This window comes from Erpetoichthys calabaricus, chromosome 5, assembly GCF_900747795.2.
Source record: "Erpetoichthys calabaricus chromosome 5, fErpCal1.3, whole genome shotgun sequence".
Lineage (NCBI taxonomy): Eukaryota > Metazoa > Chordata > Cladistia > Polypteriformes > Polypteridae > Erpetoichthys > Erpetoichthys calabaricus.
The window spans coordinates 173,558,734-173,630,822 of record NC_041398.2 but is presented as its reverse complement, the minus strand read 5'-3'; the positions used below and the strand labels follow the sequence as shown (position 1 = coordinate 173,630,822).

Genomic DNA, 72,089 nt, shown 5'->3' with positions numbered 1-72,089 from the left:
AGGGGAGCTACTGCAATTTCTAAACTAGATTTAAGAGCTTGATAGAAACCCCAGACTCTGCAATGAATGACAGGCTTTTATTGTTTAGGTATGTCTATTTTATTTCACAAAGCAAAATTTTCTATTTTATGGTCACTTAAAAATTGACTAATGTATTGCATCTTGTAAACAAACAATGACATTTTTAATCACTCATAAATTATTTAATGTTTACATTTTATTCTTATGTTTTTGGTTTTAAGTCAGTCTAAACAAATAATCATGAGTGCTTAAACATATTGTATGTTTGTAGCCAGGGAGTTTCCGGCAATGCAGTTTCAAGCAGACCAGATGCTTACAACAAAGTCACTGGGGAACAATTTTGAACAAATTTTTTGTTGACTTCAATTTTTAAGCTTATTTACACTAAAATAGGTATGCTGATTCTGAAAGTGCAGTTAGTTTTCTTCTATCATATCAGGTTTTTTCTCTACCGCTTATATTAGTGCAATTACTGTAGCGTGGATTTGTATAGGCTATTCATTTACACGTAAGACAGTGTGGTCAGAGGTTGTGCGCTGCTCTACGTAGTGAATAAGCAAAATCTATTTTTCTACTTACACACGTATTTCCTTTCAGATCATGTCTGGCTCTGCTGTTTCTCATCATGAGTGCCTAAACAACCCTGATTCATTTTGTTATATCTGTGGCAGTTTCACCATTTCCAGTCAAAGGGCGAACATCAGCACATTTGTAGAGCAAGCCTACTTCGTATATTTCAAAGTTAAACTTGGTGATCAAGATAAGTCTTGGGCCCCTCATAAGGTGTGCAAACAGTGTGTTGAGGATTTATGAATGTGGACAAAGGGAACATGTGATAAGATGCCATTTGGTACACCTATGGTTTGGCAAGAGCCAGGAGATCATTTCAGTGACTCTTACTTTTGTATAGTGAAAACTTCAGGAAATAACAAGAAAAATAAATGAAACATAGAGTATCCTAGTCTGCCATCGGCTATACAGCCAACGGCTCATTCAGATGAAATCCCAGTGCCAGTTTTCGTTACACTACCCTCTCTTGAAGAACATGATTATGGTGATGAACTAGGTGACAACAATGATGAAGAGTTTGAAATTGAAGAGGACTCTGTTCATAAGGGATTTGATCAGCATGAGTTGAGTGATTTGGCACGTGATTTGGGATTATCGAAGAAGGCTTCAGAACTCTTAGCATCAAGACTGCGTGAGAAAAACTTACTTGAAAAAGGAACAAAGGTATCATACTTTCGAACCAAAGAAATTGCATTTCTGCAGCACTTTAGAACTGACAGTGGCTTTGTGTATTGCCATAACATACCTGGTTTAATGGAGGAATTGGGAATTCCAATCTATAACTCAACTGAATGGTGACTATTCATCGATGGCTCAAAGTGGAGCTTAAAGTGTGTCCTCCTTCACAATGGCAATATATTTGGGTCAGTCCCAATTGGCCATTCAGTTTCTCTTTGTGAAGAATATGCAGACATAAAGAGAGTCATTGAGTTGTTGCAATATCACCAACGCAATTGGGTCATCTGTGTTGACCTTAAAATGGTATGCTTCCTTCTTGGTCAGCAACGCGGATACACCAAGTATCCCTGTTATCTGTGCATGTGGGACAGCAGAGCTCGTGAGAGGCATTGAGTGGAAAGGAATTGGCCTCCAAGATCTGCCCTAAAACCAGGTGATCCAAACATTCTACATGAGCCACTTGTTGATAGAAAGAATATTATATTCCCGCCTCTGCACATGAAACTGGGTCTGATGAAGCAGTTCGTTAAAGCTTTTTCAACTGAAGGAGACTGTTTCAAGTACCTAATTTTGCCATTTCCTAGCCTGTCATTTGAAAAAATAAAGGCCAGTGTGTTTGATGGTCCACAGATTCGGCAGCTCATCAAAGATGAACATTTCATAAGGACAATGTCAGAAGTCGAAAAGAATGCTTGGTTATCATTCTAAGCCATTGTCAAGGACTTTCTTGGAAACACACAAGCAAATAATTACACAGAAATCGTCCAGAAACTCTTGGAGAGCTACAAAATGCTTGGTTGCAATATGAGCATCAAGGTGCATTTTCTGCATAGCCATCTTTCTAACTTCCCGGAAAACCTTGGTGCAGTCAGTGATGAGCAAGGTGAACGATTCCACCAAGATTTGAAGGTCATGGAAGGACGGTATCAGGGTAGATGGGATGTACTTATGATGAGCATCCGGTGGGATTGTCCTAACACTGAACACTCCAGGAAAAGCTATAAGCGTAAATTTTTACCTTAACCGCTTACCCGATTAATTTTCAAATGTTTTAGTGTAAAAAAAAAAGTCATAGAGTAACAATAAATACTTTGTATGAGCAAAAGAAATTTAAATAAACAGTACATTCAAGTTATTATTTCATTATTTTTTCATTGTATGTAAAATTTGTATGTTTTTTGACAAAAATGGAGGGTACTCTGTATCGTAAAAACTGGATGTGATAGCAAAAAACTGGGGCCATTTCTGGATTCACCACCCAAAAATTAGTAAGAAACAAGTGTAAGATCTAACTCAACAAAAAATGCATTCCCCTATTAGTTTGCAGTAGTTTTCTGGTTTTGCCTGTGCTAGCTTAGCTATGGCTTGACATTAATATATGCAAATATGAGTTTCTTCTTTTTATGCATTACTGCCAAAGTAAGTGCCAGCTCCATCCCACCCTACCCTGAAAAAGACAAGTTGAAAATAATGGCCTCAACAAAATCAGACTGTGCACTTCAGACTCTTTAGGAATGTCTATTTTTTCACAAAAGAAAATTGTCTAGTTTGTGGCTACTGGTTGTTTAATGTACTGCATTTTGCCTTAGTCAGGGGGGCTGTGTCAATGTGTATCTGCAAAAGGAAAAAAGTTATAAATGCTAAACACCAAAACATTAATTAATTTATTAAGCATTTCAATGTATAAATAAACTGTCTATTTTTTCCTTTTTAATAAGCTATGTTGTGTTTTCCTCATTCAATTTTATTGTAACAGTTCTGGAAGCTAATTTCACTAATATCCAATTTTTTGCAAAAACAAAAAGCATAAACCTTTTAGTTTTGTAAAGTTTCATACCAAATGAAACTTTATATAGTTTGGTGGAACACTGTTAAAGAAATAAAGCTATTTCTAGTTTAAACTTATGCTTTACCAAATTCATGTCACTTTTAGAAATATTTATAAAACTATAATAAGGAGTGTGTCTCACCTTTTTTTCCCTACACATTTTGCTGCACCACTTTTTCTTTCTTGAAGCCAATAATTTCTAAGCTCAGCATGCATTACTGATAAGTGGATCCTTTTGAGCAATGTTAAATTGGCAAATTTAATCAATATGGTCCATCTTCTTGACTGTGAGTTTATTATTGTTAATGACATTATTTTCTTCCTATTTGGCTGGTTTCCCAGTTTACAAGATCAATGCCACTTTCTTCCTGCATAATTTGCTTTCAGACTATACCTTTTGATTAGAGTCATTCTATTTTCAGAGGATCAGGTTTCTGTGAAAAATTAATGTTTAGATATCATAGAATATTTTGTCAAACAGAGCTTCCTATCTTTGCAATCTGAATAGAGGTTTTTGTTTAGCAAAGCTTTTCCTTGTCATTACCTGAAGTTTGCACCCTTACATTCTAACTTATAACATACTGTGGTTATAATTTTATGACATTCTTTACATCATTTACAAACTTATCAGATTAAAATAATTATCAAGTTTTGAAAATCTTTTAAGTACAATATTAAAGCATACTTTTAAATTCTGAGTTAATTTTTTCATGATTAAAGGAGAAAGTTCTCATAGTAGGAAGGAGTGGTGGCTGTGAGGTTAAGGATCTGTGCTGGTATCCAGAAGACTGCTGGTTCGAATCCCTGTTACTGCCAAAGGAGATCCTACTCTGCTGGGACCTTGAGCAAGGCCCTTAACCTGCAATTGCTCCAGGGGTGCTGTACAATGGCTGATCCTGCTCTCTGACCCCCAAGGGGTATGTGAAAACTAACAAATTCCTAATACAAGAAATTGTATAAGGCCAAATAAAGAACAAAAAAGTATCCAGTGTTAACTTTGCCTTATACCGATAATACAAAAGCACTGTGCTAATGCTCCTATATTTAGTTAATTATTTCAGAAACATGCATTCACATGCTCTTAATCAAAATACATATAAAACATTTAATACTGTGTCTTCTACATTAAACATGTTACAGTGTTAATGATAAACAGTATGTTGATGTGCCTTGAACCACATTCTGTAAACCCTGTGGTGGAGGGCCAGGACCCATGCCTGGCCGGGATGCCCCTTTGACACTGGGTCCAGGGAAGCAGCCATGGGATGCACACTACATCCCTTAGAATGTATGGTGGCAGCCCTCCTGGGTTACATTGGGGCCACATGCCTGGGACTTCAGGGCTCAGCCCTGTTGGGCTCCGTGGCCACCACTGGAAGGAGCTGCACAGCTTAACGACCCCCTGTAGGCTGGAAGTGCAGCCTGAATTAGGTTAATTATCACCTGAAGCACTTCCGGGTGGGCTATAAGAAGAGCCTGCAGCCTCTTCTCATAGCGCCAGAGTCGGGAGGAGGATGACAAAGCTGCCTGGGAGGAGTGGAGGAAAAAGAGTGCGATTTTTGGGTGTTTTCTTTTCTGTGTGTTTTGGGGACTCTGTATGGCCTGTGGGACACAGGGAAGACGTACCCCACGGCTGAAGAATACAAAAATAAATATTTTTTGTTCATTTTCACCTGTGCCTCCGTTGTCAGTCTGGGTTGGGTCGGCACCAACAGAGCGCTTATTCCACAACCCAAATGCAATGTGCCACAAAGGCTGCTTTGCAAATGTCCTTGAATGAGTGTGGGTTTGACATGGAGCACAGTTAAATATTCATAGCTGCCCACAAGTGGTTATGCTATAATAAGTGAAAATTGTGCAGTTAGTGTAGGGTTCAATGCTCAGTCTGACAACAATTACAATCGCTAATGTGCACCTTTTGGCAAAACGTGGCATATACTTAACTTTTTTGTTTCAAGCTTTAAATCATGTAATTTCTTACCTGTATCTCCCTTAAAGTAGTTGTAGGAACACAAAAAGTGTCCAAAGTTGAAAGAGCCAAGTGATGGTCAAAATGAACAGAGACGTTATCAGATAAAGCACAAGAGTCAAAACCGCGAGATCAAAAATATTTACCTCTGTTATTCAGAAGCAGGAGGTGTCTGGATGGGGGATAGGTAGTACTTTATTTGTACACAGTGGGAAATTTGTTTTTTTTACATATACCATTATAACAAACAGCAGCTCTATCTGAAATGCACAACAGAATGACTGAAAGAAAATTGAAATAAAAACAAAGAAAAACCTTTGACTTGGCTAAAGACAAGGAGTCACAGTCCCTGTGAAGCATTATACAGGCATATTGCCATTGGTAAACTGTTCCGTAACACACTTTTACTGAATAATTTGTTGGATGAAGATATTAAATGAAGTGTCAGAGAAAGGATGTGATGCATTTTTTCATAATTGCCATCAATTTTGTTTTCTTTCTCTCCTTCGCTACTACATCCCAGAGGTCAAGAGAGCATTCAATAATTGAGCCTCTTTTATTAATGAAGTTTTTCATTTGATGGGACTCTCTTGAAGTGATGTTACCAGCCCAGCATAGAAAATCACACTGGCCACTACAAAGCTGTAGAACAAGTAAAGGATGTTGATACCTTAAAGGAATGTTGTCTGTTAAGAAAAAAGAGTTTGCTCTGTCACTTCTTATATATTGTAGTTTCTCTGTGTTATGAGACCAGTTCAGCTTGTCATTGATGTGGACTCCCAAGTACTTGTAGCAGTGCACAACCTCTATATATCCTCCCTGAATAGTGACCAGACATGAAGGCTCTTTGGTGCAGCGAAAGGCAATAACCAATTCCTTGATTTTGCTGAGGTTAAGTTGCAGATGATTGTTTCTGCACCAGGAAACGAAGTTCTCCACATGCTCCTATCTTCTGTCCAATTCCAGTTGTCAATACACCCCATAAATGTAGAATCATCTGAGAATTTCTGCAAGTGACATGACATGGTGTTATATTTATAGTCTGAGGTGTACTGGGTGAAGAGAAAAGGAGATGGGACTGTTCCTCATGATTCCCCAGTGTTATCAAATCCACGTCAGAGATGCAGTACTTGAGTCTCTACTGGAAACAAAGTCCATTACCCAGCGCACCATATGCTCATCCACCTGCACATTTCTGAATTTACTCCTTAACAGGGATGGCTGGATGGTATTGAAGGCACTGGAGAAATCAAAAAACATAATCCTGACAGTGCTGCCAGCTGTAACCAGGGGAGAACCATATGTAGCAGGTAGATAATTGTATTGTTCACTCCAGTATTTTTTCAATTGGCAAAATTCAGTGGGTCTTTCACTAGAAGACTCATACAGTATAGTCCAAGACCAGCCTTTTAAAGGTTTTCATGATGTGTGACATAAATGCCACTGGTCTAAAGTCACAAGGTGAAGAGGCACTTGCCTTCTTTTATGTGTAACAATGCAGGATGTTTTCCACTGCAGTAACACTTTTTGCATCATAAGTGACAGACTGAACATGTGACAGAGGACACCACAAATTGGAACTTTTTGAATCATTTATTCACCAAAGAAACAGATATCCATTTTTTTGTTTATTAAATATTTTGTAACATGGATATTTGCTCTAACCACTGCACCACTGTTTGTACAAGCAACACAGTCAGGCATAAGTTGCAGATACACGTGTGCTGATGTTTCAGTATCTTGCACTAACTGCATGAGGATATGTTTGCTGACAGGAGTGGCTGTTGGAAGTGTGAAAGGGGAAAGTGCTGTTTACAAAATATACAAGCTTAAATAATGTCACTCAAGCTTAATTTGAAACCATAAACTAATCCATAATTTAAGATGTTTCTAAAGGATATTTTGTCTATATGACATGCAAGATGGAATTGTTTAGGGTAGGGTGGATTTAATTATTGAATTTGTTGATCTGTAACATATTTACAATATCCGTGGCCTTAAAATTTTTTTTGAAGAAATAAACAATCTTTATTTGAAATTTATTTTAGAAATCTAGTGCATAAAGTTTTTGATGGGGCAGGCTCCTGGCCACTCTTTTTACCCCATCCATGTTATTCCTATTCATTTCCTGACATCCTCTCTCCATTTTGTTTGATGACCAGACAATGCCAAGAGAAAAGAAGACAGAAGATGCATATAACATATAAAAAGTGCAGCCAAGTACTAAATATCTTCTGCATTATTCCATCATATCTAAGTGTTTAAATTGGAGTCGTGGCTCTGATGCTTGGGATATGTGTTGGCAATTGGAAGGTTGTCAGTTCAAATCACATAAACACCAGAAGTGACTCTACTCCATTGGGCATTTGAGCAAGGCCCTTAACCTGCAATTGGGTATGACGTTAATCTGCATCCAGCCCTACAAGCAGGTCCTCCAACTTACAGGGAAAATGTAGTGGTTGGTGGCAGGATTGGCACTCCAGCAATCGTTAAAAAACCTCACATTGTTCCTGTATGGTGCTGATGTGTCACCCGCTGCACTTGGTCTCAATATAGGTGGTTCATCGTGTGGTGGGTACAGCACATGCTCCCAACCTAAGTGTTTAAATAATGCAAAAGCTCTGCTAAAAACATTGGGACATGCTTGATACTTAGGAGGACTAAATAGTTAGTTTAAATATAAACATTTTGAAGAAGTATTCCGCAGGCTGTTTTGTGTTAAAGAGCACATTGACACATCTTCAACATAATGGGAGTTGGCCAAAAGATATTCCTCTTCTGCAAACCCAGACACAAAAATGGGATTTGAATTGCTTTGCCTCTGAAGCCCTCAGCTCACCTCATATTTTGTTTGTCACTGTTTGTATTGTCACCTGTAGCCATGCAGTGTTTTTCGGTTTGCTAGCTTCACCAGCAGTAGTGTCCCCTCCAATCATCAACAAGGCTGGAGATGCAGCCACAGTGGATTTTTAGGTTACCCAATTAACAAGGAGTAACTGAAGTATTCAGGTCCAAGCTTATTGTCACATGTCTTTTTGGCAAAAAGAAGGCTGTGTAATCAGTAACAATTCCACTGTACTCTGTACACATAACAATAATGACACAGGGGAATGCTAAACAAGTTGGCAATAAATGTATCCACGAAGATATGTTCATTATTTAGAAGTAGAATGCAAGCAGGACTGTAAATGAAGTCACTTCTCATGAATTATTTATGAGATACATTGCACTGTAGTGTACTCACACTTTTATCAGAGAGTGAAGGAGAAAGAGATGTGAATGTAACCATTTTTTCAGTTGGTAGTATAGAGGCACTAAATTGTGAAAATTTAAATTCAGTTGACTCTGAATGTGATGGGTCTCGCTGTTGAGGTTAACTTATTGTAAGACACCTATTTTATGTAACATGGGAACAGGATATGGAGTATCCAGATGCTGTTTTACTGCTTTAACCGATAGATATGTAAATCACTAATTTAGTTTAAAAAAGTGGTTTAAAGTTAGCTGTAATTCATGTCATGTCACATTTCCATCAGTTTTTGGTAGCTGTGTAGTGGATAAGCAATAGGCAGACAAGTAAGGTAACTAAAATTTAACAAGCAGGCAGTGTGGCATACTGGTTGTGGCTTAAATCTCGCAACTAACACTGTGTAACCATGAACAAGACACTTCATCTGCCTGTGCTCCAAATGGAAAAACAAAACAAACTGGACCAATTGTGTCTCAAATGATGGAAGTCACCTTGGATAAACCGTACCAGCTAAATAATAATAATAATAATAATAACTTCTGAATCAGAAAGAAGGATAAAAGATTTACTGGTGTTTCACTGTTACATTACAGTCTCAATGAAAGCTTATGTTCTTGAGATCTCTATATATGTTGTCACACACACGTGAATAGGGGGCAGTCAATGGGCTCGATGCAGCATGAAAACAACAACGGATGGGGTTTGACACAAAACGCTAATGCCTCTCTCTCTCTTATATGACAGGAAAAAAGAAGAAGAGTGAAACCCTTACCTTCTGGAATTCAGTGATAAATACACACACCCCCCAAACTATAATCCTCTTCCAAGTTCCGAAGCTCTGACACCCTTAGATGACCTCACTTTCATCTTCCCACTGTGTCCTCACCTCTGGTTAATCACTTCAATTGCCTATGTCACTTCCTGTCCGCCCGTTATAAAAATCCCCCTGTTTCATTCACCTACAGTATGTCTCTGGTGCATTCTATGATGTAACGTGTCTCATTGCACTTCTGGACTCAGCAGCAATCTATAGTATACGGGACTGGTGTCCCAAACCTTTATGTGTGTTTTCTGTCTCTTGTGTCTTCACAATCTACTGTATGTATAATTTGTATGTGACAAATAAAGATTGATTTGATTTACTCTGCAAAATATTTAGAGTGTAATACACTTTCAAAGGTCTTGTAATGAATCTGGGCCATGACTTCATTATTGCAGTTGTGCATGAAAACATGACATTAAATTTATTTTCTCACTACAGATTACATAGGGCTAGTAACATTAAAAAATACCATTATTAAGAGTAGTATGCCTTTAACAAACGTTTTGTGTTATGTAGCAATAAGCAGAAAAATATATGCACTACAGTAAAGACCTTATGCCAAACGGGTTCCAAGTAAATTCTTATTTATCCCTCTGACTTGATCTTAAATATTTTGCGCTTTATAATAGAGATGGTACCAATGACATGTTTAACCAACATTGGGCACTAAAGGACCAATACAGAGCTGCACAAGCCTTTAACTTGAATAAGCAAGGGCATGCAAGGTCTGTCATTGCGTTTCAAGTTGAGTAAGATACTAGGGAGCAAGTTTTGAGACCAACTACAATAGATTTCAACTTCAAATTACAGCATCTTGGGTCGCCAGGGAAAGCTCTCATATTACTTGCCTAGACCATTGATACAATGTCCAAAACCCTGGAAGAGAGTTTTGGAGGCTTACTCAGAAGTCATTTTTCAAAGCACTCAGCCAGGAACTACAGAGTTGGGTTTGGAGTTATCAGGGGAGTAATTGAAATGTTCTCACAATATAAGAGGAAACATCACCAATGTAATTTTAGAGGAAGGAGAGGGGCATTTTAAGGGCTGCCAACTGGTGTTATGTGTGTGGGAAAGTGTACCAGCCAGAAAGGTCAGGAACAGAAAGGGACACCACTGTTTAAGCACATCCACAGAGACATAGGCATTGGTATTTTATGTTATTGTGTTGATGCTCATTTGTAAATTACTTACCCTTGTGTGTTTTATGTTAGAATAAACCACCTTGTTCTTCCTAATATTTTTCTACATTCAGGGTCTACACTAGCACCCCTATAGTTTTACTGGTTAACATTGAAAATGGGTCACTGAAACAAGCAACATTAAGTATGTTCATACTGGTTGATGTTATATTTGTTCACAATCCATCTGCATAACTGGAATTTGTCAACATGTTCATTTGTTAACACTCCATAGAGGTCTGAGCTGACATAATAGTCACAAATCAATCAAACCCATTGCCTTTTATTTCTAGAGTCCTTCACAAACGCACATCTCATATCTATGCAGCTTTGCTGGGAATGTTCATATTCCTGAATACGCTCACTATATTAAGCACAATTACTTTAACACATAATTTTTAACATATACTGTATCATCGTGTCATAAAAACATACCTGATATTTTTCCCAATCCCTTTGTCCAGCCCTTGCATTTTCATCTACTTTCATATTAGTCCTTTGATTAGGCACAGAATGTTCCCTCCAGTGCTGTGGAATATGAATACATTTTCCAACGATCCCTGAATAAGAAAAGCATTGAGTGCTGCAGTTACTCAATAAATACCATCCTATGCCATGTCACTGTCTTTAAAGCTGCTACGCACCTATTATACTACAGACCCACCGTTGGCACATCATGCTTGAAATATCAGCTTTCTTTTTGACCCTTTCTCATCACTTTTCTCCCACAGTCTGGCAATGCGGGCAGTAACTGACAGCAAATGAACTAGAAGAAAGTTTTTTCTTTACAATTTCTAATGTTATATACAGTACTGTACTATCAGCTCAGTACAGCATGCATCTGTAACCAGTACCATTTCTCACCAACAATTACATATTTATTACATTATCATGATCAAAACAACATAAATAACTAAATGTTACAGACTGAATGTTGCAGCCCTCACATTTTTCAGAAACAAAGATGGTTTAATACCATTACAACATACCATTTAGTGATTTTTTCCTTCTGTGCACACTCTGTTTCACACTGTTTTTAATCTGTCTTTCTTCTGTCTGATATTTTTTTCCTTGTTTAAGAGTTTGCTTACATTTGCCATCATCACCTGTGGTGCTTTCTACAGTGCATTCTTTTATTCCAAACTGTTTTTTTTTTTTTTTTTACTTGACCTTCATTTGTTATGTTCACATTTTCTTATCTTTCATGCTCTTATTTAATGCAAACTATTATTTTGCTCCTAATTTACAAGGTTATTTTAATTTTTATTTTGTTCTCAGGTGTTTTCAGAATGCTACAATCTTTTAGTTTTCTCAACCTTTTCCAGTTCCTCATTTTATGAGCTTATCTTTGTATTTTTCTCAGTCAAGCTAACAAAAGAAATGAGGATTCCATTTAATTTGTTTAGAGCACTTTCTATTAACAACTACAGAATTCCATAAACATTTTCAACTAAGATATACTGTTGTTAAAATAAAAAAATTATATTCAGTAAATATGGTATGAATGTTCATATTTATAAGCATTCTTTTTTTAAGAAGGTAATTAAAGCTCCTCATAATAACCAGAATAATATAACTCAATGGTAACATACTGTAATATAACAGGATCTTTCTACACAATTACTGACTCTCTTCAAAAAAATCCAGCACCCCTTATAATGGCTGTTAATAAAAATGTACTCCTTATATGCCTTCAATTTTCCCTCAGCTTTTCTCACACACATAGTGGCTTGCTCTAATGTCGTCTTCATGAAAAAGAATGGGTAGCTTTGCCAAATTAACAAAATCTTACTAGCCAAGTTGCAATGTATATCTCTGTTTACTTACTCAGAAAGGGAGATGACTTTTTGTAGAACATCAGTTGCCTTTTGTTTATCTTATATTATTTTACAAAGTTACTTTGTAACTCCCTCACTGGCTACACCTATGATGTACCACTAACATCCAGATGCTTCTGTTGCTTCTTTGTAAAATCAGCAAACAACAATCTACCAGAGTTAAACCAAAACTAACTGTTTCTAATGCAAGCATGCTGCTTGTTCTACTATGTAATTGATTATATTAATTTTCCTGTCATATCTGTTATCCTAGCTGTTTACTATGGTTGACTGTTTTTTAAATATAAAAGGTATCACACACATGCTCATGGGAGGCAGCTAAAGGGCCTGAAAGAGAGTAATCCCACACCAGACCAGGGGGTGGCAGAGTACACTGACACATTTTCTCACTTTCCTGCAGACCGTTCACGAGAAATTCCACCTGGCCCTGATGACATCATTTCTTGTTCCGGGCCATTTAATGATGTCAATTCCGGTTCCGAACCCATGGAGGAGAACTCTTACAGTTCCAGCTCTTTTTATATGACATCACATCCGGGTCCGAGCCTATGGAGGAAGATGCTTCCGGTTAAGGCCCCTTTGATGACATCAGTGTAATCCTATCATAACCCATTTGCAGCCAGAGAGAATATACTGGTGGCTGCCCCAAACCTTTTTTATGACTTCTTGGTCTAATTCTTGTGACAAAGGATATTTGCTAGCTTCTAGTCTTGAAGAATGTCCATAGTGAGCAAAGTTTTTTGATCTGAATATATATGGACACCATCTGAATATATAAAATCAGCATCTGGATATATGAAATCAAGAGTATCCTCTTTAATAAAACCCCTGTGTGTGTCCAGTGTCCGTGTGTGTGTGTCTTCTGGTGAAGTGCGCATGCGAGGGGCATGGTGCGCTGCTTCAAAGGCCGCCTGACGCGTCACACAAGACAGAGAGGGCGGGACCTATAAAATATCGTGCGGCAGATCCAATCGGATTTCAGTAAATGAGGTAAGACCTAAAACAGAAAACACAAAAAATCCAATCAGGTACTGAGATGCGGAGACCAGCTTCCCCATTGTTGTGCAAGTGTTCACTCTGAGCATGTCAGATTTGCGATTAAGAAAGCTTGGCCCGGTAAAGTGTAAAGTAAAAGTAGAATCTGCTGATTGCCCACTGTTATGACAGAAAATTAAACGCATATTACGGACAGCAAAGTCAGTATTACTGTCAGAGAAAATTACAGGCATTTTACGGAAAAAATTTAATGAGGTAAAAGGTCCCTTGCCATTTAATATAGACTGTTCCTACTAATGTTTATGGACTACTGTTCTAGCGCCCGTTATTGTAACGGGCTTAATGTCTAGTGAATATATAAAGTCAGAGTGTAAACATATAGAATGAATAGACTCACATGCAATTCTAGTAAACTCTGTACAGTCTGATATGTTACAGTGAATTCTGTATTCCAAAATGTATCTTGCAATAACATCATGATTATTTTGAATAATGTGTTTTACTTACTGACTTTGTAGACCAGATTTATTTTTTTTTGGGACACATTATACAACATATCTTTCAGGACTGATTGAATCTATATGGAAGCCCTGATCTAAGAAAGGGCTTTTTACAACAGCCTTTTTTCAAAATGATTTGGCAAAAAAATTGCTTCTTTGCTGCAAGTAACGGCATCCAGTTTTGTGCTCTTGCGTCTAGCAACGAATGGATAAGATGTGCACATTGCTATTAAAAACACCAAAAAACAAACCAATATTAGCTTGAACTTATGTTATTTAGCACAGACTTTTTAACATGGGCAAAGAGGTGGATCTGAGCTACACCTGGATTAATTTGTATGAATATGTGTGCGAACCTGTGTTAGGACTGAATACTTGGAAATGTGGCACTAATCACTCTGAACTACCCAAACATGTTTATTATTAAATTTATTGCAAATTAAATTCATCCACTCTTCAACCATTTATGATTATTTAGAGTTGGTGATTAATCCAGGAACACTGGGCAGAAGGTAGGAATCAGCCCAAGACAAAGTGACAGTTCATAGCAGGTTACAATTATTAACCACACTTGACACATTTGGTTTTGCCAATTAGCTTCTGCCTTAAGCCTGTTTGTTTCTTGCCTTTACTATGACGCCAGGATAGGCATTAGCTCCACATAACTAGATACGTGGATTAGAAAACAAATAAGACAGAATTGGTCTAACCTACACCTTTTTAGAATGTGGGATAGGAAAAAAGAACATGGAAAATGGAGGCATGGAATGCATGGTTTTCAGAACAGAAGAAACCTAGGGCTCTGGAGAAATGTGCAGAAGTGCAACAATGCTGCCATCATTTGTAAATTGATAAAAGCTTTTGATTCATTTAGATTCTTTATTATATCTTAAAACTTTCAATGTAAATTGTCGCAAAGTCTTTGATTTAAGCTTCTGTAGCTTTTGATAACCATGATGTATTTTACATGTTACGCTAATATCCATTATTATTATCTAATTTAAACTGTAATTGTGTTTTAAAAATTATATCCAATAGCCTTTAATGACATAGCTTATTACTATTTCTTTTTATATTTTATAACTGTAATTGATTTTACAAGCATCCTTATCATAATCACAGTGCGATTCGGTGGTTCACAGCTAATTGAAGCATCAGCCTCAAGCACCATGGACCCAGAGATATCCAACATCCTAGCCAGAGGATCAGGTTTAAACAACTGCAGTGTCATCCATAAGGACCATTCCATCAGCCGCCATGACTGCGACTCTCCGAAGAACAATTTCGGATGTGCATAATGCTTTGATTCCTCTGTAAGCAGGACATGGGTCACTAGACCATAGATGGTGTGTCACTTGCTCACAGATTCCTCTAACAAACGCCTCCTTGTCTACCCTCAGAGCCCTCACAGCCATCCTTCACAGTTCCTGGTACAGACTGGAGTTGCCATCAACCTATGTAATGCAACTCATTTTGATGATATCCAGAGTGCCCTGCGAGATGAAACACCTCCTTTTGGGAACACCGGTAACAACTACACAACCCTCCGCAATCTTCAGGGTCTTGTCACGGAAGGTCTCCCACATCATATTAGGATTGGCAGTCGCACCCAGGTCCGTAAGTTCCTGACACACGCTGCTTCCAAACTCATCAGAAACAGCCTGATCTTGGAACCTGGCCAGGTTCAGCCTCATTTTCCTAGTAGGTGGTAGCCTACTGGACCTAAGCTGGATCTTGAGAGTAGCAACAACAAGTCTGTGGTCAGAATTCACAAACTAGGCACTTCTGTAGACCCTGCAGTTTTGTAAGAGCCTCCAGTGTCTGCCCACGAGGATGTGATCAATCTCCTTCACCGCACCACCAGTATTTGAGTACCAAGTCCAAAGATCCAATTCAGGGCACTGGAACCAGGATCCAGCGATTTTCAGCCTCTGACTTTTTTCAAAGTCAAGGAACATGGAGCCTCTTTCACCATGGTCACCAGATCCATGGGGACCGACACAATCCTCATAGCCAGCCCCATCAGTGCCAGTGGTTGCATTGAAATCCCTCATGACCAGAGGCGTGTCACCCTGAGGCATCCATCAACCACAGAGCAAAGTTGCAATTAAAATGTCTCCCTCACTGAAACATCACTCACCGTGGTCGGAGTACACACTGATACAACAGACAAGGTACTCAGAGAGTGCTGTAATCTGAGTCTCATATTACGCTCATTGAAAGGAATGACATCGGATACCATCAGAAGGAGGCGATCCACCACAGCAACAGCTACTCCCTGAGTATGACAGCCATCAGAGCAACCAGAGCAATAAAAGGTGTACCCACCTACAGAGATCTGGCCAGTCCCAGGTCTGCGCACCTCAGAGAGTGCCGCCATTGAAATGCAGTGTTTACGAAGTTCCTCCAGCAGCAGAGGAAGATGATCATCATGCCGGAGAGACAAGATGTTCCATTCACCTACCCATATGAGCTGCCTCAAATTTGGACCCGAGTGCTACCGTGCAGTGGGTGATGCCTCCAGAAATTATTTCTTAAAATGTCCAGAACCTATGACTTTAGCATGAGGCCAAAGAGAGGAACTGGTCAAGAAAGGTGAACCCTGTATTTTACTGAACACATTCATGAAGGTAAGGATTTGAAACTGTAGAGTGTGGAGACCACTAGGCACTCTGTTTCAAAATATTACCTATAGTGAAAACAGAGTTAAAATAAAACCTAATACTTTAATGCTAGAATTATGTTTCTGGATTGCCTGTAGCACCCTTGCTGATTCTATTTTCTGCGTTAATTTGTCTGATCACTGGCTAAACTGTAACACTAAACTGTATAGATGTAATTTACTCCACATCACATATAGAATATTTTAGTAACTGAGAGAAAATTGAGAATGGCACATTAGAAGCATTAAACTGGAAAATAAGAAATGAGCACCATGCAGCTCAGGTAAACATAAGGAGAAAATTCCACTACTTAGGCTAGGAATCATACGTCCAAGCCAACATTCTGAACAACATTAAAATATCTGTACTAGGTAACATAATTAACACTAAATGTATAAAGTTAAAGTCAGTTTGGTTAATTACATATTCTTTTCCATACATTACTGGGATACATCGTCAGCAAATATGTAATATCTTTACGAAATGACTTAATACTCTAATGATACTCCCTCTTGCATCAGTTGGGAATGACATCAGGGCTGAGTCAGCAGCAGGAATAAGCTGGTGTTCCTTTATTTAAATGAGCCTCTTCAGTGCTAGCTCTCAGGAGAGCCTATAAACAAAGTGAACCTGCCACAATCACACGATTACTGGTATATTGTGGCTAACCGAACAGTCCTTCTAAGGTTAGTGCGCTACCTAAAAGAGCAATGAAATGAGCAATAATCCATTGGCAAATGATAAACAGTGCTATAATTATTTTTCAAAATAATAAAATCATTATGGAAAAATAACACTATTAGTTTTGTTGTTTTTTTTTTCTTTTTGATTGGCAGTAATAGCTTCTGTAGGTTAAGGAAATCCATTTTTGAAGGCATGTCCAAAAATATGCCACTGAAAAAATAAATATGGATTACAAACACATGCTGATGGGAACCATAGTTATCAAGAGTACCCCTCTTTGGGTTCTTTGGGGGCTCTAGGAAGAGATGCTGGGAGGAGACTACCCTGTCAGATAAAACTTTTGTCTGACTCAGGAGTGGTTGATGCCCCAGACAAGGTATACCTCTTAGTTTGTGCTTATTTGTAACATACCCCAAGTATCTCTACCAATGCAGAATTCAGTCTCTTCTGTTGTCACTTTAGTGTTATATTGTCTCTGTAAAGGACAGAATAAAACAGTAAGTAAAGAAAAAATCTAGTAACCATATTTTTCCAGTACAGTTAATAAGTTCATAAGTCATTGTTCTGTTTTATGGTGGCCAAAAATTCAGTGTGCATTTAGCTTTCATAAAGTATTCCACTCCGGTGGCTTCTGGTTTCTTTCAGATAAAGATGTCAGTTATTTTATCATTGTAAGCTACTATCTCTTTCTTTATGCAAAGCTGACCCCTTCAGGTTACTCTGGAGGGTTTTATCCCTTGTGATATATGGCCGGCAGTTTATCCCGGCCAATACCCCCACGCCGCTAGATACAGTCCTCCCTGCAACATGGAGGTGCCCCGAATTCCAGCAGGGCATCATGGACAATGGAGTTTTACTGCACAGCCCTGATGGATACCGTGGGGGCTGCCAGGGGACGCCGCAGGGAGGCACAATGATTTCTATTATAGTCCGGAAGTACTCCCTAGTCACGGGGACGGAAGAAAGGAAGTACTTCCGGGCTGAAGAAAAAAGGAGAGTTTTCCACCTGACCCGGAAGTGCTATGAAATCACATGGACTGAGGGACAGAAGCACTTCCAGGTCAAGGAATATAAAAGGACTGTGGGAAACCCCAGCAGAGAGAGCTGGAATTGGGAGGAAGTGCGACAGAGCTGCTGGGTGGAGTGGAGGATTGTGTTTATAATTCATTGTATTGATTTATTATTGAGTATTGTGGGAGTGGAGGTGCTTTATGCACATTATTATTATAGTAAATTTAATATTGGGACTTTTTTTTAATAATTTTATTAATTTTATTGTAATCATTCATACAAATTGATCAATTTTTCCAAAAAATAGGATTGAAAAACAAGTCGACCCCCACCCCTGAGAGAGAGAGAGCATGGCCAACAGGGTAAAACTTAAGGCTTGTAAACATACCTAAATTGATGAATGGAGAAGAAAAAGAAATGCGGAGATAATTGCTTCCTCGGTGCTTTTAAGAGCTTATTTTAAAATTTTATTGATTATATCCTGCAAGGTTTTGAAAAAATTGTGTACAGATCCTCTAACTGAATATTTGATTTTTTCCAATTTCAAATAGTATAAAACATCGGTTTCCCACTGACTTAAAAGAGGAGAGTTAGGATTCTTCTAGTTTAGCAAAATAAGTCTGCGTGCCAAAAGTGTAGTGAATGCAATCACAGTTTGTTTGTCCTTCTCCACTTTAACCCATCTGGAAGAACACAAAACACAGCTGTTAATGGGTTAGGAGGGATTGTGACACCAAGGCTGTCTGAGAGGCACTTAAAAATTTTGGTCCAAAATGATGTTAATTTGGTGCAGGCCCAAAACATGTGACCCAGTGAGGCTGGGACTTGATTGCAGCGTTTGCAGGTTGGATCTTGCCCTGGAAACATTTTGGACAGTTTTAGGCGAGACAGATGTGCTCGATATATAATTTTGAGTTTAATAATTGTATGCTTTGCGTATATGGAGCTCGAGTGCAGTCTCTGCATTGCTATTTTCCGCTCTTTTTCTGATATATTGATTAAGAGATCTTTTTCCCATTGTCCTCTTGGATCTTTAAAAGGGAGGGACTGCAAGATCATTTTATATATTGCAGAGATGGTGTCTAAGTCCTTGAAATTGAGCAATATTTTTTCCGGCATAGAGGTGGGTGCAAGATGAGGAAAATCGGGCAGGTTCTGTTTAACAAAGTTCCTAATTTGAAGATAGTGACAGAAATGTGTGGCTGGAAAGTTAAATTTGGAATGTAATTGTTCATAGGATGCAGAGATTTTCTCTATATAAAGATCTCTAAGCAATTTAATCCCAAATCTTTTCCAGATATTAAAAACTTCATATGTTTGCGAGGGTTGAAAGAGGTGGTTCTCTTGCACAGGTGCCACAGATAAAAGATTCTCCATCTTAAAATGCTTTCTACATTGGTTCCATATTCTGAGTGAGTGAAGCACAACTGGGTTATTAGTATATTGCCGATAACTTGCATTTATTGGGGCACAAAGCAGGGAATATAAAGAAGTACTGCAGGATTTTACTTTTATTGTGGACCAAGCCTGTGTATGTTCATTTATTTGTGTCCAGGTTTTCATAGCTTGTATGTTTGCTGCCCAGTAATAAAACTGAAAGTTGGGTAGAGCCATGCCACCTTCTGCCTTAGGTCTTTGTAGGGTCGCTCTTTGGATACGTGGATGTTTTGAGTTCCAAATAAATAAGGTTATTGTTGAATCTAATTGCTTAAAAAAATATTTATTAATGTATATTGGAATGTTTTAAAATAAAAAAAATAGCTTAGGAAGAATATTCATCTTAACAACGTTAATTCTTCCAGCTAAAGTGAGATGAAGGGTTGACCATCTATGCAAGTCTTTCTTAATTTTTTCCATACAGACGGCGAAATTTTGTTGATAAAGAGCTTTATGTTTACTTGTGATGTTTACCCCTAGGTATTTAAACTGGGGGGTATTTTTCGTACGTGGATTAGTCGTTTAGCCGGATGTAATTGTTGACGATTTGGCCTGATCCTGGATCTGTTGGTTTTTTGAAACTCTTGCTGGAAGTGTTGTCATAGCAACACATCCTAATCCGCAAACCTGCTCGGAGCAGGTTTGTTCTACGTAAACAAGGATTAGTTTACACACGTGATCAGTGACGGTGCGTGGAAGTCATCCAATCATGGCTTCGCTGTTCATGAATGAGCAACCAATTGATATTGGTGCGCAAATTATAAGAAGAGAATTTCATATAGAGAGGGTTTTGCGCAATCGGCAAGATCCTTTATTGCTCCCGGAGGAAATTCTTTTCGAAAGATACCGCTTTAGCCGAGGGGGAATATTGTACCTCAAAGATTTATTAGCACCTTATATTCGAAGTCAAACTAGGCGAAGTCGGGCTGTCACAACCACACAGACAGTATGCATTGCTTTGAGGTTTTTTACAAGCGCCACTTTTTTATATACTGTAGGTGATGCGGAAAATCTAACTAAACGTGCAGTTTGCCAGGCAATTCGTAAAGTCTGTTTGTCTCTGAAATATTTCCTTTGAGTTTTCATAGTGTTTCCTGGACACCTGAATGCAGGCAATAAAAGAGGCGTTTCATGCCATTGCAGGTAGGTAATACACAGGCTAAAACACCCACAGTCCCATGAAGAATCTCAATCAGCCTAACATTCTCATTACCAGGATTTCCAAATGTGATTGGGGCACATGGGACTGATCAGGGTGGAGTTTGATCAAACATTATTTGGAAAATGTACCTCTCCTTCTGATGATGAATAATCAGACACAGTGTCTTCATGAAATATTTGACCTTCGTCAATATCTCGTTGGTCAGACACAGGTTCAAGGGATATGACATTCCCTGCAACTGACCCAACAAAAAAGAGGGCTATATGGAACATACCTATGGCACACATGGAGGACAAATATATGCAATGACCATCCTTTACCTGAAATGAAGTGACCACTGCATCCTGCCACTGGTTCTGAGGAGGAGCTTCCCCCTGGAATGCCCTCAGAAACAGGGCGATGGGCATTTTTGCTGGAGAGCCAACTCTTCTGCAGGGGTTAGGTCTGGACCGCGTGGACCTCCACCTATTTTTTGCTTGTCTGCCTTCTTATTAGCTTTAATATTAATGTTATTTATATTATATATGATTATTTATGTCAACAATTCTTTAAATAGTTATATACCAATATTTACCAGTTTGAAGTATATTCTTGTACTTCACTTTAACCTGTTCCCATGTTCTCCTTGTGCTCACATTTGATCTGGAATTATGACATATTAAATAATAATTAATCTGACACATAAGAAATGAAACGCTGCATTCAGTAAGTACAATGCACACTACTTAGCTTTTAATTTGTCGGCCACTTTTTGCCAGCCGTCTTTTCTGGTCTGGGCTGCTTTTGCAGTGTTACCCCTTGTGCATATTAAATCTTGAAATTCTTCATGCCCTTCGAATGAAAGGTCTTGCGCCACGTGTGTGAAAAAAAAAAATGCGCCCGTTCTTTCGTCATTTTTGTTACAGCCTATCAAAGACTTGCTGATCATGTTTTCTAGACTCAATATATATGGGCTTTTCACTCATCTCGTATGATTAGATCCAGCTAGACTAATCTAATACACAGCTGCGTTTGAAAAACCGGCCTATCCCGGATGAGTGTCACCGGCATTAACTTATCCAAGATGAGGCACCTGATCTCGGATGATTTAAGTGACGTACGAAAAATACCCCCTGATCTGCGATGATAAAAGGGAAGGTGTCCAATCTAATATTGTGTGCTTGAGAATTCACTGGAAAGAGCACACTTGTATTCAAATTAATTCTGAGACCAGAGATCTTTTGAAATGCTGTAAGTGCTGTTAAGACTGCAGGCACAGAATTTTGTGGGTCTGATATATACAGTACCATATCATCTGCATATAGAAAAATTTTCTAAACCAGTCCTTCTCTGAAAATCCCCTTTATCTGATAAGAATTTCGACAGTGGACCGCCAGTGGTTCAATGGCAATTGCAAATAGCAGTGGTGACAAGGGGAAACCTTGTCTGGTACCACATTCTAGTTTAAAGTAGTCTGAATAAATGTTGTTAATACAAACTGAAGCTTCTGGATTGGTATACAGTAGTTTGATCCATGCACAAATGTTCGGGCCAAACCCAAATTTCTCTAATGTAGTGAAGAGGTATTTCCATTCAATCATGTCAAATGCTTTTCCTGCATCCAATGATAATAATATTTCTGGGGTGTTTGACTTTGTTGGTGAGTATATTACATTAAACAGGCGTCGAAGATTGGAAGATAAATGTCGACCCTTAATAAATCCAGTTTGATCTTGTGATATTACCGAAGGCAGCACTTTCTCCATCCTTCTAGCTATGATTTTTGAGAGATTTTTCTTAACATCATTATTCAGAAGTGAAACTGGTCTATATGATGCACATTGTGATAAGTCCTTATTTTGTTTAGTAAAGACAGTGATTAATGCTTGGCGAAAAGTTTGAGGTAGAATTTGATTATCTCTTGCTTCTGTAAAAGTTGCTAATAGGAGGGGAGCTAGCTGAGTGGAGAATTTCTTATAAAATTCTGCAGGGTAGCCATCACGGCCTGCTGCTTTCCCTCCCTGAAGTGACTTTATAGCATCTAGTAATTCTGATAGCGCCAGAGGTTTATCCAGTTCTTCCACACTAAAAGTACCTATTTTTGTCATCTGTAATGTATCCAGAAATGCATTAGATTGTGTGTTGTCTTCTTTAAACTCCATAGAATATAAGGATTTATAGTAGTCTCTAAATGTGTGCATTATATTTTTATGGTCAATGATTTCATCTCTGTTCGTGTTGGTGATTACTGGGATTGCATTGCAAATTTCTTGCTTGTGGATTTGTTGAGGTAAAAGCTTATTAGCTTTCTCTCCATGTTCATAGTAACGATTTCCTGGATTTATAAATTAGTTCTTCAGTTTCTTTAGTTGTCAAGAGGTTGAGTTCTGAATGCAGAGCCTGCCGTTTCCTATGTAGAGCCTCACTTGGAAGCCTGGCATGTTCTTCATCTACTCTAGTAATTTTGTTTTTTAGTTCTGATACTTTCCTGGTTTCTAATTTATTCCTGTGGGAAAGATATGAAATAATCTGTCCTCTTAAGAAGGCCTTTAAAGTTTCCCAGAGTATTCCTGCAGAAACCTCTGAAGATGTATTTGTCTCTAGGAAGAAACTGATTTGTTTGGATATAAATTCAGTAAAGTTCTCGTCTGCTAATAGAAGTGGGTTAAGACACCATCTGCGAGGTGAGTGTGTGGGGCATAGTGACTTTAGCACCAAGATCAGAGGTGCATGGTCGGAAATAACAATAGCATCGTATTTGCAAGATTTAATCGTAGGCAAGAAATTATTATCTATAAAGAAATAATCAATTCTTGAGTAGCAATGATGTACTGGTGAGTAGAAAGAATATGTTCTTGAGTTTGGGTTTAGAAACCTCCACAGGTCTGATAAGTTGTGATCAGTTACAAACTGTGTAATTGTCTTTGCACTGTTAGATGCCATCCCCCCTGTGACAGGAGTCCTATCTAAGAGTGGATTTAAAACACAATTAAAGTCCTCAGCCATTATAATTTTATGAGTGTTCACATTGGGAATGGATGCAAATACATTCTGCATGAATTCCTTATCAACATTCGGTGCATAAACATTTACTAAAATCATTTTACAGTTAAATAAGTTGTCCATGACCATCACATATCTCCCTTCAGGATCAGATACTACATCTGATGCTACAAATGAGACTGTTCTATGTATGAGGATTCCCACACCTCTAGTTTTCTTTGTAAAGCTAGAATGGAACATTTGGCCAGTCCAGTCCTTTTGCAGCCGGAACTGATCCTTGCTTAGTAAGTTGGTCTACTGTAAAAATACTGTTTTAGCGTTTAAACCCGTTAGGTGAGAGAATACTTTCTTTCTCTTTAATTCGTGATTCAGGCCTTTAACATTCCAGCTCACTAAGTTAACTGTCTCATCATGGAGATATTGATTCTGAATTTTTGATGTCATTTTATAGTCTTAACTGGAAGTGAGACAGCTTTGACCTTAATTTCCTATTTCCCCACGAGTGATTGCCATGCAGCCTACTGTTACGTTGGTAGTTATAATTATAAGGATTAAAAGGATAGATTAGATATAGCCTGCTCTCTTTCTCTCCCCCCCTTATCCCCCCACCCCCCCATTTTGCCTCCCCACGTGAGGCTGGACCCCACTTCACAAAGTCCCGGTCCTCTGACATACCTAGAGACAGAGCACGTCCAAAGCAAGACAAGCCCACACGCAGCGGCGTTTGAGGATTAGAAAGTAGAGATATCTATTGCCAATATAGTCTAAATACTATATGCCTAAAATATAATCAATAACAGTCTATAAGAATAAGATATAAAGTCTTCAGCAGTCTTAAAGTATTAAGATAATACACCCAGGGAATGGTGTTAGAAAGTGGTCCAGGATATGCATAGTAAATCCTAATGCTATAATAACAATAACAATAAACCAAGGATATGATGTTAAACAGTACCCTTTAGGGTAGTAAAAAAAAAAATATTTCTTCCACACACGTCTATAACTGTAATTAAGACATAAACACAAAGCGTCCGAGTAATGTAAAGAATGTATAATTATAATACCCATATTGTTTTGCTGTTCTAAATGCAAAATAACAGGAACAAAACAGGTCAGCTAATTAAACAATGAGAAAAACTGACTGTGATTGAGAAACTGGTTGGAACTAACATCAGGAAACACAGAGGGCCCCAGAACTGAGGTTGAGAACCATTTCTCTGTGCTATCCTATGTAATACACAGCACAGATTACTTTTCAAACACTGTTATTTCTTAATCCTCTTTATATACCTGTCAATGCTTTGTTGAATTGCACATATCGCAGTAAACTTAAAGATGGAAAATACAGTATCTGAAAGCATATTTTATGATGAATTTACATTTTGAACAAAACTCCCATTATATATTTTAGCAAGTATTATATGTTTTACTCTATCAACTATAAATTACAAGTATCTTAATAAAATAATAAACATACATTATTTAACAAGTATCCCCAATCAAATCAAACTGCGTTTCAATTGGTGCTAATTTCTGCATGTTACGCCTGCATCCTCTTTGTGCTGACAGTTGGTTTTACCCCATCCTGAAAAAGAGCAGTCATAAATTGAGCTTTCTTTTCCAGTACACACAACTTCATCCATCCAGATAGGGCCAGAACCTAAAATTGGAAATACATAAAATAATTGTATTACTGACATTTTTCTCATAAATAATATTGAAAGAAAAATATTACAAACAGAAAACTATTAATATGATTCATTTCAGATATTTTTTGCTTTGTTTTTTCTAACAGTGAATTGGGTTATTTTAAATTCAGTCCTGAAATAGAGTTCTGTATGGATTTTTAAATATCATTATAAAAGTATATTTAGGCGGAGTGGTGGCTCTGAGGCTAGGGATCTGCACTAGCAATCGGAAGGTTGCCAGTTCGAATCCCATAAAATGCCAATAGGGACTCTGCTCTGCTGGGCCCTTGAGCAAGGCCCTTAACCTACAATTGCTGAGCACTTTGAGTAGTGAGAACAGTGCTATATAAATGCAAAGAATTATTAATATGCATCAAATGCCAATAGTTATGCAGTAGTTGATAATAAATTACCTGATCAGCTGCAAAATGCATTTAGGTTGGTAAAATACATTTTTGTAATTATATTTCAGTTTTACTAACTTTTTTGCAAAAATCAAATATGGGTTGTAGGGATATCATTTTATGTTAATAGTGAAGAAATTAGTCAACAAGGAGTGGCTTAGAAAGGGGGTTAATTAAAGAAACATGTTTTAGCTGAAATATAAAAACAGAATATGTGATGAAATACGTTCATATAAATTCTCTTGAGGTAGCTTTCTCAATGAAAAATAGACTAAAAATAAATATTGATCAGTTGATGTTGATTTAAAAATAAATTTAGCAATTAAAATCAAAAAGGCGTGAGATGTTTAAAAGTTAATAAAATTGAAAACTGAAAATACCTTCTCCAAATAAGGCATGAGGATGAACATTCAAAGCAGATTTGTATCCAAGCATTCTGCAGATAACTATCCCATCATTGATATCCCATCTGTCATCACAGATGGTTCCCCACTGTCCTGCATAAAACACCTCTACCCTGCCGCTGTTTACGTTGTGACCGCCCTTCAGTCGAACTACTCCTAAACAAATAAATAAACATATTAATAATGAGAAAAAATACAATACAAAGTACAGTAAAACAATGAAAGCAAAATGAGGTTTAATGTTAGAGATCTGGGTTTTCTGTTAGATTTTTCATGCTGGTTCAAAAAAGAAAACAATAGTTTTAATGCCCTTTATAAGAAATCTTAATAAATAAAAACATCTTAATAAATTAAATACATTAAATAATAAATAAATACATTAAATCTTAATAAACAAAGTGCTGATAATGGCTTACATACAGTACAAATACTATATACCTTTCATTCATACAAATATTCTCAAATCTGCTGAATTCAACACAGGGTCATGCAGAGCTGAAGACTATTCTGGCAACAAGTGCAAGGCCGAAATCAGCCCTGGAGAGAACATTGGTCCATAACAGAGCGCACATACATGGACATGCCAACACTCTTTCAATTAGATTTTTTTTCACTTATATGAAATAAAATGAGTAAGATGGAAATTTAAATGTAGCAGTTATGTATTCATCTATCCACCCATTCCCTTGGTCACAGGGCCACACATCCTAAACTCACAGCACTGAGTGCAAGGCAGAAACCAACCCTACAACTCCTGCAGAAGCACCTTTTAGGAATGGTAAAACATTTTAGGCATGCACAGCTAGTCCAGCTATGTCTGAATTACTACTAGTTGACAACCCTTCATTGATGCCTGTCTGCAGTAAAGTATATACATTACCGGTCAAACGTTTTAGAGCACCACTGTTTTTTTTTGTTTTTATGGAAATGTATGAAGTATTCTGTGTTAATGTTTTATGAAAACAAGGCATAAAATAAATAAAAAATGGCGAATAAAAAATAAGTCAAGGAATACTTAAATGATCAAAATTATTTTCAAATTTTTGATTCATCAAAGTAGCCACCTTTTGCTGATAAAACAGCCAAACAGTGGTAATCCTTTTGTTTCAGAATGCCAGTCCCTCTGTACAATTCACCAACTCCATCTCCAGTAAAAGAACCCCAGACCATCACACGTACTACCACCTCCATGAATGACAGTAGTTGTCATCCGCTGTGGAACTTTCTTACTGCCACTCATCCTGTCAAACTTGCAGCACAAAGTCTCTTCTTCACAGTAGAAACGGAGACTTATTTTTTTCATTCACTGTTAAGCTGTGCTTGAAGCTGTTGTGCTATGATGTGCCTATCATGCAAGCTGGTGACCCTCAGAAACTTGCCTAATGATTGAGTTCTGACTTTGGGTCTGCCAGAGCACTTCCTATCAGAGTTTCTTCCAGTTTCCAATTGCCTTTGGATTGTGTAGGACACCATACTCACAGACACTTTGACTTTTTTTGCAAGTTCTCTAAATGAAAGGCCTACACTTCTAAGAGTAATAATGTTCTGTCTCATTTAATTTGTTAATTTGTTTTCTTGCCATTATCACTGGAATATACACCTTTCTACAGTGTAATATTGTCCAAGTAGTACTTCAGAGGGTGTTGTAACACAGTCTGTTCCAACTCTGCTTTAAGACCGAGGGTTTTTAAGAAGTTGGGACACCTGTGCAAATTGTTTGCTTCAACTTGCAAGGCTTAATTTACTTCAATTACTGCAGAACGTCTGTAGGTTGTAACCTAATAGTTGTTCCTTGAAGAAGGCTCATTTGTAATATTCTAAAATTTCCTTTATTCAGTTTTTGACAACCAAAAATTTAAATTTAAACCTGTGGCAATTTACTGCTTACCTTGCACTGATTGCATTTCAAATGATTAAATTTGAAGAAAAACAAGAAAAGAACTGGGGAGATCAGTAGTGTAATATACCCAACACAGGGACTCATACTCATTTATAGCAATTCTTATCAACCTATCTTGATCATTTTTGCAATGTGTGAGAAAAATAGAGTATACAAAGAAAAACCCAGGCCAACTTGGAGAGAATGTGCATACTATACATAGGTGGCAATCTGAGCAGGAATTGTATCAAAGCTGCTGGAGCTGTGAGGAAGCAAGATCCAATCCTACACCAGTTACAAAAGCAGAAACTACCTTTGGGTGAATGACAGAAAGCCTACTTAATGAGGTTAAGTAAGCAATCTTTTAAAGTTTGTATTATAATTATGTATTTTTAATCATTTTACTTAATCGCCCATATAGAGGTGATTCAGTTCTTAAAAGGAAACTGTGAATCATGCACCTGATGCAATGGTGGCGCTTAAAGATTTTGACAGAGATGGCTGTGTGGGGGTAGAAATAGTTCTGAGAAAACAAAAAGATGTTCTCCAGGTAAAACTTTCATTCTGAAGTTAAACATTCTGTATATTTTATGTATATAAAGTTTCATTATGAAATGTGTGAAAAAACACATTTAAATGTGCCGGTGGTAGTCTAATAAATATTATACATAATATGGCTTTTTCCGGTGACACCAACAAGTGGCTATGTGGTTGCTTTGGCTTCTGTGGGGGTGGCTTCAACCCCCACAACCAATGCATGCAAGACAGAATCTAGGAAGCAATTCATCTAAATCATATAGTCAAAAAAGAAACCTTCATAAGTTAAAATTTTAAAGTATCTTCATGGGATATTGACATAACTTAGCTATTATTTAAACAAATAACTCTTATAGACTCCTGTTTGTCAAACTTTGTTTTTTTGGATTCTATTGCTCATTTTAAACAGTCTAAATGTTAATTTATTATAAATCTAAATTTTAATTTGTTCAAAACACCATGGTGCAGCTGTAGGAATAAGGATTCAAATGTAGTCAGTTATTGCTTATGAGAACTTTGCATGTGACAGCACATTGTCATGCATGCATCACCCTGAGCCAAGAGGGGATGTTGCTGTTAGCGGACTTGTCATTTTCTTTCTCCACAGTCTCAAGAAACCACCCAGTGAGGTCAACTGACCCTGCCCCTTCTGGTCCCAGAGCTTTAAAAGGATGACCACCTAGAAAGAGGCATCATTATCACTGAGATGACCTTAGGAAAGGAGCTCTGAGTCAGATGATCCTAAAAACTTAGAGGCCACTCTGCTATGTGGCATTTACTTTTGTTGTTTTTTTCTCATACTATCAAGCGTTGTTTTTGTTCGGTAATATTCCTGTTTTGTTGACCCTCCTTGACGTGGATAACCACAACAGTAACGCAGCGATTAAATCAGCTTCCTCAAAGATCCATCATTTATTTCAAAGTCTGAATCCAATCATTTTCCATGTGAAGTTTTCATGTTCTTTATGTGTCTGAAAGAGTTTTTCCTTTGGTCATAGTTTCACTAATCTTGTATATTGTGTTAATGCTCCCGCCAACCCTAAAATTGAGAGAGCAATGACCCAAGTTCTGGTAATTCTGAGGAAAAATTGCATTGGTAAATTGAGGTCATACCAGACATGTTTGAATCTATACATTGGTACAGGTTACTTATAAAGGCAAATCTATATTTGACTTGTCGTCTTGAAAGGTAGCCTACAGTGATAGTGACAGCAAAATCATAACTGTACCAAAAAAGTCTGACAAACCATAAACATAAACATTTAACTTAATATACCAATAAAATCATAAAACTTGATGCAACCAAAATATAATAATCATCTTTAAACAGTGACCCATGATTTGTACTTACTGCATCCATCCAGTGAATGCAGAGAAAACAATATCACCATTTGCTTAACTCACAAGAGCAGACAGATAAGAAGCAGAATATAAAGGACTTTTTAACACGACAGAAATAAACATGTGGGGTTATCAATCAATTTATAGGTGGCAATAAAAAACGAAGGATGCTATTTTACAATGTTAAAATACAAATTTTAAAGTAAGCCCATTTGGGAGACTTTTATATTTTGACTTTAACAGTACATTCTGTTATGAACTGTAAGTCCCAAAGCACTAAATTGGTTACAAGAACCATTCCATCCATCCATTATCCAACCCGCTAAATCCCAACTACAGGGTCACAGGGGTCCTGCTGGAGCCAATCCAGCCAACACAGGGTGCAAGGCATGAAACAAACCCCAGGCAGGGCGCCAGCCCACTGCAGAGAACCATTCCAAAATCGTCTGCTAAATGGTGAAATCCCGTCACAGAACCTGGCTAAACACAAAAAAGACCATACAGAATCTTTATAAAATAAAAGATTTATTATTACAATAATGTCTTCTAAGTACATAGAGCTCTTTATAGCACACAAGGTCAGAAGGAGGTGCCAGCAAGCATAAGCGAAACAAGTCCCAAAACACAATACTGAGGCAAAGTTAAAAAACAGAGGAAAATGGTCAAAAATCCAATAAATCAACAACTCCCTAACACATGCAAAATGAACTACAAGGAACTGTGGAAGATCCTCTGGATTTTTAGTGTGGAGGGCAGTTCCTGGCAGTGTTTGGCAGGTGGGCCCCCCTATTGGGAGATCACCCAGAAAACACATGGAATATAGACCAGGTACAAAAAACAAAGCAGACAATAAACAAAAGTAACATTAACATACTGTACCTCAGCGAATCAAAATTAAACTAAATTACATAAAACAAGACTTTGAAATGATATCACTCATTTGAAGTCTAGTATCATTATTATTGTTATTGTTATTATTGTTGCTATTTTTGTTGTTGTGGTTGTTGTTTTTGTTTAAGGAAAAAATTATGCACTACAAATACAGTACAAGTTTCAAGCAAAGAATTTAGATGAATCCTATTGTTGTTTTAGATACAGTAGGATGAATATTTTGTAAAAGTCAAAAATGAGAAAAAAAACAGCCTACAATGTCTTTTGACACAAGTATGGAAAGCCTCCACTCCACTGCATACCAAAGATAAAGCTTCTCACACAAGTCAGAGTTTTTGATGTATTGTTTAAATAAAACCATTATTACAGTACACTAAAGCTGAATCTTTTGATACCAAAGATGAGCCTCTGAGCTCAAATAATACATGTTGTCAATTGTAGACTGCTGAATGTGGCTAGACTAACTACTAACATATGTTGTAGCCAATAATTCCCTATCCCCCACCTAGCGTGTATGAATAATTGGCCCCCATGCCTCCGAGTAAATAGTTTTTCTCTAACATCTCCAACACATGCATGCGTTTGGACGTAAATGTGAGTATATGTGCATTGTACCCCTGAAATGGATATCTGTCCACATCTGAACTGGTACCTGCCTTGCATCCATAGTCCCCAGCGACCCTCGGCTGCCAAGCAAGATTAAGCATGTAAATGTTATATTACATAAAAAACCTGAATGAAAAGATATGTTTAATTAATTTCTAATATAAAACAAAGGAATTCAAATTATATCTTAGGCGGTAAAGGAAAATTATTTGGTAAAACTTGCTCCTACAGTAGATTGTCTTGTACTGAAATAAGGAAAACAATTTTCAATATGAATGTGAAGTGCCTTTTTTCTCTCTTGTGCTGAAAAACAGTTTTCTGGACAAATTCTACACCTAAACAAAAAGTGACAAATATTAAAATATTAAAAACAGCTTTCTGACCACTTGAAGTATAAACATACTAATTTTAAGAATTAAAAGTTGTATGCGGTTTACAATTTTATCTGCTTGGTATATGATCTGGAAAAACACTGACACATTTTTTGTAACTGTGATCTGAAGAAGTATTTGCACATAAAGTGTTATCTGAATGAGTTTTTTGCAGTACTAATATTATATGAATCTTTTCAGTGTGCAAAGGCCAATTTCGCAATGTGTATCTCTCAATAATAAAAAGTTGTATGAGAGAGAAAAACAATATTCCAAAAGAACTGGCAATTAGGATACAAGGGAGACTGGTCCGGAGGTTTGTAAGATTCATGGATAAAAGAAAGCTTTATTCAAGCAAAACTAGGAACTTTTGGACTTGGAGATTTACAATTTGCTTGTTGGACAAAAATCAGTGATATGTGTTTTTAAGTTATGAGTTGCTATAACTGACAAGTACAATTATTTAAAATAAAAAGAGGCACTTCGTATAAAGCTTAGCAGACACACAGAATAAGAGGTGAATTTTTTTACTGTTGTACATAATCTCTATTTCTGACTCTGTGAAGAGAGTTGCAGGAGTAAAAGTGATGCCAGTTTATGCATATTAGGATGTCATTTATTGTTTCCATTCATTACACTATGATTATTTTCAAATTAAACAGATCACGTTTGTTAAAAAGAATGTAAATACATTGATTAAATTTACATGAAAAATCAGTTGGAGAAATGTGTAGGTGCAAAAAAAAAACAAAAAAAAAAAATTGGTAAGGAATGCTCCCTACAGTACTTCAATGTATATTTCAGTTTCTGGTAGTGCAGGAAATCACTCAGCAGAAGATTTTACAATATAATGCAATTGTTGTAGTGCACACCAATATACAGTCAAGCACATTTACTTTTATTTATTATATACACAAGTAAATGTAGAGTAAAATGAACAAGAAATCGAATAAAGTGAATAACCTAAGATTTAATTTGAAACTAAAGACATTGGATCAAATGAAGTAAACAAGCTCTATGGATAGATAGATCGGTAAAGGGATGGCTTAACACCTCTGTGCTTTCTCTTCATCATCCAGCATGTGCTCTAGTAGGGCAAAAAAGCTGTCAGGTATCTTCACTAATAAATTATTTGGAGTGTGTGGGTGCATGTGTATGTGTGTGTGCATGTGTATATTTGCATAATTTATATTATCTCAGAAATTACTAATGGAAAAATTTTGCAAATCAATAGGCCTAGTCTGATGACTAAATTGATCAGACTGCAGAAATCTTAGATACATAGATAAAAAATGTCTATGGGATTTACTGTTGGGACACAGATTTAAACCATTTTTGAAGGAGATGTGCTTAAGTACTTGACCAAAATAACCAAAAAAAAAAATAGACCCGGAGCCTGTAACAAGACAAATTCAAAGCAACTTGTTTAAAGAAATTTTTTTAAAGTTATCATTGTACACAGGTTTCCACAGATACACACATACAGACACCATGCTAAAGTCAACTTTTCTCAGCGTGTTCAACATAGAACCAGAATCAGGACTTTTGACCTCTAAATCCCATTTTCATGGAAGTAAAAAAGAAGTGTATTATTTACTACATTTGATTTATTTTACCAAATGAAGTTATGAAAACCACAATAATAACCTGCAATTGCTTAATGAGTATTTTGTTCCAACTGGAAAATGTACTGTACATTCTCTGGGTTTGTGCTTTAATGGTTAATAAAAGCTCCTTGGTAACACTTTAGTTTAGGCACTGTTTCTATTACACATTTACACTTATTTTGGTGATAATACACTTACAAAGCATCAGTAAAATGGCTATTAATTTCTGAATAATGTGGCCTACTAAAATAATTTCACTTTGGAATGTTTCAAAGTGGCTTAAGTGAGACATGTTTCTCTTGATATTACTTCATTATAATACATGTGAATCCTTAATATTCATAAGCAATTTTTCCAGCATATCAAATGCCACACTGCACAGAGTTGAATAACCACTTTACTGATGATTTATAACCATAATTAAGATTGGAAGAACTTCTTGTCAAGGTCTTAACTTTACGCAGGAATAAAAGTTATGCTTAAACATTTAGCAAAATTGAACATGAACTGGTAAAGTTATGGGCATAAGAGGTGTAGGAGACACATAAGATGGACAGGCAGAGTGAACAGAAGGGCATTCTGGCCAAGAGAGGGAAGGATATTGCTTCCAGATAAGGCTGCCTTAATGGATGATGGATGGACATCCCTGCCAGAGGAGATGGTTCCTTACCTGGAAGCCCCAAACAAATAGACAGGCATCCTTACCAGGACATGTGCTTAACACCTTCCTTGGTCAGGATAAAAGAGGACAGGGAAGGATGGTCTCTGAATGATGTTTAGTCCCCCCTAGATGGCAGCAGCCCTCCATATTGCCACCCATTTGAGAACCAGCAGGGTTCTGTGGGTGCCACAAGGGGAAGCTGCAGGGAGAGCTGCTCCCTGCTATATCGAACTTTCGTATGAACCGGAAGTACTTCCAACAGGCAGCCGCCCTGGCACTGGAAGTAGTCCCGGGTCCTCAATAAAAGGGACCGCACTCCCTTATCCAGGCGAGTCGGAGCTGGGAGGAAGGAAGGCAACACTCGACTGAGGAGGAGGGCAGGGTGGTGGTGATAGGAGAGGAATTGTAAGGAGAATTGTAAGAGAGATTACTTGTGCTTTGGTTACTTTGGAGGTATTGTGGTTAATAAACATCCATTTAATTGAACCTGGGACTGCATTTGTGTTATCGTGTTGGAATTTGGGGCTTGCTGATGCCCCAGTTCCACCACAGAGGCAAAACAGAAGTGCTAATTCTCACAGAAAAAAACATGAAACATTGTGCAATCTAGAAAAACCTTTCAGAAAACCCACTGCCATTCATAAAAATGAGGAGATAAATTTAGGTGGTGGTCTAGGCAAGCATAGACCAAAACTTGAAAACTTAGAAACAAGCTCAGTGAATGTTAGGTCGATTATACTTTACAACTGTCCTAGGAATGCTTAGTGTTCTCTCAGGGAGAGAACCACACAATGCACTAACTCTAACTCTCAACCCAAACCCAGTATTCCTAAAATGTGTGATACCTGCACATCCCCTTGCTTCCAGCCACACAAAAGGGTTTGGGAAATCTTAGAAGTCCAACATATATACCTGTAGCTACCTGGTTAATCAACATTGAAGATCATTTAAATGAATACAAAATGTTGAAACATAGACCAGGTTCTCTCTTGGCATCCACTATGGTTCATCCCCTGCCTGGAACAGAACTCCAGCATTCACACTTAAATGGTGACACATGAATGGATCCACTAAAGAAGACTTTAACACTGCTGTTCTCAAGGGAGTGTTGTGTCACTGCACACTGGAAACTATTTTGAAATTATCATTTGCCAGAAATGTATATAAATCTCTACAGTAGTTCAGGCAATGTGGGTGAAAGCTATGTACATGCTGGTGGATATGGGGTAATACTCAGCAAGAACTGGTGACAGCAGGACAGAAGAATGGGTCCTATGCAGTTCTTTACTTAGAATTACAGCTTCCAGGGGAACCAATGCAGGAGACAGAATGAAATATGCAACATTTTACCCAGAATGCAAAAGACCAGAAGACCCTACATACTCCAAGGATGTCTGATTCTGTTCTAGGGTGGGGGGACTAATGTAGCAAGACGACACAAGTCTTCCTGGAAGGCAGGTGACAGCACAGAATCTCTTGCCAAAAAAGCTGGAAACAGGTTATCCATTGAATAATGAGGCCATGGAGATCTTTCACAAGGCTGCTAAGTTGTAAACATGTTTCCTGAATGAAAAAAGTCAGCTTGTGTTGTCTATTTAAGGGCAGACCTACACTCAGTCACTAGGAAGGTGTCCATGTAGTCAAAGGAGAACCACCTGAGATTCAGAAGCTTGGCCATTCGTCACTGCATGGTGTGTTTTAAACTCCCCGGAACTGACTAGAGTTGCAAGTAAAGTTGGGGAGATGTTCACTGGCAGGAAAAAGAAAGGGCAAGAATGAAAGAGAGAGATATGTGGGAACTGAGAAAAGAGTGTTGTACAAGACTCAGAGGAGGCGCAGATAAATAGATTTGTGATTGTTTCTTTACTTTGCACTCTCTATCTCTTTTAACCTCAAACCTTTTCATTTAAAATAAACACACACTTTCATATGTGTGTTTTCCTTGATATCATTCTAGGTGTAAAGAAAAATTAAATGGTTCCCATCTTTTTAAAATATAAAGCTGAAAGCTTATTTTAAAATAGTATTATTAGTTTTAAGTGTGCCACTTTACCTACCTTAATTTCATTCATTAATCATTATCAAGGCTTGTCTGTTATCCATATTATATACTTAAGTTTACAGATGTTTACAAAAAATTAAACAGTTGGACGAGTTCATTAACTCACCTTTGTCGTTTACTTCACCTTGGTCTCCCTTTTCTCCCTTTGAACCTTGGATACCTTAAATTAAGAAAAACAAATTAAATTAGTGGCATTTCATTATGCATATGTGCCACACTGCACAGAGTTGAATACCAAAACTATTAACTTATTTCAGTATTTGATTACATTTTTGAGAATGTGCAATAAGATTTCAGGATTATTAAAATGAAGTTTAAACCTAATACGCAATTAAACAAGTTGCTCATCCATTCTGTGTTTCAGATCTATATTTTCCACAATTAAATTAAAGAAGAAAAAAATGTAATTTATTTAAATGGAAATGTTTTACAGAGGATAAAACCTACAGTAATTACTACATTCACATTTGAATAATCTGGTAATATAGCAATAATTCCAGAATGCACAGGGTAAACTCCAATTATGTGACTTCTGGTTGCAGCTTATTTAAGTGTGTCAAAACAGAGTGAGGTGACGTTGTCAGTAATATTTGGTTTGCATTTACCACTCACATCTCATTGCCATTAGTAAACAGCCTAGTGTATTGTGCAGTACTTTTCTGGGCAATGATAATTCTGATTAAACCTTTTTTTTCTCTTGCAGCCCTCTGCAGAATATTAATACCATAGAAAACAAGCATTTCAGCATCAATGGCTGCACAGTGAACAGTGCATTAGTTCATTTTGCACAAGATCCTTGAAATTTCCAGAAAATGAGTTATGTATACACCTACAGTATTTCAATAATAGCTAAGATAATTTAAAAAGGTGGAAGGAATTTTACTGCGAGCAATGTTGTCTGTGAGAACATTAATAATTAACTAAAGTTACATAACAGTTCATAAAATGTCTGAATGCACAATAGAAAAGAATGAAGAAACATATTTTTTCAAAGTCAAATCAGTACCTTCACCTGTATGATTCATGCCATTTTGAGCTATTATGGGGGCAATATAGAATACCACATGCAACAATTTGGTGTAATTCTGCACCCATATTAAAATATAAGCTTTCCAGTATTACATTTAAACATGGTTTCTCTACACTTTCAAACAATCTTGATCAAAACATCTAAAAAACTATGCATTTGGCACTTTTAGAATAGATCCAAAACATTAGCAAGGAGTATAACCCATGACTCCATCAAAGAACAAGCAGTAATATAAGAACGTATCCTCTGGTCTGGTTAGATTCTCTCTCCAAAATGCAATATAGGGTGATTACAGCTTGTTTACAACTGCTGAAACACATTTTCTATAATTATTCCATCTTTTTCAAAACCATAAACTCAGTTCTAAAAACTGTTAACTATAATCTTCAAAAATGCATCTCTGTCAAAACCCAATAATTGACTCAAAACAATGTTATTTTTGCTCATAAATTGAACTCTTTTGTCAAAACACACAAAACTGTATCAAATATATAGATGTTAGATGATACTTTTCTCACCTTGACAATAGTGCAATCAATTGAATACACTATTGTCGAAGCGAACATATCGATGAAACGATAAAACCAGCAAAAGGAAAAATATACATGTGTAAGTAAACTTTGTAGAAGGAACACTATTGTGACAAATCTAAATTTGTTTACTTTTATTCAGTAGATACAAATGTGTTTTTGGAAATGCACATTTCTCTGCATCCCTTTCCCCCAAAAATATACAAATAATATAAATTGATAAACTATTAAGTAAAGAAAAAAAGGACAGAAATAAAAAATATACAAAGTGTGGATAGTGACTGGGGGTGGTACCCAGCCGGGACGCCTCCTCTGAGGGGCAACTGCCCTGGTGGCTATGGGGACCACGGGAATGGAGCATGGAAGCTCAACCATATAGGGCCCTGTGGTCACTGCCAGGGGGTGCCCAGATGCCTGAAGAGCCCTGGTCCTCAGCACTTCTGCCACACCCGGAAGTGCTGGGGGGATGAAGACCAGGGACACCCGGAGTGCTTCTGGGTGCACAGCTGGCTCTTCCGCCACACCAGGGAGTGCTGGCAGAAGCTCATTGGGAGGCACCTGGAGCACATCCGGGTGAATATAAAAGGGCCCACCTCCCTCCTTTCATTGGCTGGAGTCGGGTGGAAGAAGACGGAGCTCGGAGGAGAGGAGTGGAGGTGGACCAGAAGAGTACAGGCATTTTGAGAGGCCAGGACTTGACGGGTGATTGTGCAGGGGCACCGGGTTGTGTTTGCGGACTTTGTAAATAATTATGTACTGTATAATAAACATGTGTTAGTGCTTGAACCATCGGTGTCCGCCTGTCTGTGTCCTGGCCAGTTGCCACAAAAGATATAGGTATTACAAAATGATACTTAAAAAAAAATACGAGTCAAATGGCCTCATTGACTTCATATTTTATGTCCTCCTTACCAAGACAGCATGGAGAATATCCCCTGTTGTGGTGAATCAACCCCTGGAACTCTAAGGCTATGTCATTGCAAGCCATCATCATTGCCTGAACAAGATTTTCCCTTTCATAAGGATCTCTGTCATACACCAATAGGGTTGAGGAATGGAGAATATAATGGAACATATTTGTGAATCTGCGATTACCGTTTAACCATATTATCCCAGATGAACATATAGGACTTCCCTGGGCAGACCTGCTGTTGTAGTTCCTGTGCCATCAGGGCATCTCTAAGATCACAGAGAAACATCAGTAGTTGTACTGTATTACATGGTCCCAAGGTGTCATGAAGATGGTGGGGGATTCCATGGTGGCTAATGTGTGTACAGTGGATGATATTTTCCCCCACACAAGCCTCTCCTCCTTTTTGCAAGGTTCAAAAATCCTTATCTATGTATATCAATTTCTGCACCATCTCCATTGACTCCAGCTCAGTCTCCGAAATAAGGGAAACAAGCAATATTGTAGTATGTAAACAGTACTACTGTGACTATATAGAGAATGTTACGGTTTGCTGTGGTCATATCAATACATGTAAAGCTGGTCTTACTTGCACACATTGAAACAACAGCTGTTTTTCTTATGACCGTTTTGGAAAGCAGTAAGATAAAGTTGCTTTATTCTGCTACATTGGAGGACATAGTGAAGGGTGCTATGGCCCATACTTTAAATTCTTTGGAAAATGTTGTTGTCTTCTATTATCTGACAGAGTGGTGGCTCTGAGGCTAAGGAGCTGCGCTGGTATCCCGGGCCCTTGAGCAAGGCCCTTAACCTGTAATTGCTCCAGGGGCGCTGTACAATGGCTGACCCTGCGCTCTGACCCCAAGGGGTATGCGAAAACTACCAAATTCCTAATACAAGAAATTGTATAAGGCGAAATAAAGAACAAAAAAAAAAATGTTGTTGTCTTCTATTATCTGACTTAGTATTTCTCTCAAAAATGAAACAGTTGTCGGAATAACATTCTGCAGGTTCTGTGTGAATATATGTTGTCTTCCTCTCCTAACTGGATGAATTTTGATTCTATGACACAGTTGTTTTTTCTCGATGATGGGACAATACAAGGACACACAAGTATTTTACACTAGAGACAACAAAATACAATTGTATTGTGCAGTAATGTGACTTACTTGTTTTCTTCTCTGAATGTCCTCATTTTGGATGCAACTGAGAAGTGGTTCAGATTTGGCTGGAACCTCTGTCCAGCTACACACATGGTCATGCCATGAACCAGAACATGGTCAATTACTGTTGCCCTTTTCTTATCTGTAATTTGATGCTGTCTTGTTCTTTTTACCCCTTAACTTACCCCTCTCCTGTTACCACCTCTTCCTCTTCCTCTTCCTTGGATGGTTTTTGAGGTCCATTTTAACAAACAGCTTACCTGACTCCCCTTTTTATTTATGCATTGACGTTACATCACAGTTTCCTTATGGTTTAATTCAATAATTGTGCTAAGAATTACAATTGCTTCTACTTGAGCCTGGACAGCTCTGTGTTGTTTGTGTTGCACTAAAGGTATTGGAGTCCTGTGTTTTGAGTGGCAGCACTTTCTCTGAAACAGTATGAGATTAAGTGTACTTTGCAGTGACACTTGTGTTTAGGTTTTTGAAAAGAGTTTATAGCGGATTTGTAATTCTGTGTGTGTGAGGAAATTCTGTCTAAGGTTGAGCAAACAGAGCTTTGGAATATTGCGTTTGGAGTTTCAGTTTAGTGTCCTAGCAATTAAAAAAATGTACTGAGTTGCTGGGGAAAGACTGCATAGTTTTAAGTTCCTAGGGCTGTTCACTGATCTTTAATGGTCACTCAATATCACTTACATTATTAAGTGGACACCTTCACATTTTGAGAAGGATGAAGTATTCACCCTCTCTGCAGATCCACATTAACATTTAGAGATACACAGTGGACAGCATACTAACTAGCTGCAATTGCTGTCTTGCAAAATGCAATGGCCTGCAACTGGTAGATAAAAGGCCCAATTCATCACTTGTGCCTTGCCCCCATCCATACATTACATTTATGACTAGAGATTCCAGAAGAAAGCTCTGTTTCCAAGGTGGAAACTAGCTACTTGAGGCACACATAACTTTAAGAGTGCGATCAAGTAACAAAAACAATTGTCAGAAAAATGTTAGAAATGGGACTTTGGGCTATGTTATTTTAGCTTAGGGTTTGTGCATTGGCTTTGATGTTTGGTTTTGTTTGAATCTCTGGTTTGCTGACTCTTCTCTGTCTTTTAACTATATTTCTGCCAGGCCTTTCAACTCTTTAGTCCACCTCATGTTTTTTTTTTCTTTTCTTGTAACCTTTAGAAACATTGAGTCTTTCTAACAATGTACAAAAAAACAAATCATGCAAATGTTATCCTTTTGCATGTAGCTAATCTTGCAAACTAATGTGAAATTTGTCTTGCTGGTAAACTAAAAATACCCAACTGCAGAGGGGCAGTTTCAAATTATTCATATCCTCACCCTTTCCAATACAGTTAAGTCTGTCTGAGGCAGGACCCTCTTTAGATAAGTATGTAGATAGCATGTGCAGCAAGATGCAGATCTGATATAAAGTCTGAAAGACTCTTTTCTTATAATTTGCTTCCCACATTACACTTTTTATTCCATTCATATGCCACTGTTTACATAATGTCTAACACTTTTTAAAACAATTAACTGTTTCATGTATACCTTGTACCTTTGTAAAAATACAAGCAGAGTATCCAGCAACTGAGAGTAAGAGCTGCCAGGGCAGGTATTATACTTGTTTTGAATACAGCAGTGTAGGAATTTACAACTTCAGACACACAAGGAGATAGCAAACTGCATATGATCATGCAATACGAAACTTTCACCTGAAAAAACAAACATTTCAAATAACCACAGTGGATCCTTGGATTTCAGTCTACCAGACAGATGAGTTAACTGCAAAACTAGTAGTCAAATGCCTCTGAGTTATATTTTAAATACAATGGAAAAAATAAAACTAGTACAAACACAATTGAGACAAGCTCCTTAGTGCATGGTCCCATAATAACAGAGTCGTCATCAAATAGCAAGTGACAAAAGCTTCAGAATGCAAGTCATTTTGCTGTTATTTACCATTATTCATTTTTGTAGTGTTATTGAAGTCACTATAGTGAATGGACAATATGTTTATGTCTTTTTAAAATTAATATCTGAACACTATACATCTCCGACATGAGGTATTGAAATATCTTTTATATGCCCCAAGTGTGTCATGAAGATCATTAACTCAACTCATCACTAAAGTCTGGAAGGCTGAATGTACACAATAAATAACCAGTTATTTTAGGTATAAAATTCAGAAGATCAGATGGAAACATATAATAGTATATGATAAAACAACAAACTGTGATGTGAATATCTTAAGTAATTGTATATCTCGATTGGTCATACTTGATAAAACATGATTTTTTTTTTCTTGAACCATTTTCTGTATTTATAAAAACAAATTCCACCATGGTAATTCAGTCATTAGTCGCATATAAAATAAACATTTTTAACTACTAAATCCTTAACATCTTTAATTTTTTTTTTAGTTTTGTCAAAATTGTTTTTTGCTGCAAAATGGTTTATATAACTCTGAGATGAACTTCAGTCTGTTCATTTTTTGTCTTCAGTTATATAACCATGCAAACAACAAATTTTATGGCATACCATCTGTTTCCAGAGATAAAGGTCTGCTCTATGGCAGAGCAGTGCTAAAATTATGTGACTTTTTCAGTTGTGGAATTCTTGAGCAGTTTTAATTCTCAGGATTCTTCAGTGCTGTTTAAACTATAATTCATATCTCTAATCAAGACTGCACACTGTTCAGAGCCTGATGTAGACCAACATTTCACATGTAACTACTAGTCAGAGGCTGAGGGAAGTTACCTTCCTCTCTAACTCATTACTGAGGCAGTAACTTGCTTCTGCTTCTTTACAGTAATTACACAACCTAGTAATCAGGAACCATCATTAAATTGGACAATCAGTTACTACAAGCAGAGCACAAAGTGAAAACTAGCACATAACACAAATGTGTCTAATAGCAAACACGATGAAAATGAAGTAGTAAAATTTTCCCATTACATCTGAGATAGTGAAATGAAATTATCATATTTTTAGGTTTTAAGCCTTTCCGGGAAGCAGCTGGTGCTAAGCCGGAAAAAGCCTTAGACATGTTGCCAGTCCATCACAGGCTGCACTCCTCTATCCACCCACATTCACAGCAATTTGTAACTTCCAATTAACCAAACTTTTACATCTTTGGGATGGAGGAGAACAATCAGAAAAACCCATGCCGAATAAGTATAAACTCGACACCGACAATGTGCAGGTGCCATACCACCTTAATAAAGTTGTAGGAGAAATCTTTACATAGTAAACATTTCAAATAAATTACACTAACGATCAAAAGAATTCAACAATTGTTTGAATAACCGGATATACAGGCTGTGGCCTAATGACTAACACACTGACCTTTAAACTATAAGACTGACAGTTAATATATATTTTTGTGGGACCTTCAACAAATCATTTAACCCCCCTCTAAATATATTGTAAAATATATGACTGTATAGTTTTAAGTGGCATTTTTGGAATGAAAATACTTTTGGAGATATATTACAATCAGTCATTATTCATTATTCAGATTATACAATAGCTACAGTTAGTTTTTAATCCACCTGATCCACTGATCACATCTGAGGGCCTGAATATTATTTGAGTGAATACAAATACAGTAAATACGGTTTACAATATTATATTATTTTTAGCTTAATTAAAGGTAATTGGTTTGTGGTTAAGAGCTGAGTTTAAATGAAGAGTTAAAAAAAATTAACCTAAAGGAGTCCCACTGTGGTTTTCCTACTGTTTTTAAGCTCTCTGTTTAGAGTACACTTGAGCTCTATACACAGTAAGGTGCAATTTCTTTTTTTTAAGTAATGGATTTCTGTTTTGTGGCTTTTATCAAACAGAATTCAATACTTTGGTTTCTACATTAAATGAAAGAATGGAAACTCTATTAATTTCTTAGAAACACAAAAAGTTTGTACAGATAATTAAATCAGCATTTATATGTATTCACAGCTTTACTGAAGTGCTTTTACTTTTCCTCTCAGAGATGATTTAGTGTAAATATAAAGTAAAAAACATAATATTAAATAGTTAAAACCTGTAGTGGTCACAAAACTTACCCTAAGATAGACAGTAATGGGTTGCAGTTAGTTCAAAATGCAGCAGCAAGGATCTTCACAAGAAAAAGAAAATTTGAGTACGTCTCACCAGTCTTCGCATCATTACACTGGTTACCTGTGCCCTTTAGAACTGACTGTAAAATTCTACTAATGATGTATACTTCTTTAGAAGGCTGGCGTCCTTCAACATCTGCAATAAAATGGTGCAGATGTTCTATCAGACAGTTGTGGCGAGCGCCCTCTTCTACACGGTGGTGTGCTGGGGAGGCAGCATAAAGAAGAGGGACTCCTCATGCCTGGACAAACTGGTGAGGAAGGCAGGCTCTATTGTAGGTATGGAGTTGGACAGTTTGACATCCGTGGCAGCAGTAAACGTTAACATTATACAAAGTAACTGTATGTTATACCTGCATTTTTATCACTCTTTAATTTAATATTGTTTTTATCAGCATGCTGCTGCTGGAGTATGTGAATTTCCCTTTGGGATTAATAAAGTATCTATCTATCTATCTATCTATCTATCTATCTATCTATCTATCTATCTATCTATCTATCTATCTATCTATCTATCTATCTATCTATCTATCTATCTATCTATCTATCTATCTATAACTTTTAATAATCTTGACTCTTTATATTCTATGGAGTGTATCTCCACATACATGCCAAGTCATAACTTTAGACACATAAGTTCTAACAGTGAGAAGGTGCTTTTAGTGAATTTCCCCTTGGGATTAATAAAGTATCTATCTATCTATCTATCTATCTATCTATCTATCTATCTATCTATCTATCTATCTATCTATCTATCTATCTATCTATCTATCTATCTATCTATCTATCTATCTATCTATCTAGTGTTATTCACCAAAAATGTACAATAGTTTACCAAAAGACATACATCATGCTAACACTGTGAATCATTTTAAAAAATCCTAAAAACACACTTTTTTAATTTGTTTTTTCATAGCTACATTTTAGTTCCTCTCCTAATAAACTACATAGAATTATATTTTCAATTGTTTTTGTCACAATTATGAATCACTCATTTTCTGTTTTGTGGTTTTTCTGTGGTGGCGCTTTGTACTACCACCATCTCATCAAAGCACTGTGCAGCCGCCTGTGATGTTTGAATGAAAGAGGATACCCTACCTATCCACAAGACCCACTGCCTCAAATCCTCTAAGCAAAAGTTTAAAAAACAATAAGGATCTATTTCAGAACATTTATGTTAGGTAGAATGCTCCTTGGGGACTAAGGTGGTCTTTTGGACTTGAAACCTCTGCAGATTTTGCTTTTTTTATCCATCTTAAATGGAGTTTTGTTTATTTTTTCTGCCCATCTAGGCCATCTTACATTATAATGTGTATATAATTGCCTTCAACTTTAGAGACTCTACTTTTCTACTAATTATATATCTAATTTATGCAAGTGTGTATTGATTTACTTTTTGTATGTTATTTATTCATTTTTATTCTTATCTAATTTTAAATTGTTTTTTATTTTCTTGTAACTATATCTTTGACATCTTGTAAAGCACCTTGAGCTACATCCTTTATATGGAAATAAGCAACAGAAATAAATGTTGTTATTGTAGCAAAACAGTAAGGAACCAGAATACCGAGAGAATCATACCAAGATACTTCTATTCTAATACATGATTTGCCTGGGACAGATGCATAACAGAATTTTAAACAAAACTAGAGAATCGATGTCTAGAAGAATTAAAAAATAAAAATTGCTATGCTTGATAATGGTTGAATGAATGTTTTCCAGCAATGAAAGCTGGCAGCAGGCCCAAAGAATTCCATTATCCCAACTGAGGTTTTAAAATATGCAATATATGAACTGTAAAAATTCTACTCTATTCATTAAACAGAGAAAAAAAGGTTTATGGAGGTTATTTTTGTTCAATTACCGTACTTTAACTTCTGTTTAAGACAAAAAAAACATTTTTGTGCTTATGAAAATATAATTTCAAGTAGTTCCTGAATTTAAAAATAATTTCTAATTCTTAAATATTCTTAATTTGTTCAATCGTCCACTCACTTTCAGAATATACTTTATTCACAACAGGATCAAAGGCAGCCAAAGCCCATCCTCAAAATATCAAATGTAAGACAAGAACGAAGCTTGGGCAGAAAGCCAGGGCTCTCTCACACACATCAAGACAACTTTGGCATTCAGTAGTGGTACTAAGAAAAACCTTAGAAAGACACAGAGAGAACATTCAAATGTCACACACTTAGTGACTGAGCTCAGCTCAAGAGGCTGAGACAACACTGTTAACCGGTACACCATTGTGACACCCTTCTTAATTTAAGATACTGAAAACTATCAGTACAGTAATAGTACTTGTTAAATTGGTTAAACTGTTCCAAAAAACAAAACTCAGTGAAAACAATTTGGTTTTACATTTATCTTACTTAGACAGCAAGTACTGTATGCCCAATCTCTTTCAAAATGTAACATAAACATTGCCATCTCTAAGGAGTAGTGAATACTTGCCTTGTTGTCCTTTCAATCCATCGTCACCTTTGTCACCCTTGTTGCCTTTCTCTCCTCGTGGCCCTATAGGACCTAAAAAGAATTTAATTTTGGGTAATTTGCATTTGTGTTTAGAAGTTAGTGAGAAGTCGAGCAAAATGACAACTTTTATTGGCTAACTAAAAAGATTACAATATGCAAGCTTTCAAGGCAACTCAGGCCCCTTCTTCAGGCAAGATGTAGTGAATGATATTTATACAAGTAAGAATGATAAGTAAGAATGATATTTATTGTAAACAGTTTGTCTATTGCAATATAAAATTATGCTTTAATTAAATCTTTGTGAATGTACAATACTATTCATTCTACCTATAACTGTATAACTGTAATTGAGATTTCATATACAAGTAAATGTGCCACAGTACATCTTTAATACATTTTATTGTGCCTTAGTTACCTAAAGTCTTATATTACAATTTTCCAAGTTATTATTTCTTACTCAATCTTTTTATCTGTTTGCTCAGCTTGGCACAGATATTGCAGCAATATTACTTCCTCCTGGGTCTGCTGTGCTTACTCTGCTTATTAGTACATTTTTAAGTGAATCTATCAGCAGAATTAAAAGTAGGTGACACAGCCCTGCATGTGATACATTTAAAAAAAGAATACAGAGATGCTAGGATAAAAAATTTGAAAATGCAAGTAATCAGTTATTCTAAGTGTTGCAAAATACAGTCATCCTAAAAGTTATGTAGACTAAATGTTAAAATAAATAAAGCTTTGACAATAATATTCCTCATGATTTGTTCCTAAATGTACATTATTGCTCCAAAACACTTATTCAACTTGCCTAATATACTACTATACTAATTTAGAGCTTTTACTGTAATTATTTCTGTTGCAATGATGCTTTAGAAATTTAATTATTGAATACAAAATGTAAAAGTTTTTCCAATCCATTTATCCATCTACTCTTTTCCATTTACTCTAATTCATGGTAATGAGGAAACCACAGTCTGTCCTTGCAGCACTTCATACAAAACAGAAACCAAACCTAAACACAGTGCCACTTATGCCTCAACAAACGGAAAAAAACTCACATAGGTAAGAGGAGACGTCACAGAAACATTGGTCAGGCTAAGAAAAGGTTTCCTTCCAAGACCAAAGCAAGGTTTTTTTATCGGCACACAATAATAAAAAGAAACGAAACCCTGAAAAAAGAGTGATGTCAAGCAAGTCATATTCCTTTAGGCAACTTAACTTGAGAAAAGGAATAGTTCTAAGAGATAGAAAATATAAAGCCATGCCACATTGGCAATACAGACATGCCAGGGATACATCTTCTGTTCACTACTGTTCGCTATAGGACTAGGTAAGCTCTCTTCCCTTCAAAAGTTGAACTGACATATAGGCTGCTATTAAAGGGGCATTGCCCTCTCTGTCTATAAAGACACTTTCCTGATAATTCTTTTTATTTATAGGATAGGAAATAACCAAGTGTAGAGGTAGGATAGAGATTATTATAATATAACCAAGGTTGTGGCAAGGGGACCCAGGTCAATGTTTAGGCAGGTGTTCCTAAACCTGATTTTGTTTGTAAGTTGAAAGTTGAACTGAAAATGTATATTAATGGAAATAATGGCAACATTGCATAATGCTTTATTACTTATCTTAAAGAAAAAATGTTTCAAACTTATTATTAAAATGACAATGAAAGACTATTACGATACTTCAAATGACAAAACAAATAATGAAAATTAAAATGAACCACTTACAGTATGTATGTATAGTTTGTTCACCGTATGCTTAAACATTACATTGTTTTTGGTAATGACACAGTGCATCATAGAATTGACTAAAGGTATAATGATGGCACAAAATGCTACCATTAACTGATGATTGATCCCTGAGCAGAGATGCATCCTTATGATGCTGGGAATTATGAACAGCAGGTTCAACCTCTCTTTAGCTAAACAGACTGCTGCCTGTCTATCAGCAGTCTGTTTACCTGTTACCGATCTTACTGCACATGCTGCCATTTCATTTAATGACAATGCAGATGAAAGCCCAAAATCGTTGAAAATAGTGATAAAGTCTGTAGTGTGTTCTACTATTTAGTTATTACTCCTTCACACTCATCTGTTTCAAAATTAGTTTGATTCTTTCAAAAGTAACAAAATTGGACTGGCTAGATAAATTTATATAGAAATTGAGATGAAAATAAACAATTTTATGTGTTATGTGCTTGTTGATATTTTATCTGTGGATTTGCCATAAACTGAGACAGCTATAAACTGAGATTTGCCTCTATGCATTTAGTTGTATTGTTGTCTCTTCCAAATTTGTTCCCTCCATTATAGGGAGAAATGCAGTTTTCATACAGTTTAATGCAGCCATACAAGTGTTTTCTGAAAATGTCATGTTTATTCCAGGGTCTTGTGAAGTAATAGAATACTCTAGCAGCATTCAACTAATCTAGGAGAGGATACCAGGTAATTCCAAGGCTCAAACACACACAATACATCTCAGTAACCTAATATGCATGTCTTTGAACTGAAGGTGTGACCTGAAAGGAAACATGGAGAACATAAATGCTCCTGTCATGGAGAAAACTTCTTCAGAAAAAACAAGCAGTCTTCAGATAGGCAGTCAGAATAGACTTTATTGCACAGCATAGGAAACCATTACAGAGCACATAAAGCCTGTCTCAGCTCAATGAAGTAAGCGTCTCATACTTATTACAATTCTCACCTCAAAATATCCATGCTTCCCATCATCTGCTTTATAGGGTTTCTCATGATAATGACCTCGCCAACTACCTTTTCTCATAACAAACACCTGGTATTGCAGACTCATAACAATACCCATAGCAATCTTCTTCCAAATAGACCTTCTCATAACAATTTCCTTCCCTATCTACACTTTCTCGTAACAGTCACTTTGGCTCAAAGGATGTACATACCATCTAATTCTCATGTCCCTAATCCTGGGCTGTTAAAGATTGATGGACTTTTGGTCAATCAATTCTCACCATTAAGTTGGAATCAGGAGAACCCACATGTGAAATATGGCTTGATCAATTAATGATTCAATTAGTGATTACTTGTTGCACTAGCATCCCTTAAGGCTAAAATCATAGGTGGTGGTGCCAGTAAGGACTGAGCTGCAGACGACCTTGAGTGGACAAGCATGGTGCTTCCTGACTGCTTGGAAGAAAGGAAAATTACAAGCCTTTAACAATTAATTCTTAAATAACTTAAAGCTAACTTGTTTAATACATTCTGCTGTAACTTGATTTATTATTATAATAATGACTCATAAAGAAGTATTGACATGTAAAATTAAATGTTAAGTAATATATATGCATACTAATATGAAAGCCCGCGAATACAAGCAGCTGCATCGTAAAGCAGTGGTGCGCTCTATCTGACTTGCCAGCACAGGGGCTGAGCTACTGGGAATGGAAGCATAGGCATCTGCTTAAAAGAGAAAAAGACCCTTGCCTTTACTAATCAGACCTTAAACTCCTATATAACTCAAGCTAGCTAACACAATGCATTTTGCTTTAACTTGATTGCCTAAGGAATTGATGAGCCTTAATATGTACATTTAAATGCCATTTAAAATGTTTATATGTTTCTGTGATAGTGTGAGAGCTTGCTTAGTTTTCTTAAAATTAAAGGCCTTGAATCCTTATGGAAGCTTGTTTAGTCTTCTGTCAGTCGGAAGCCTCAGAAACTGTGTTCCCATAAAAAACGTCTACTTCTCAGTTCTCTCAGAGAACACAATGTCCTTGACTTACAGAAGTTCAAAACAAAGCAAGTGAAAAGTCAGACAGGCCACAGAAGGGCCCAGCTGCCCTTATACTAAAATAAATGGTGACATTTTAAGCTGCCTCAAGCATAAGCTTTTAATGGCTAATAGCACTAAAACTAACAATAAAGCACATTGATCCTTAATCTATATTCTTAAAACTCCATAAACACCATGATCATGCAAGTATCCCAAATTCTTGCATAAGTGAGGTAGTAGTAGAAAGTCCTGTACACGCCTGGCTCTTCCAAATTATTTTTAATAAAATGCATTCAGAAAGGGTGTTAATAAAATGAATAGGAAAACTTTTCCCAGGATTAGCGCCCCACTAAAAGAGTCACCATCACTCATACAAGAGTTTCCATTTAAACTAACATGCATGTCTTTGAGATGTGAGAAGAAAAAAGCATCTGAAGAAATCCCATAAAGTCATGCAGAAAATGTATATACATTTCATAGGCATAATGCCATACATAGAATTCACACTAAAACATGGTGTACGGAGTAAGGTGGAAATTTTCGTACGCACAAAAAAATTCAGATGCATAAATCTGTGCGTTCGCCAACTTCCACGTTCTTCTGCTACATAAATCCCGGTCAGTGTGAAAAGTTACGCATGTGCGCGCGCCTGCTGCCACTCCCCAACTCCTCCCAGAATTTGCCTCTTTTAATATGTAAATCAATATGAATAGCTTTTAAGCTCAGCGTTATGTGAAAAGGCAATGGAAAAATCACGGGGGAATATAGAAGAATTTCAGCGAATACCAAGTGGAGGCAAGGAAAAATTTACTATTTGTTGGATTAAACAGTGGTATAAACAACAAAAGGAAGTTGATCGAGTGACATAGAGTGTCGGAGAAACTCGAAAGCTCAAGTTTACAAAGTCACACAGTGCCTGAAATAAGAAAGTTGTCAGATATCAAAGTCGCCATGAAAAGGCGAGTCGTAGCCCACCGTCTGAGTGTCATATGAATGCTTATTAGGGTACAGAAAAAAGAAAAAAAAATAGGGACACAGTGGGAAAAACCTTTGAAATGTCAACTTTAATCTTGAAATTTCCACTTTAATCACGTAGTTTATTTTGTCATTAAAGAAGAACATCATAATCTTTATCTTAAAATCGTTTAATTTACTAGTTTCTCAAATACCGTCGTAACTAAAGTAGCACGTTAAATGCTTTGTTTTGTATGTGTTCTTCTATGTACTTTATGTGCGTGAATCACTATGTGCTTCTTAAACGAGCTTTCTCTTCCTGTGACAGGACACTGTCACGCATGGGCATCGGAGGACTCCTCTAAGGGCCAGGGAAAGGTACACAACAGCCTGCTGAGACAAGAGGGGGGGCTACCACTGACCTTGTCCTGTTCTTCCTCTTCAATCACAGCTCCGAGAAGCCGCCCGGCAAGGGCACTTAACCCTGCCCTTTCTGGAAATACCACTATAAAGGAAGTGCCGGCAAAGAGAAAGATGGCTTCTGCCGGGAGAATGGAACGAGCCGCACGCCGGAGAACGTGACTATCGAAAGGACTGATTGTTCTGAAAGAGGTCCCTGTATAGGACAGCGCTGAAGTGCTATTTCGTTACTTTTTGTTTATTTTGTCTGTTCGTCTTGCGACGATTAAAAGGGATGACCCGGTTGGTGTCCCAACATTCAGACTGTTTCTAGTCCATTACATTCATGATATTACAGCTCTCTGAACAATTTAAATACTGAGATGTATACTTGATATCATTTTCATGATGATATGAATTAAAGCATGTATTAAACATGGGATCAGGGTGGTGCAGTGATAGTGACAAGATTGTTCCTGCCTCACGCAAGATGCTTGCTGCAATGCGCACATTACTGTCTCTTTCAAACGTACTTACCCCCAATTCCTGTCCTTCGCTTTCTTTCTCCAAGTACCCAATTGCTACACAATCATCTTTGTAATAGACTTTAAGCCATCTGTAAGCTTAGAATGCCTGTTCTTCAAATCTTTTAAGGAACATTGTAATATCTTCGTAGTACATGTTTAATTATTCTATCCATCTATCTTCCAGTGTAGCGCTAGCCCCAGCAAGAAAACAGTACGAGGCAGGAACAATCCCTGAACGGGGCGCCAGCTCCTTTCTAGTGCTGCAACACCGTGTCCTCACATGTTTAATTATTAACAATATAGATTATTTAAAAGATGTTAACATTTTATCTGTATAATGTAATAAACATATTTTGCTGCATTTCATCTTAAAATTATATCGTCATCATATATAAATACACACTAAAGTGGCTCAGGTTGTGCAATATTATAACTGTATCACAAGTTTACAGTGAGGTAATTGTACTTATAAGTACAAACAGTTCTATATGGAGCACTTGATGGACTGATTGAATGTGTTTGTAGTTCCTGGGGTGAAACTGCTTCTGAACCGCAAGGTCAGTACAGGAAAGGCTCTGAAGCATGTGCCGTATGGGAGAAGTTCAAATAGGCAGCATTGCTGAGGCAGCGGGTGCTTGATGCTGTATACCGATAATTCTCTTTCCAATCAGCTGCTGTGGAGCTGTGATTCCACACTCAGATACAGTGATATAAATTCTCCGAGTGGTGCAGTGAGAGTAATATTGAAAAAGTTGATTCGCTGTGGCAACCCTAACGGGAGCAGCTGAAAGAAGAAGAAGGTGCAGTGAGAGTAACAATGCTAAAGCAGCTATGGTATTTGGAATAGTTTGGCCATTCTGTGGACCTCTATATTGTTACAGGTTAATTACAATCAGATGCCTTAAACTAATAAACAATATGCAGTTAATTTCAGTGTACTTGATAAAGCCGCATCAGGAATATGGATCTAAAAAAGAAATGGAAACCACACTGGAACTAAAGCACTGCTTTGAAGCTGGGTGCCGCCAGTTTGCAAAACTGAGTGGAGAACTTGCATACGCCAGGGTATGGGCTAGCGTGAAAATGTGCGTGGCCTTATGTCAAGTTTAGTTTTTATACATTGCGATGTGAGTGTGGAAACGTGCGTACACACCGTTTAAACATGAGGCCCCTGGAGTAGTGATGCTGCAGCATTACCAATTATGCTACTAACCCTTCACCAAAACACTCTTACTAATCAACTCTGTGTGAGCCATTTGTGAAGTAATGACAAAACCTTTTAAGACACCAGTGCACACTCACACACAGCCATGTTAGAAATGTCAATCTGCAGTACAAAGATTAAATATGTCAGATTAATCCAAAGTATGCACAGGAAAGTCCATACACTTGCTTTAACCAAAAAATAAAATATAAACATTTAAAAACTATTGCTTCTGACACCAGTTATTCAGTGTCAGCAGGCTTATTCTGTGAAGTGTAAAAAACAAGTCTCACTTTACCTTGAATTAATGTGATGTTGTTTAGTTTCAAGGAATGCTCCCAGTCCTTCAATCTGAGATCTTCAGTGACAAAGTTCAGAGTGGCAAATTCTTTGTTTATTTTAAGTGTAATATTCTCTTGCTTAACTTCTAAAAGTTTTATAGCCATAGACATATTTTCCAAATGTATCTTGAAGTTAGGAATGTCCTGTGAAAATAATGTGCAAAGAATACAAAATTAAAATCGTAATTGCTTTATGCTTTATCACATAACTATTCTTGGGAATAAAGCAAATAGCTATTACATGATGATATTATAAATGTTTTGTATATATTTAAAAATGTAAATTGTAGTTTGGCTCAAGGGAAAGTGAATATTTCAAATTAAATTACCTTTTTAATAACATCATCTTTGATGCTGAGTCTTGAAATTGTGTTATTCAGTTTAAGGTCTGTGTCAATTTTCAGTTGTTCGATGTGTGTATTTAGTTTCCAAATGTCATCCCTGATGGTTTCCAGGGAACTGCTAAGTGTAAAATTAAAGCTATCAAGTAGGCTCTTCAGGTGATTTTCAAGCTTAGTAAAGTTATACTGAGTTACATTTCTTTGTTCCTCTTGTTCAAAGGTATTTTCAAAATAGTTTTCCATTTGTTGCTTTAGTTTACTTCCATTTGTTGGTTCTTCAGATGCATGTGAATTTACTTGAAAAATAAAAGGGATTTTTTTTTTCATCACAAAAAAATTGAACATATTACAACAAGATTATATGTTTGTAACAGGTAAGGTTTCGGCTTTATTAAATACTACATTTCAGTGTTAAAGAAAACCAGACTAACTAGAAAATGAAGATAAATACAATTCCATTTTAAAGATTACTTATGACTGTTTATATGAAGATGAAACACAGTGTGATAGCTAATACTGTCCTTGCATCCACAGTTAGGTCCATAAATATTTGGACAGAGACAACTTTTTTCTAATTTTGGTTCTGTACATTACCACAATGAATTTGAAATGAAACAACTCAGATGCAGTTGAAGTGCAGACTTTCAGCTTTAATTCAGTGGGTTGAACAAAATGATTGCATAAAAATGTGAGGCATTTTTTTTTAACACAATCCCTTCATTTCTGGGGCTCAAAAGTAATTGGACAAATTAAATGACTGGAAATAAAATGTTCATTTCTAATACTTGGTTGAAAACCCTTTGCTGGCAATGACAGCTTGAAGTCTTGAACTCATGGACATCACCAGATGCTGGGTTTCCTCCTTTTTAATGCTCAGCCAGGCCTTTACTGCAGCGGCTTTCAATTGCTGTTTGTTTGTGGGTCTTTCTGTCCAAAGTTTAGTCTTCAACAAGTGAAATGCATGCTCAATTGGGTTAAGATCAGGTGACTGACTTGGCCATTCAAGAATTTTCCACTTCTTTGCTTTAATAAACTCCTGGGTTGCTTTGGCTGTATGTTTTGGGTCATTGTCCATCTGTATCATGAAACGCCGCCCAATCAATTTAACTGCATTTAACTGGATTTGAGCAGACAGTATGTCTCTGAACACCTCAGAATTCATTCGGCTGCTTCTATCCTGTGTCACATCATCAATAAACACTAGTGTCCCAGTTCCACTGGCAGCCATGTACGCCCAAGCCATCACACTGCTTCCACCATGTTTTACAGATGATGTGCTATGCTTTGAATAATGAGCTGTTCCAGCCTTCTCCATACTTTTTTCTTGCAATCATTCTGGTAGAGGTTGATCTTGGTTTCATCTGTCCAAAGAATGTATTTCCAGAACTGTGCTGGCTTTTTTAGATGTTCTTTAGCAAAGTCCAATCTAGCCTTTCTATTCTTGAGGCTTATGAGTGGCTTGCACCTTGCAGTGCACCCTCTGTATTTACTTTCATGCAGTCTTCTCTTTATGGTAGACTTGGATATCGATATGCCTACCCCCTGGAGAGTGTTGCTCACTTGGTTGGCTTTTGTGAAAGGGTTTCTCTTCACCATGGAAATGATTCTGTGATCATCCACCACTGTTGTCTTCTGTGGACGTCCAGGTCTTTTGGCGTTGCTGAGTTCACTAGTGCTTGCTTTCTTTCTCGGGATGTACCAAACTGTAGATTTTGCCACTCGTAATATTGTAGCAATTTCTCGGATGGGTTTTTTTCTGTTTTCGCAGCTTAAGGATGGCTTCTTTCACCTGCATGGAGAGCTCCTTTGACCGCATGTTGTCTGTTCACAGCAAAATCTTCCACATGCAAGCACCACACCTCAAATCAACTAAAGGGCTTTTATCTACTTAATTGATAATGACATAACGACAATCTTGCCCACACCTGCCCATGAAATAGCCTTTGAGTCAATTGTCCAATTAGCTTTGAGCCCCTGAAATGAAGGGATTGTGTTAAAAAATGCTTTAGTTGCCTCACATTTTTATGCAATCGTTTTGTTCACCCCACTGAATTAAAGCTGAAAGTCTGCACTTCAACTGCATCTGAGTTGTTTCATTTAAAATTCATTGTGGTAATGTACAGAACCAAAATTAGAAAAAAGTTGTCTCTGTCCAAATATTTATGGACCTAACTGTACTTTCTTACAATTGGCAAAAAGAACACTTTATTTACAATTACAAAAATGTTTTAAAAACTATGAGGCAGTTCAAAATTTAAACATTGTGAAAATGCAGTGGTTAGTGCTGCTGATCATTATTTATGTGAAATTTGCACAGTCTTCTCAAGTCTCCATAAGCTTTCCTCTGGGTACTCCAGTTTCCACTCACATCTCCAAAGAAATTCATGTTAGGTTAACTGGCCTTGCGCTGAACTGATACCCTGTCCGCGACAGGTTCTTGCCTTATGGACAAAGCTGCTGAGACAGACTAATCCCTCCCTAGCCCGTGATTCTGAAATAGATTAAGGAGAAATCAAAATGTTTTAATTACTGTCAATCATTAACCAAGTGCCTCTAATTTTCAAATAAACAACTGTTCCCATACGGAAAAGCATATGAATTTCTGAATGATTATAGTATTGCACAAACTCAACTATCTCGGCATCAGATAACTAAATTCAATGGATTCATTTTATTGCAACAGTATGCCAAAAAATAAAAAATGTATGGAGTTGTGGCTCTGAGGCTAAGGATCTGTGCTGGTATCTGGAAGGTTGCCAGTTCAAATCCTGTTAGTGCCAGAAGGGTTCTTACTCTGTTGGGTCCTTGAGCAAGGTCTTTAACATGAGAAATTCCTCCAGTGGCACGTACAATGGCTAACCCTGTGCTCTGACTTCCAAAGGTCATGTGAAAAGACAATTTCCCCTTGAGGATTAATAAAGCACATCACATTTATGTTTATATGTAAATTATGTAAAAAGAAAAAAACAAACTTCCTACACAGCATTCTAACATATCTTCCTCACAAATATACGTTTTTAATTCTGAAGGGTGCATTGAGCATCTGAAGATGTGAGTACTGCAGCATTACATTAGCTATTAAAAAGTCAAGCCCCTTTTTGATGTTTTAATATTAAGATGACTAACTGGTCTCTTTCAAAGCTATTCTGCTTTCCTTCCACTTATCAAAAAATAGCCAGATTTATTACATTGGACACATAATTGCTTGGTACAGGGTGTTGGCAAAGGAAACAGGACGAGCTCTGTGTCCTCCTTAAATTCATTTGCAGTATAAGGTATACTGTATGTAAGTTATATACAGTAAAGCTAAACTACATTAATTTACACCATTATTTAAACATGCTGGCGACTCATTTTTTAAAACGTTACTTTTTGAGATTGTTGAGAAAGGTCTGAGCAGCAGAAGAAAAATCCATGGGGCCATAAAGTAACATGTAAGCATTATATGAGGTTAGTATGGCAATAGGAAGACTACATGAAAAATAAATGAACAAATGGCAACAGATGAGATCTTGCATATATAGATCCAGAGAGGGTAACCCCTATAGCTTTACACAAAGCATGGTGTTAACATATTCTACCTTTAATTACTAGGTTCTGTCTTTTACTGAATTTCACCCACAGGTTATACAGGGGTGCAGGGTATGTTTAGGAAAATATGGTAATTGCTTGCAAAACTACAAGTATCTAGCCTTTTCTATTTATGTTTTCTTACTTATTCCTCACTTATTGATTGCATAGCAGAAATCAGATCCTGGTTTTCTTCAAATTTTATTAAATTAAATAGTGATAAAACTGAGGTTCTCCTCATTGGTACAAAATCAACATTATCCAAAACTGATAATTTTTCATTTGTTATTGATAATTCCTCTGTCTCCCCTTCCCCACAGGTTAAGAGTCTGGGTATCATCCTTGACAGTACTTTATCCTTTCAGTCTCACATCAATAACATCTCTCGGTCTGCATATTTCCACTTGCGTAACATTAATCGTATTCGCCCCTCCCTCACTCCCCACACCACTGCTATCCTTGTTCATAGCCTTGTCTCTTCTCGTCTGGATTATTGCAATTCCCTTTTCTTTGGTCTTTCTCGCAAATCTCTTTATAAGCTTCAACTGGTCCAGAATTCAGCTGCCCGCATCATTACTAGAACCCCCTCTGTTCACCATATCACTCCCGTTTTGCAGCAGCTTCATTGGCTTCCAGTTGAGTTCCGCATTCAATTCAAAATTCTTCTGTTAACTTTTAAGGCTATCCACAACCTTGCCCCTCCATATCTGTCTAACCTCCTCCATGTTGCCATTCCCTCCCGTACCCTTAGATCCTCTTCCTCCATCCACTTGACTGTCCCCTTCATCTGTCTTACCACTATGGGGAGCAGAGCATTCAGGTGCTCTGCTCCCCAGCTCTGGAACTCACTACCATCTGAGCTTAGAAATATTGAATCATTTTCACTTTTCAAATCTAAACTTAAAACTCATTTGTTTAAGACTGCTTTTTCTCTTTCATTACAATTGCTCTGTCTGATTTTAATTTTTGTATTTTAGTTTTGTTTATAATCTGTGTTTTATCTATTGTTCGGTGTCCTTGAGTGTTTAGAAAGGCGCCTACAAATAAATAAAATGTATTATTATTACTTATTGCTCTTGTGAAAGGGTAAAAAATCGTGATAATGGTTAGTTACAATGGAGTTAATAAATAATTAATAGGTATATAATTTTTTAGTCAAAATAGTTTTAGAATCAATGAAACTTTCATAAGTTAGACAATAATGTCAATTCAAAGGGCAAACTAAGATTGATCACGCCACATTGTTTAGACATTAATGGCCACACAAAAGGTAACTTTAAGTATAATGAATACAAAACATAACATTCAAACTGTTACAGTATGTGCTATAAATTTATTGAAGTACTGTAAACATTATATAATGAAAGGCTTCATTTTTCCTTTGCTTTTATTCATAATTATTTATCCATCCATCCATTTCCTAACCGGCTTATTCAATGCAGAGTCGTCGGGATGTGGGAGCCTATCTCAGCAAGCTTTAGGCACAAGGCACGAACAACCCTTGGACAGGGTGCCAGTCCATCATAGGACAAACACACATGCCCAAACACACTAGATTTAACTTGTATGTCTTTCAACTGTGGGAGGTTTCCATTTAAAACAACTAATTATCATAATTAAAAATTATTTCTGAAAATATGTTGCAGGTTTTAAGTCAATTAAGATAATTCAAAATATGTTGCAGGTTTTAAGTCAATTAAGATAATTCAAAGTGGATAACGAATAGTACAGTGATTTACTGCATACCTGATATATAGATGAGAAAGAGTAGAATGAACAGAACACACAAATACAGCACAATTATGCCAGTCCTCATTAAATGTTGCTTTTTTTGAAGTTCTGCAATGAGTTCCTTACACATTATTCCATCATGTACTGCAAAATATTGGAAAGAATTATATTTTATCACTTAAATAATGTTTACAAATGTAACACATGATCTTTGTTCTTAGGGCTGTTGATTCTGTCTCATATGTACACTTTCTACATTTACATTAAACTATTTAACAGAAGTAAACAAATTAGGTAGTTATGAAAGTATTTAACAAAGTAGATATATTTACATTATTATTGATATTCATTCACTAATTTTCCAGGCACAATTACTACAATACAGTGCAAATTCCGGCAGCAGCATTAGACACAAGCCAGGATAAAATCAGGATAGACATCATGGCATAAGTTGCCCGTATCTCCATACTCTCATGGAATTTACAGACATCAATCAGCTTAACATGCACATGTGCAAATTCTACAACAAGGACTGAAAATCTGAGAGGCAAAAGGGACACCCTAACAAGGCCTTTCTTTTACATTATGATTCTGTTTTCATTTTAATCTATTCTTCAGACAAAGAACAGATAGCTAAACTAGATAAATAAATGCATTCAAACCATACAGGGTACATAAATGAATTTCAGGCTTAAAAAAATCAGACTACTTCTACAGTACATCTTTTAACATTTTAATTCTTTAGAATCATACAGAAGAAAAAACACATTCAGTATTGATCATTAAGGAAGCAGAAATGTTTTCATTACATACTCTTTTTATATTGTTCATCAGGCTCAGTAGAGTCAGAGCTGCTTCTTAAATTTTCCATTAGTGTAATGTCCCCATTGCTCTCAGGTGCTCTATTCCATTTTGCCATGTTGTATTAAAATCTAAAATTAGACATTAGGCATTTATTGAGATTTTTTTAAAAACCAGTATGATGCATCCATTCATCATCCATTTTCTAACACATTTATTCAGTTTAGGGACATAGGTAAACAGTACCAATCCAGTGTGCTTTATTTGACTTATTTCAAATCTGTTATTGTGTCTTATCATGTATAAATATTTCTTCATGTACTAATTCAATTTAAATACAGTAATGTTTACTGCTTTTAATCTTCTTGTACATACATGTTTATTTATATATGTTTACATTACCTCATTAGATACAAGATGGATTTGAATTTTTAAACTTTTTGTAAATAAGCATATACAGAGCTACATACAGTATATCACCACATAGTTATCTATATATAGCATTATTATCTTTATTGGGTTTTTGTCCAATATTTGATAATCTTCAAACCTTTAACTGACTTAAGATGTGTGTTATAACACTCTTGAATATTCTATTGTGCTGCTTACTCAATTTCAACTGTTACTCAATATTTTCAAAAACTGGCCATCCTTCTGTTCCAAAATCAAATATATATATTATAGTCGTGGACGGTATGCATGGACTGGCCTTCCTGCCAGATGGTCCCAGTCCATTAATTAAGAAAGAAAAGACAGAACTCTTCCTGTATTTGCAATGAGGTTGGCATTGTTGTGCAAAAAACTTTCCTCAGTTTTCAAAGAAGTCATTCATGTAGACCAGATGGAAATGCAGAACAATTCTTTATTTGTACACAGGTATGCAAAAATATCTCAGTACATGGAGTGAGCAATCAATAAAACAATTCAGCTGCTTTTATGCTTTTCTATTACATTACCTACATTACATTACATTAGTATGATGATAATTTATTGTCATTAACTGAGCAAAGTCATATTTCTCCTGTGTGTGTTCAACAACTATTTAATTTCCTTTCTAACCAATAAACATTAGCTATGTTAGGTCATAAAAATATACCTAGTCTTGTATCTTCATGTATGATCAGATCATTTAACAGTATCATTGGTTGTGACACAGACAGTGCGAGTATTTACTTTAAACACTTCCAAAGTCTCTAGTTTATGGTGCCAATGATGTGTACAACAATAATCAGATATAGAACCTCTATACAAACAACCATGCTCGCATCCTCATACTCTTGTATACAAAGTTGCCCCTAATTACATCCAGTTGTGGTCTTAAATTAGATGAATACCTCTGCCATATAAAACAAACAGTATCTTGCTGACATTAGGTGTCAATCGTCCCTTCAGAAGATGTCAGCACTACTCTCATTAATGCAAGCCATTGGCTCATGTCAAAGTCACATTTAAATTGCAAGGGTTGTACCCAAGCTTCTTATTGATGTTAAAGTCTTCTACCACCAGCTGAGGTTTTTGGCTTGTATCTGGGCTTTCCAATTCACAAGCTGCACATTCACCAACTTTTTGCACAGGACACTCCTTCTCTGTTGTGCCGAATTATTACTTTGTTTTGGTATCTTCTATATTACTTAGGCCCAATTAGCCATAGTACTTTTTTTCTGTCTATATGGTCCTAAGTACCTGAGTTCCTAAAAACACTTACCACTATCCTACAAACTTTAAAAGGTCTGTACTATACCCTGTATCTAATTTAGCATGTTTAATCCTAACACTCAATATCATACAGTTTGTGTTCTAATATTATATCTAATTCTAATGCAAAGTTTATAATACATTAATACTGACATCTGTTCCATCCTTCTGTATCAATTACTGTTACACAAACTGTGACTATAAAAATAGTTGCGTTTTTGAGTTACCGTGTTTATAAACACACACACACACACACACACACATACACACAGACATAATTACCAAAAAATTGTATTTTCGGACTTGGGGAGATATAAAACGTCAAGATTCATCAAAATCTTGAGGTCGAATTTTTTTCATGATTATATTTATACTTTCTCTATACAGTGAGTTACTGTTAACAAAAAGCAGGCACCTCAGAAATAAACTGAAACGTTACTCACTCATGATTTTTCTGTCCATACGGTAAAGTTTTTGTTGACCACCATATTCCAGTTTCAGGCGTTTGAATTACATCTTGATATACAACAAGTGCAAAGAAAGATGGCATGTAAATCACTTTCTAATCCACACACTTTATACGTGTAATTATCTTGCTCTGTTACTGCAAATGCTGTGAACAGCCACCCTCCTTCACCAGCCACTGTTCACTGGACGAATATATTCAGGTGGCTTGTGGTGAATGACTTTCAGTTTTAGAGTTAAAAGTTATAAGGGTTAAAAACTAACAGCAAGCAAATTATTATTTTATTTCAGTTAGTCTTTCCAGCTACTTTAATAGTCTCGTTTAGTTTTAGTTTTTCATTTCGGTTTTGTTAACTATTTTATTTCAGTTTACGAAAATGTTTTTTTTAATAATAATTTCAGTTTTGATTTTAGTTTTCATTAACTATAATAACCTTGCACTGCTGCATACCTTGTCTCTCGGTCCAGCAGTTTCCGGCTCAGGTACATGACGGGATGATCAGCACTGTTGATGCTTTGGCTCAACACGGCCCCCAGGCCTGTGTCCAAAGCATCCGTCTGGAGAACAAATAGAAGAGAGAAATTGGGTGACATTAATACTGGTGCCGAAGTAAGGGCCTGTTTTAACTCCTGTTTTTTCGGACCATACCACATTGTTGGGAGCCCTTTTCTTCGTCAAATCAGACAAGGGCGCCACTCTCTCAGAAAACCGAGGTACGAACTGGCATTAGTACCCAGCTAACCCGAGAAAGTCTTGGACCTGCCACTTGGTTCGTGGATGGGGCCATTTCAAAATGCAGTCTATTTTGGACCACTGTGGTCTTACAGTCCCCCGACCCACCTGGTAGCCCAAATATTTCTTTGGATCGATTTGCTGACCTGTTGTACGTGTCCCTTCCATGTGCTGGAATTGATGATGACGTCATCCAGGTAGGCAGCACTATACGCATTATGGGGACGGAGCACTTTGTCCACCAGATGCTGGAAAGTTGCAGGAGCCACTTGTAACCTGAATGGAAGGGGTGCTAAACGCAGTCTTGACCTACGCGGAATCCGTTAAAGGAATCTGTCAGTATCCCTTGGTCATATCAAGTGTGTTGAGAAACTTTGCTTGGCCCAGCCTCTGGAGGAGGTCGTCCATGCTTGGCATGGGATAAGCATCGAACTGGGAAACCTGGTTAAGCCGACGGAAGTCATTACAAAACCTCCAGCTGCCGTCCGGTTTAGAGACTAAGACAATGGGGCTGGACCAGGGACTAACGCTCTCCTCGATCACTCCTAGTTCCAGCAGTCGCTTGATTTCTAGTTCTACTTCAGCTTTCTTTCCCTGCAGGAGTCTATAGGGCCACTCTCAGACTTCAACCCCCAGCTCAGTCAGTATGTCATGCGCAATCAGAGAGGTCCGACCCAGTTTTACACTCACCACCTCCTGTTTCCAGCACCTGTTTCTGTCCGACAGTTAACTCCTTGCCAAAATAAAGGGTGTCTGTATGAGCAAAGAATGAGCAGGGCTGACCGGAGGAGGGGTCGGGGTTCCTTTTCCTTTCATGGTTTCAGCAAATTCACATGATAAACCCGCTCGCTTGGTCGATGACTAGGTTGTTTCACAAAATAGTCAACCAATCCTTTCCTCACCTTAATTTCATAAGGGCCTAGCCAATGGGCAAGCAATTTAGAATGATAGGTGGGGACCAATACCATGATGCGATCCCCCGGATGGAACTCTCAGAGAGTTGTGCCACAGTCATAATACCGGGCCTGTACTACTTGCGCTTCGTCCATGTGACTTTTTAGAATAGGTCTGATCTTTCCAATTCTATTGCATAACTGTACGATATACTCTAGTACATTTGTCGAGGGAAGGGCCTCTCTTTCCCAGCCTTCCTTTAAAATGTCCAAAATACCCCAGGTTGTTGTCCGTACAATTATTCAAATGGTGAGAACCCCGTAGAGGCTTGTGGGACTTTGTGGGGCAAAGAGAACGATGGGGAGGAGTTGGTGCCAATTCCTCCCGTCCCTGCTGACCACCTTGCGGAGCATCGGTTTGAGAGTCTGATTAAACCTCTCCACTAACCCCGTCGGTTTGAGGATGGTACACTGCGGTCTTTAAATGCTTTATTTTAAGTAACTTGGCTGCTTCCTTGAATGTTTCCGAGGTGAACAGCGTCCCTTTGTCCGTAAGGACTTCCTTAGGAATGCCTACACGTGCAAAAACCCCTACTAGTTCCCTTGCGACTGCTTAGTTGTAGTTGAGTGCAAAGGAACAGCCTCTGGATATCGGGTCACATAATCCACGAGGTCTAATATATACCTGTATCCTCGGGTGGAGGGCTCTAAGGGTCCCACTATATCAACCCCGATTCTCTAGAAGGGCACATCAATTAGGGAAATGGGAATGAGAGGAGCGTGGTCGCTCTTGGGAATTTGCCATAGTTGGCACTCCGGGAAAGATATGCAATAATGGTGATCCTCCTCGTTGGATCCCAGCCAGTAAAATCGCAACTTGATACGCTCCACAGTCTTTTTGGAGCCTAAATGGCCTCCAAGGAGGAGGGCATGTGCTAACTCACAAACCTGCCGCCGGTAGGTTCGTGGGATTAACAGCAACTTCCAGACCTCCCCTCCATGTTCCGTGACCCGATATAACAGATCGTTTTCGATAACGAAGTGGGGTCCCTGTGGCATGGGTCGGTGTGTGCGTTGGCCATTTAACATGCTTCACAGAGTCGTCATTCCACTGCTCTCTCTTGAAAGAAGCCGGCGTCATTTTAAATTGAACCTGCATTTCAGAGAGAGGATCCGGTCTGACCTCAAGGGGCAGAGATTCCTCCCGACCTGTCGGGACGCGGGTGGATGACGTAGCTGCCTGCGACGTGCTGGGAGTTTCTCTGACTCCCTCTTAGCTCTCCATCTCGCCCTCCCAACATAATACACTGCATGGAGGCAGCTTGAGACGAGTCATCTTCCTCTACAACTAGGCCTAATGTTTGACCAGGAGCAGTCAGCAGTCTACCGCTTTTAATTTCAGACCAGTCCCTCACTAGAGCTACAGGAAAAGGTGGGTTGGGGTGGACCGCCACGGGGAGCTTTCTCAGTGATCCGTCCAGGCAGATGTAGCATAGGGCGGTTTTATACTTACAGACTTCTCTGTGTATGCATTTAACACTGGTCTTTTGTTTAGTTACATAAAGGCGAGCAACGATGGCAACGTTACTGCCGGAGTCAAACAATGCCATAAGTTTATGTCCATTGAGAAGCACTACTCCCGTATTCGTAATCGACAGGGGGTTAGAAAGGGCACACTAACGCTAGTATCTATCTATCTCCCCGTCCACCTCCGTCCCGCCTCATTCCTGGACAGGTTGCACGCCAAGCAGCCCGGGGACTTCGGGACAGGCTCCGGTTTATGTAGAAGAGGCTTAACATGTGGAATGTACTCTCTAGGGAATCCACTAGAGGACCGTTCTGCTCTAACAGATTTCGAGACTGGCATCGGTCTTTTTATGAGCCGTATAAGCTCATCCATGGAGTAAGAGTCTCCCCAGTCTGGTTGGATGAAGTTGTCAGGGAGACGCTACAAAAAGAAATGGTAGGCAACCTGCTGCACAATGTGATAGGGGGTGAGTTCACATGTTACAATAGCAAATGACAAAATATCTCTTGATTGACGATGAATGGGTTTAAGATCATCCATTTTATAAAGCTGTAGTGGGATATGCTAATAAGACAACACCCAAATGGATGGCTCTCAACTGCAGGGTATCAAAGGATAAGACTCCTACAGATGACACATGTATAACTATAGAAACTAATATATTCCATGGTTTAACTTCAAGCTTCCACCTGAGGGGTATTCTATCTAACTATTGTAAGAGATAATAGTATTTAGGAAGAAACATGGGTTTCATAAGTTTAAAGCTAAAAGAAAACATCCTTATTTCAAGCCTGGACAGATGCAGGTTAATTTACGTATAGTTTCTATTCTATTCTCATTCACTTTTAGCCAAGCAGGACAGTTCCACTTGATGGTTGGCACTAATAATTAACTACATGTACCGTTTAAAAGAAAGAGATAATTTATGTTAGGAGACACGGAAAAAATGAGGGCCATACCACTTTTTGTTTTCACCAGTTTTTGTCTTTTTGTGACTCAAAAACAAGTTTTACAGGATAAGTTGTCATTTTATGGAAAACTTAGACTATGCAAAACAATTATTATTATAGCAAGGTGGATGTACAATCAGGGGAATCTTTTTTCTCTTTCATTTTTTACTTTAATTACATAACTTAAAATACTTTTATAAAGCTTTGAATCAATAAGACTGAAATTTAAATTTCATTTTTATTTACTGTGAAATACAACCTATTTTTGGACAGAATTGTACAAAATGCTGAATAAGATTTTTACATTTATGGTGTTGTACTTTCCCCCAAATTAGTATACTTGACATATTATATATTGGTAAAATAATAAGGTTTTATATGGAGAGGATGCTGCAAAAAACATTTGGGGAAAATCAAATTATTGCATGTTTTTTGTTTAACATTCCATTCTGAAAGAATGTACTCAAAGGTGACGTCATTGTATTAAATCACTTGTTATTCAGATTATTACATTGATTCATATGTTATACTAAAGGGAATCTGTATTAATAAACTCTTATCATAAACTAAATGTCATTATTCTGCCTGCTTAATCCACACTAGGATTGTGGAAGGGGATTTAGTGGTGGGGGGCTTTCAGCCTAGCTAAGTTAACACAGGGTGCAAATCAGAAACAAATCCCGGACAATGTGCCAGTCCATTGAAGAACAAGAACAAGAACAAGCACAAACACACACACACACAAACACTAGGGCCAGTTTTAGCATTGCCTATTCACCTAACCTACACGTGCTTGGACAGAGGGAGGAAACTGGAGCACCCAGAGGAAACCCATGCATACATGGGGAGAACATGCAAACTCCACGCAGGAAGGATCTGGAAATTGAACAACGTGAACCCAGGTCCATAAATAAGAGGTATACACAAACATTAACAAGCATAAAGACAATATCAGAAAAACTCACAGCCAAACATTTTCTTCTCATGGAACATACTATAGATTGTAAATATTCTGTTTTGGAAATTGTAAGGCATCACCCATGGAATGTGGATTTTAGAAGTGTTTGCTGTAAGAAAAATCTTTGTATATTTTCAAATTTAATGCAATTATTCTCAATGGCTTTAATAAAGGTATCAATTTAACCTGTTTTCTCTGAGTAGCTTATAACGACTTGTCCCTTAAAGAGGAATGGGAAATCCTGAAACATGCTGATATTTTGCACAGCTAATTTTTAAATACATCAGGTCTGGAAAACGTTTGCGTAGGACAATATGAAAAGTTATGTCTTAGTAAGTCTTTAACGTTTTAGGATCATTCGCTGATTATGTGCAGGCAACAGACTTTAAAAACAGTTCAGATATCAATGATAGATGTAAATAAAAAGAGGTTTGTATTATTTATCATTGATTACCATAACTTACTTTGTATTGTATTTATTATTTAACCACCTTCTATTTAGTTACCTTATATGAAAATTGGATGTTTTGTTCAAGAGAATTCTAATCCCATGCTGAAGATGAACTGCTGAAAAAGTGATTTATCATCTGTCAGCTTCTCTGAACCACAGGGAGTTCCATTAAATAATATTATTTGTTAAACTGACCCACAGAATTACTTTCTTTAATGCAAATGGTTTATTATATAAATAAATACTGGTAACATACAGTGCCCATACCGAGCAATGTTTTACTAACTTTTTAAAAAACAATTCTAACAACATACACATGGAAGAAAATAAGTTACTTTGAAGAGTACATAACAGATTCAGGTAATATAAATAAGTGGGTTAAAATTACTAATACAAACAAATTTGGGTGCCATCTAGACATGCATGGTCTTAAAGTTCTGTGAATATTTATAATTTTATAAATACAGACATGGCATAATGAACTTATATCAGCATGAATCAAGGAAGTATATTGACATTTAAGTGAAGAATTAAAATTAAAGGGAAAAAAATCTAACTTTTTAAAGAAATTTTTGGATATCCAGTAATAGAAGAAAAAATGAACTAAGTTACTTGTACCTTCTGTTTATGATCCACTCTTAATAAAAACATCTGTTCATAAAGGATCTAAATAATTAAAATATTAATTATTAATAATCATATTAATAATTAATAAGAACATTGACTGTACTATTTAGTTTTTAATACAAACTATACTATTTTTAAACACTGTTAAGAGATTCAGTAAAGATACATTTCAACAAAAACGTCTTTGCATTACCAAATTTGTAAATATATGCATTATGTTTTTATAAGTTAATTGTACTAAGCAATTAAAATAAAGTTAAAGGAAATTCCACATCCTGAATACAATCTTTTTCATGTTAAGTTAAAAGTTTGTATAGCTTATTTTACAAGCAGAAGATTCAATCACATTTTATTAAGCATTGTTAATAAGTATTATTTTTTAGTTTTAAGGAAGCAGCATGTAGGTATGTGCTGAAATATATTACACAAAAACAACATGGTAAAAACATCTTATATTTAAATATAAGTTAAAAAATAAATACATCAAATATATTCTCAACCATACCTTTAAAGACTGCGCCACAGTTGCATTTCTCTCAGTTCCTCTTTCAGATCTCTTATTTCAAGAAATGCTTACTAGTAACTTTCCTAAATGTTTAGTTTTTAGTTTTGATTTCTTCATTTAGCAAAATATTTTAAAATAATGTGAACAGTTTAATAAAACTGCAGCTTCATCATGTGAGGCTTAAAGTCTATGTTGTATAAATGAATGAAGGACAATGTCAATGTTTAAAAGTTGTACCTTCAGTATAAAATTAAACTGTACATGACTGTTACGTTAATTTTTAAAAAAAAATTTATTAAATTTTATCATTCCATACAAATAGATCAGTTTTTACAAAAAATAGGATTGAAAACAGATCAACCCCCACCCGAGAAAGAGAGCATGGGGTGAACCTTAAAGCTTGTAAACACACCTAGACTGATTAGTTTAATAGGGCAATAGAGATGAATGGAGAAGAGGAAAAAATGCGGAGAGAATTTCGTCCTCGGTGCTTTAAGAGCTTATTCTAAGATATTATTGATTAGATCCTGCCAGGTTTTAAAAAAGTTCTGTACAGATCCTCTAACTGAGAATTAGATTTTTTCCAATTTCAAATAGTATAAAACATCGGTTTCCCACTGACTTAAAAGAGTAGAGTTAGGATTCTTCCAGTTTAGCAAAATAAGTCTGCGTGCCAAAAGTGTAGTGAATGAAATCACAGTTTGTTTGTCCTTCTCCACTCTAGACCCATCTGGAAGAACACCAAACACAGCTGTTAATGGGTTAGGAGGGATTGTGACACGAAGGCTGTCTGAGAGGCACTTAAAAATTTTGGTCCAAAATGATGTTAATTTGGTGCAGGCCCAAAACATATGACACAGTGAGGCTGGGACTTGATTGCAGCGTTCGCAGGTTGGATCTTGCCCTGGAAACATTTTGGACAGTTTTATGCGAGACAGATGTGCTTGATATATAATTTTGAATTGAATAATTGTATGCTTTGCGCATATGGCGGTTGAGTGAATTCTCTGTATTGCTACTTTCCACTCCTTTTCTGATATATTGATTAAGAGATCTTTTTCCCATTGTCCTCTTGGATCTTTAAAAGGAAGGGACTGTAAAATAATTTTATATGTTGCAGAGATGGTGTTTATGTCCTCGAAATTGAGCAATATTTTTTCCGGCATGGAGGAGCGTGCAAGATGAGGAAAATCGGGCAGGTTTTGTTTAACAAAGTTGCTAATTTGAAGATAGTGAAAGAAATGTGTAGCTGGAAAGTTAAATTTGGAATGTAATTGTTCATAGGATTCAAAGATGTTGTCTATATAAAGATCTCTAAGCAATTTAATCCCAAATCTTTTCCAGATATTAAAAACTGCATATGTTTGTGAGCGTTGAAAGAGGTGGTTCTCTTGCAGGGGTGCCACAGATAAAAGATTCTCCATCCTAAAATGCTTTCTACATTGGTTCCATGTCCTGAGTGAGTGGAGCACAATTGGGTTATTAGTATATTGGCGATAACTTGCATTTATTGGGGCACAAAGCAGGGAATATAAAGAAGTACTGCAGGATTTTACTTCTATTGCGGACCAACCCTGTGTATGTTCATCTATTTGTGTCCAGGTTTTTATAGCTTGTATGTTTGCTGCCCAGTAGTAAAACTGAAAGTTGGGTAGTGCCATGCCATCTTCTGCCTTAGGTCTTTGTAGGGTCGTTCTTTGGATACGTGGATGTTTTGAGTTCCAAATAAATGAAGTTATTGTTGAATCTAATTGCTTAAAAAATTATTTATTGATGTACATTGGAATGTTTTGAAATAAAAAAAGAAGCTTAGGAAGAATATTCATCTTAACAACATTAATTCTTCCAGCTAGAGTGAGATGAAGGGTTGACTATATATGCAAGTCTTGCTTAATTTTTTCCATACAGACAGCGAAATTTTGTTGATAAAGAGCTTTGTGTTTACTTGTGATATTTAACCCTAGATATTTAAATTTATCTGCAATGATAAAAGGTAGGGTGTCCAATCTAATATTATATGCTTGAGAATTCACTGGAAAGAGTACACATTTATTCAGATTAATTCTGAGACCAGAGATCTTTTGAAATTCTGTAAGTGCTGTTAAGACTGCAGGCACAGAATTTTGTGGGTCTGATATATACAGTACCATATCATCTGCATATAGAGAAATTTTCTGTTCCAGTCCTTCTCTGATAATCCCCTTTATCTGATAAGCATTTCGACAGTGAACCGCCAGTGGTTCAATGGCGATTGCAAATAGCAGTGATGACAAGGGGCATCCTTGTCTGGCACCACGTTCTAGTTTAAAGTAGTCTGAACAAATGTTGTTAATACAAACTGAAGCTTCTGGATTGGTATACAGTAGTTTGATCCATGTACAAATGTTTGGGCCAAACCCAAATTCCTCTAATGTAGCGAAAAGGTGTTCCCATTCAATCATGTCAAATGCTTTTTCTGCAGCCAATGATAATAATATTTCTGGGGTGTTTGACTTTGCTGGTGAGTATATTACATTAAACAGGCGTCGAAGATATGGAAGATAAGTGTCGACCCTTGATAAGTCCAGTTTGATCTTATGATATTACTGAAGGCAGCACTTTCTCCATCCTTCTAGCTATGATTTTTGAGAGTATCTTATCATTATTCAGAAGTGAAAATGGTCTGTATGATGCACATTGTAATAAGTCCTTATTTTGTTTAGGAAAGACGGTGATTAATGCTTGGCGAAAAGTTTGGGGTAGAATTTGATTGCCTCTAGCTTCTGTAAATGTTGCTAATAGGAGGGGAGCTAGCTGAGTGGAGAATTTCTTATAAAATTCTGCAGGGTAGCCATCAGGGCCTGCTGTTTTCCCGCCTTGAAGTGACTTTATAGCATCTAGTAATTCTGATAGCGCCGGAGGTTTATCCAGTTCCTCTGCACTGAAAGTATCTATTTGTTGTCTTCTTTAAACTCAGCAGAATATAAGGATTTATAGTAATCTCTAAATGTGTGCATTATATTTTTATGGTCAATAATTTCATCTCTGTTTGTGTTGGTGATTTCTGGGATTGCATTGCGAACTTCTTGCTTGTGGATTTGTTGAGCTAAAAGCTTATTAGCTTTCTCTCCATGTTCATAGTAATGATATCTCGATTTATAAATTAGTTGTTCAGTTTCTTTAGTTGTCAGAAGGTTGAGTTCTGAATACAGAGCCTGCCTTTTCCTATGTAGAGCCTTGCTTGGATGCCTGGCATGTTCTTCGCCTATTCTAGTAATTTCGCTTCTTAGCTCTAATACTTTCTTGGTTCCTAATTTATTCCTTTGGGAAAGATATGAAATAATCTGGCCTCTTAAGAAGGCCTTTAGAGTTTCCCAGATTATTCCTGCAGAAACCTCTGAGGATGTATTT

At 37.0% G+C, this 72,089-nt stretch overlaps 1 protein-coding gene across 3 annotated transcripts; it reads right to left on the bottom strand.

The window, feature by feature from the left end:
- Positions 1–24,461: 24,461 nt before the first annotated feature.
- Positions 24,462–68,775, bottom strand: LOC114652064 (macrophage scavenger receptor types I and II-like). 3 transcript variants are annotated; one of them, XM_051927819.1, is made up of 11 exons: positions 68,700–68,775; positions 68,186–68,233; positions 62,506–62,612; positions 59,907–60,025; positions 59,109–59,237; positions 53,781–54,088; positions 53,409–53,595; positions 46,256–46,327; positions 36,148–36,201; positions 26,063–26,239; positions 24,462–25,250 (listed from the first exon to the last, which is right to left on the bottom strand). In XM_051927819.1, exons 4-11 carry the CDS (start codon positions 60,010–60,012, stop codon positions 25,117–25,119), a joined length of 1,167 nt encoding a protein of 388 aa, XP_051783779.1. In that variant the 5' UTR covers positions 60,013–60,025; positions 62,506–62,612; positions 68,186–68,233; positions 68,700–68,775; the 3' UTR covers positions 24,462–25,116. The 3 variants fall into 3 exon arrangements, with proteins under 3 accessions (XP_051783779.1, XP_051783778.1, XP_028658072.1); XM_051927818.1 differs by having other exon boundaries at positions 26,063–26,242; positions 68,700–68,774; XM_028802239.2 differs by lacking the exon at positions 62,506–62,612 and having other exon boundaries at positions 26,063–26,242; positions 68,700–68,745.
- Between the last annotated feature and the right edge of the window lie 3,314 nt (positions 68,776–72,089).

What these genes read in the sequence shown, in the direction of transcription:
- LOC114652064 (XM_051927818.1), bottom strand. Translation starts at nt 60,012, where the DNA reads ATGGCAAAATGGAATAGAGCACCTGAGAGCAATGGGGACATTACACTA. An exon ending in CAACATCACATTAATTCAAG is followed by an intron (nt 46,328 to 53,408) that starts GTAAAGTGAGAC and finishes AATTCTTTTTAG; the next exon opens with GTCCTATAGGGCCACGAGGA. An exon ending in TGGATTGAAAGGACAACAAG is followed by an intron (nt 36,202 to 46,255) that starts GCAAGTATTCAC and finishes TCTTAATTTAAG; the next exon opens with GTATCCAAGGTTCAAAGGGA.